Below are 71,634 nucleotides of genomic sequence, written 5' to 3'. Positions count from 1 at the left end.
GGCCCTGTGGACTGGGGGAGGGGATGGTGTCAAGCTTTCTATTTCCAGCATTCCCTCAGTTTGTGTTTTCTTTATTGTGTCTATTTCAGTTTTCAGGTCATGAACTGTTTCAATTGTTTTCTTTGTCTTTTGATTGTTTTGTCTTTAAGACATTTGTTGATTTCTTACATTTTTTTGGTTTGTTTTTTCTTCCATTTCTTTAAAGGATTTTTTCATTTCCTCTTTTAGGGTCTCTATCACCTTCATGAAGTTTTTAGGGTTATTCATCTGTTGGGATGTTCAAGTCTTGCTGTGTGGAGTCCCTAGACTCTGGGGGTGTCATACTGAAATTCCTGTTGTTGACTGTGTTCTTGTACTGTCATCTACCCTTCCCTTGTTACTAGCGGTTTCCAGTCAGCCAGGTCCCAGGGCCATGCCAGCCCCCAAATAACACACAGAGGCATTTTATTAGATATAAAACTGTTGGGCTGTTATTAGTGTTATTGATTGGCTAGCTCTGTCTTAAATATTAACCATTTCTAGCAATATAAGTATTTTCATATGGTCTTATCTTACAGGAGAGCCTGAAGTTCTGCTGTCCTGGTCCTACATATTGAATCTCTTCCTACCTCTCCCTGAAACCTCCTTGTCTCCTCGTCCTGCCTATCTTGCTTTCCCTATTGGCCAACAGGGCTTTATTAATTAACCAATAAGAGAAACATATTTACAGAATGACATCTCCCATCACATCACTTCTTCCAGTGGGTACCGGTGGCATCTCTCCCCCTCCTGGTAGGTACGTGACCAAGGTTCTCTTCTAGTGGGTGCAAGCAGGTCCAATACTCTGATGACTCTTCTTGTCCAGTGTGTGGAGGTGGGGCTATGAAACTTGCAGACTCCGGATAGCCTGAGCCACTGGGACAGGTTGCCCTGTGCACAGTCCCCAGTTCTCAGGAAGCTCTAAGCAGGCTACCAGAAGGTTGGTTCCTTCAGTGAGTGAAGGCAGGACCAGGATGCTGGTAGACTCTGGACAGGCCAGTCCACCTGGATGGACTCCCCTGTGCCTGTGTAGTCCCCAGGCCTCCTATCTCTATTATTCTTAGGTTCATTGTTTTCATGGTGTCCCAGGTTCCCTGCATGTTTTGTGTTAAGTATTTATTAGATTTACTTCTTCGAATCCCCCAAGACAGCGCCCCTTACCAGCAGGAAGTAGTTTGGAAAGAACGGCGCCCAAATTCCCAAATATTGTGTATAAATGTTTGTTTTTCATTTAATTGGACTTTGTTATATAAAATTAAATTAAAAATTATATATAAAAAAAAAATTAAAAAAAAGTATTTATTAGATTTAAATTTTTCTTTGATCAATGGATCTACTTCCTCCAAGTTATCTTCAATGCCTGAAATTTTCTGTTCAATCTCTTACATTCTGTTGTTTATGCTTATATTTGTGGTTCCTGACCATTTACCCAGATTTTCCATTTCCAGAATTCCTTCGGTTTGTGTTTTCTTTATTGCCTCTATTCCAGATTATTTCCTTCCTTTGTTTGATTGCTTTTTCTTGGCTTTCTTTAAGGGATTTGTCAATATCTTCTAATTTTTGTTTGTCTTTCCCTCTATTTCTTTAAGGGAATTTTTCATTTCTTCTTTAAGGGCCCCAATCTTCCTCATTTAGGCTGTTTTCTTCTGTTCGTCTGCGTTGTGATGTTCGTCTTCCTATTGTAATACCACTAGTTTGTAGTGGTGCAGTATTGCTCTTTATATTGTTGAGTGTGTTCTTACATTGTCTACGAATCTCTTCCTCTAATTGGTATAGGTGGAGCTTGTGCTTCAGAGGTCTCTCTTTCTCCAATTGGTCCTCCAATTGGGGACTATGACTTCATTGACCTCTCCTTCAGGCACAACCAGAGCAGAGCCTCCAATGAATGCTTCTCCCTGGTAGAAATGTGCCCAAGGCTCAGGTGCAGGTGGGACTCTGGTGGAAGCTCCTCCCATTGAGGGAGGACCATTGCTCTGGTGATTGCTCTGGTATGAGTGGGGGCTGAGGGTCCAGTGCGTGATGTAGCAGCAGGGGTATCTCCAACAGAGAAATGGCAGTGGATGCTGGCTGAGACACAGGTACTCTTTCCCAGAGGAACTTATTGTGATAGTTTCTGGAGGCTATTGCTGGAAACCACTGATGTTTTCTCACCCAGTGTTTATTCCTTCTTCCTGAGCCTGAGGTTCTGGTCTCCCTCTGTTGCTGCTTCTGGGCTGATGGTTCAGGCCTACCTCTTGTCATTAGGTTCTTATGCAATATAATTTGGAGAAATTTTGCTCTCTGGATATTGTAGAAACTTGAGTTGTTACCAGGATGTTGCCCATGTTTCCCCTCTGCTCCATAGTATGCATGCTCTCTATCAAAATAAGTTCAGATGAGATGCATAGAGTGTTCTATAGATGCTAGATAAGCTGTATTACAGTGTAATAAGGAAAAGTGAGACTAAGCAACCACTGCAAGAAATGGCATGCCTATTGAGAAAGCGTAGACATTAGAGGGGACCACAATGGAGGGCACATATTTGAGGAGTGAAAGTATAAAAACCAAGACAGACTGTTGTAATAACCTACATGTTGAGAAAGACCTCTTATTAATTACTGTTTAGTTGTTGTGATAAAGTACCATGACCAAAAGCAACTTAAGGGATATTTGATTTTGACTTACCATTTCATAGGGCAAGATATCAATAATAGTGCAGAATGTATGAATGTGGGAACTGAAAGCTGAGAGAGCACATCTCAACCAACAGCACACAGGAAACAGGACACATGATCTGCATATAGGAGAGGTTATAAACTCTCAAAGCCCATACCTAGTAACATACTTCCTCCAACAAGAATCCTGTGTGAAAAGTTCCATAATCTCCCAAACATCACTACCAACTGAAGAGCCTATGGAAGTGTTTCTCATTCCAACCACCACAATTTCATAGTATTTATTAAAGTTTCTGGAACACACATCTTTCCTGAGGGCTGTTTTGCTGTTCAGTCAATTGGCAGGCTCATTTACATACAGATGAACTCTTAAGGAAGGGGACAATAGTATGTCTTCCTTCTTCCATCCCACAAAGCTGCCTGCAAGTGGCTTGAGGGGCTCCAAAGGTACAAGATTCATTTGTTTGTATCTAGGGTGGACTCGGGCAAATGTAGCTATTGTTGTGTCACCCGTGCTCTGTTGTGGGAAATTTGTATCCTTTGTGAAGGTGCATAGCTAGACAGGAGGTATAGGTGGAACTTCTGGGCAGAGAGAGGAAGTAGGAAGACAAATCTCGGCATGTGAGAGAGATGTGAGGAGACACAGAGGAAGCAGGATGGGTAGTATATGACAAAACATAGATGAATAGAAATGGGCTAATTTAAGATAGAACAGCAGTTAAAAATAAGCCTAAGATAAAGTCAAGTTTTCTTAATTAGTAAGTCTCTGAGTCATTATTTGTGAGCTGGTGGCCCAAAGAAAAATCCTACTGCAATAAATTGCTACTAATGGTTTTATGGATTCTGCTTTCTCTTAAGTGAAAGTAATATCCATGTACTTATGTAAGAATTGACATTGTCATTCACCCTGCTTACCTAGGCATACAACACTAAAGCTTGAGACAGAAATAGATCACATAATGTGCAATGTCCTTCAAGGACCAGGGACAACTATAACAGATATCTCTTTAATGCTGTATAATTCAGCATTAAATTTGGTTGGATATAAGGCACTCTGGTAGTTTGAATGTATTGGCCCTCATAAGCTCATAGGTAATGGCATTATTAGGAGGTATGACCTTATTGAAGTAAGTGTGGCCAGCCTCAGGGGTGGGCTTTGCTCAAGCTTCACCCAGTGTGACACTCAGATCACTTCCTATCGTCTGCGGGATCAAAATGTAGCTCCTTCTCCACTCTCAGCTCCTTGTCTGCCTGAATGCCACCATGTCCTGGACTAAACCTTTGAAACTGTAAGCCAGCCAATTAAATGTTTTCTTTTATAAGAGTCTCCATGGTCATGGTGTGTTTTCACAGAAATAAAAACCCTAAGACAGAAGTTGGTGCCAGGGACTGGGGTATTGCTGTGATAGGCCTGACCATGCTTTTGTTTAAAGGCATATGGACCTTGGGACTATGGATTTAAAAAGCAATTGAATATTATGAGTACTGCTTAATGGGCAATACTAGTGGAAACAGGGAAGACATGGTACTGAGTGTGATTTGATGAATTGTGGGAGCCTGGCTCAAGAGGTTTCAGAAGGGAATATTAATATGTGGCCTAGAGATCATTCTTGTGATTTGGTGAAGAATATGGCTGCTTTTTGCCCCTGTCCAAAAGTCTGCCTGAGGCTAAAGTGAAAAGTGTTGGATTAATTCCATCATTAGAGGAAATCTTAAAACAGCCTAGTATAGACTCTGCCATGTGGTTATTAGTGTTAATTCTAATGAAGATTTATAATGAAAAGGAACAAGCTAAGCATGAAAAACTATTTGAGGAGCAAAAGAGCACCAGAAAGTGGAATGGAGCAAAACCTTATATTCAAGGTGATAAACAGATTAAGAAATGGAATAAAGCATGCTTTTAATCCCAGTACTTTGGAGGCAGAGACAGGCAGATTTCTGTGAGTTTGAGTCCAGCCTGTTCTACAGAGTTAGTTCCAGGTCAGCTAGGGCTGTTACACACAGAAACCCTGTCTCAAAAAACAAAATAAAAAAATGGAATAAAGGAAGTGGTGACCTCAAGGCAAGATTGAATCCACTTATATTTCCAACACAAGAAAAGGAAGTAAAGGAAAGTTTAGAGACAGGTATGGTGGTGCACACCTTTAATCCCAATACAGGGAAGGCAGAAGCAGGTGGATCTCTGAGTTTGAGGCCAGTTTTTCTACGAGCAAGTTCCAGAACAAGCTTTGGCAGTGAAGGTAACCACTGAAAATAGAAAGCTGGTAAAGATGTAGTTGAATGAAAGGCCATGGTCCAGCTCCAGGAAGCAGCAGAACTTGGCAGCTTCAACCACATAGTTCTAGCTTTATGGTCAAGGACAGAAGAAACAAGTTATAAAATACTCCTCTATGACTTAATGAAAGTCACTGGGGCCAGACATTATTCAGGGATGTCCCTGAATGGAGGCCATTGTGTGAAGCTGTGAAATCAAAGGCTGAATTGCCTTTTAGACCCCAAGATGTTAGAGATGCCAAGCAGTAGGGTACCTGCCAAAGAGAGCTACTAACAGTGAGTGGAACTAGCCCAGGAGGAAAAAAAGGATGCTGCTGTCAACAAAGCTGAAAGGAATTGGAGATCTGAAGAGCTTTTGACATGAAACATGGAGATACAGAGTTTGGAGTTTGCCCAGCTGGGATGGCAATGTATATCCTGTGGCATTATATGTTGGAAGTATGTGATCTGTTTTGTGGGGTATTTTTTTAATTTTTACTTTATAGTGGATTACAGAGGTTGCATATTGCATTATGATTTTATTACAAGCTTATGGGGGTCATGGAATGGAAGGTGGTAGTTTGAATGTAATAGAAACCCTAACAAAGACAGGTGTGCATCAAAAAGTACATGTGTTGAAAGCTTGGGCCCCAACTGCCAGCACTGCTAACAGGTGATTGGATCATGGGAGTATGAACCTCATTAAATAATTATTCCATTAACGAGTTTATACTCAATGAGGTATTAAGAGGAGCAGCTCAGTTGAAGTAAGTAGATCCCTGGGCCATGTCTTTGAATTTCAAAGGGATATTTTTTTGCTAGCCACATCTGTCTCCTATCTGCAAGAAAGTGAGCCAGTTTATTCCATCACATGTTTCCCTAGCATCATATTCTTCTATTGAACTACCAAGGACCAAGTGAAATAGAGTTCAGTGACCATAAATTAAAACCTCTAAAACTGTAAGCCAAATAAATCTGTTCTCTATTGTTTGTTTGAGTTATTCTGTCACACTGACAAAAAAATTTGACTAACACAATAAAAATAAAAATGTACAACTGATACTATGGGAACAATATCTTGTTACCCAGGTGTCTACTGTATTACATTCTAGTGATTCTGAAAGGAGGAAATTAATTATATTTTTATTTAAGACAACTCTCTTAGGATATAATTTAGTGGCAAATGCGCCAGAACAAATGTCAATGTTGCACATTATAAGCAAAGACTTTCTTCCTATATCCCCAAACTCAGAGTAAGAAAATTAATACTTGCCGTGGAAAGTATTACATAACATGATTCTGGAAGTATCTGTCATTGCAATGGCAATATTATCATAATCAAGTTGAGGTATTCTGATTTGACCACATGTATGAGAAGTGAGAGGAGAGGGCAATTTATTCCACCCCAAACAGCTAAGCTTTTGTTTGTTTGTTTTTGTTTATCTAAACAGGAGAAAGCATCACAAAGCAGGCAGAAGTAAAAGAGTTCAGGCAGATACAGAAGAAGTATCTGTTCCTCATGTTGCTACTAAATCTTCACTGGCTCCCCATCATGCTTCAAAGATGATCTGAAGTGTATTTGTAACCACCAGTTACCATTCACTTCAACCCATTGCAATCTAGTAGCTCAGGAATATTTGTACCATTTTTCCTTCAGAGAAGCCTAATGGTCATTTAGAATGCTCTAGAAATTATGCCCTGTGAGCCTGCAGCTTATTTCTGCTTTGCCCATGGATTAACCAGGATTTACATTTGTAAATGCTTGTAAAGTTTTAAATAACATTACTATTTTCAACACAAAATTATTAAATGTAAGTTGCAGTATACAGAATTACAAATTTAATTGGAATTTACATCATCTTCATTACATGTTTCCCTTATTGTCATGTCAGATAATGCGGCAAACTGACAGAAGCCTTACAGATGACAAAGTAGAAATTTCATGGTATAGTTCTTTACAGAAACAAAACAAAACAAAACTGCCAACCCCTCACCTAAAGGGCCACAGCCCTCATCATCATGCTTGCTTCTTTTGGCTGCACTTGTGTAGCTCTCGGTCAGGTTGCTCCCTTCTTATTACAGAGAATGTTGAAATACTATAAATGTTTAGAGGCAAAAGTTATTTATTAACATAAATTGTTTGTAAAACCAATTCAATGCTCCCTGTATACATACATGTATTCCCCAAGGTCTTAAAATGCCCGTCTATATTTCCAGTGACAATGAGAATGATCTAAGCATATTTAATGGTGAGTTTTAAATGCCAACATGTAAATCTTTTTGTGTTTCTTTTACAAAGCAAGTATCCTGTGGTTTATCACTAATAATTTCCTTGATATTTATGATTACAGAAGATTGTTATGGTGATGAAAATTTTTAGGAAATGTAGGCCTAAGATTTTATTTGTACAGATATTGGGTTCTTACTTCCTGACATTTCATTACATGAAAAACATTTTTCCCCTTCAAGTCAAGTATATTATCACTCTCTGCCCACATGCATTTTCTTGTAATAGCTTCCTTCATCATCCAGGGAGAGATCAGAGGACATCCCTCCATGGAAAGTAAGACATGGTACTGGTCAGGAGATAAACAGCTCTACTTCCCAGTAACACCATCAAGGCCACTCAGAGCTGGGCTGTTCATATCTGGGATGAGATGTTTCTTGAGAAATTTCTGTATCTCCTTCCCAAGAATGCTCCTGTGCAGCCGCATGGAGGAATAACATCTCCCCCCCCAGCTGATGCTTGGGATCACATAGGGGATTCTTGAGGCAGAGCACAATGGGGCATAGGGAGGCTCAATGAGGTGACCTGCCCCAGGGGTAAGACAGCAGAGTCCACCTCTTCTTTCCACTTTTTTTATCAGCTGTGCTGTGGCTTGATGAGCATGCACTTTGCTGTTGAGATTCTTATCATCTTCTCCCACCACGAAAAGGAAATGTCCTTGAGCTTTTTCAATGGGCAAACAATATTTGATATCCTTATCTGCAGTTTCCTCATAGGTGCGATAAAACTCTGCAAGCCCTAAGGCATTGGTGGTTACAAATTCTATATTGAATGGTATGGGCTGGTTGACCTGACCATGATATACATGTGGATCACTGGTAACAAAATTAGGCCCATTGATAAGTACAGTGGCTTTTATTTGTTTTAGGTTAATAGCCATGGAGGAGTCCAACCTCTGCTCCTTTGCATACAGAAACAACACCAACACCCTGGGCCCAAGACTTAAAAATGATATGTTATTTTTTTCATTAGGAAATCTGCAATTTCAAACAATCCAAGAACTTCAACAAGGAATAATAACAGGCAATTAAAAATAAATAAATAAATAAATGTCCCACCCAGATGCTTATATGACAAGTGGCTAGAGTTCTGCAATGCAATTTGTTTATTTAATTGAGTTTTATTATAAATATATTGGAATCTCCACTAAGCCTAGTTGTGAGTTTAAAATACTTTCAAGAATTATCACGCCAGGACTAGAAATATAGGTCTGTGGTGAGGTTTTTCCTTATCATGCAGAAGTCATCACAGGACAAACAAACAAGAATAACAAAACAATATAGCCAGGAAAACAAGCAAAGTCAATGTGTTATTGTAAATAGCATAAGGCAGGGAATAAGTAATGAGGAATGAGTTTCCTACAGAAACAGGTGAGAGCGAAGGAGTTAGGACAATGCATGGAACTTGAACAGAAAGCTTAGATCTCATAAGGAGATTTCAAAATAGAGTGTTTCAATACACATTTTATTGTCAGTCATCAACCACATCCAGCAAAGGAGTAATACCATTTCCTAAGACAACTACCCTACCTCCCAGATGAAAAGACAAGAGGTGAGGGCCACGGAAGACAGCTAGATTATTAGAGTATCACACAGTCTGTAATAGTGCATACAGATAGGTTAGCAGGATCAAAGAGTCTCAGAAGAAATGGGTTGTAAATTGAATTTTCACACTTAAAAAAAAATGGAGGCAATAAAGAATAATAGTGATTCATGTGTGATAGTTACACAGAAAAAACATTCATGCACAATTTTAAGGCTAATATGACCTTGATTTTGTGTGGCAAGGTGATGTATCCACTCTCAGGGGATGCATTTTGATGAGTCTGAGACTATATCTTTTGCTACATATCTATTTAGTGTCTCATGTAAGGCCGATATATTCTACTCATGGATTTTCTTCTCACTCAAAATAACACAGAATCAAGAGATCAAAGTCTGAGTTCTTGACAGTTCTTTCTATCTTAAGATGCTGACACATTGACTCAGTGTCTGAAACGCTGCACTGATGGTTAAGATCAGAGAACTGCTGATCAGGAACTCTACATTTCCCAGAGAAGTGGTTTGTAGTGGGCTAAATGTCAACATAAGGCTGTTTGTTTTTGCTTTGTTTTCTTCTCATGGTCTACAACTCTGGAGATAGATGATTCAGACTTTGGTTCTGGAAAACATGTTCACAAGTTGTTTGTTTATAGATGCAAATACATACAACTTCTGAGGCTGTGGAGATAGCTCAATCAGTTAAGTGTTTGCCATGCAAGTATGAGGACATAAGTTATTCTCCCAGAACCTATGTAAAATCATTAGGTCTGCTGGCTGGCTTGTAATCTCAGTTCTGTGGAGATGGACACAACAGGACACTAGGCTCACTGGCCAGATAGTTTATCCTGATAGGGAACCTCTGGGCCTCTAATGAAAGACCTTGTTTCAAAACCAAGGCTGCTGAAAAACAATACTCAAGGTTGACCTCTGTCCTCCACAAGCATGTGCACACTCATGTACACACATACACACACACACACACACACACACACACACACACAGAGGGTGAAAGGGGAGTCCTAGTTAGCAGTCACAAGTAGAACATCTAAACCAGAAAGAATAAAAGACAGCTGTTCTTTGTAGCACAAAAGACAGCCTTGGCAGATTCATACTTCAGTGTTAAGGCAAATAACATAGCATTGCAGTTAATGTAACACTGGAATAAAAGCAGACTAGTGAGCTTAAAATTACCTTAGGATGACTCAGGAGAAACTTTATACCTTCTTCAAAATACTCTAGATCTATTTTCTCCAGATGAGAGGGCAGGTCATCATAGCCCCAGTAAGCCAAAGCGAAGGCTGCAAAGCCATGACTGGCCAGAAGACTGGCCCGAATTCAATCAGTCCACCAGTGCTCCCAAACAAGTCAATGACCCCTGGGAAAGGCCCTTCTCCTGGAAAAATGCAACATAAAACCAGTCAAATATGAAAATGAGAGGGAAAGACAAGAATATGAAGCCAACAGGCAGAACTGAACCTTGGTATTAATGCTTAAATTCGCAAATAGAGCCTTCAAATGTTCAGCCTTGTGTCTAGGGTAGAAGTAAGCTTTCTCAATATACAGTGAATTAAAATTTATTATAAACTTCAGGGGCATTGACATATTTAATTCCGGAAGCTAGAAGAGAGTTCATTTCCATGGTCTTTGAGTAAAGAAAACCATTTTAAAAAATTTTTACCAGGGCTTCTTAACCAATAAAGACTACAAAAATGAGCTTTGGGAAATCTATGAAGGTCCTAAACTTAGCTACAAAATATGTTGTCTGTTTATATATGCTTTTCTTCAAGAAATGTTACAGGCTGATGAAGGCTATCTCCAAAAGCCACCTAGGAGAGGCAAAACCTCAAAGAAGGATCCTAATTAGAGAGATTTGTGTCCTCCAGGGTGAGCCCTAACAGGGTCTAGTTAGACAAATGTTCTCTCTTCATAAGTGAAGGACATAGCTCAAAGATGTCTTTTATGGTTACACTGGCTAAAATGTCTTTTAAGAGCTGCAAGCTCAGGAGCTTAGTCTCAGGAAACAAACAAACAAAGGTTAAACACCCTTCTCTGATACACTCTGCTAACCACTAACAGAGGAAACACTTGATAAAACCTCCCATCTCAGAAGATGGACATGAGGAACTCGCTCTTTTTATAATTTCTCTTCCTTGCAGTCTAGAGTACAGAGAAAGAAGAGGGATGTCAGAGCATCAGTCCACACTCACTTTGTGTAGACAGCATGTTTCTCCATAAACCAGAGTCCACCCACATTGGTTATCATAAACATCCCTATCCTGAAAGTTGATTTTAAGTAAGGAAGACTGGCAACGTCCATTTATTTAAACTCTGGCATCACATGAAAGGGGCACTGGTGAGTTTTTAAATGGCTGTGTTTCCTTTACTTTGAGAAATGAGATGACGCAGTATGTCTTGGTTTACAAACTACCATATAAGTACACTAGTAAAGCTGATGAGTGGGAAGGGAGGGAATAATGAAGGACCTGAGATCTTTTGACACCTATTTCAATGTCTTTGTGACCAAATGTATCTCATCCCTCCTTTGAGCTCCAGCAGATCATTTGATGCAAGAGACTCTACATACCCAACATCCCAGAAGATAGCAAATGACATGCCTGGTGCCAGCAAAGCAATCTGAGGCAGAGACCTGAACCAATATACACACTTTAAATAGAGGTGTGATACTTAAGAAACAAAACTAAGCACAATTCGATGGTTTATATTTTTATGGGTATAAAAGTATTTAGGCTATCTAAACAAGCTTGTTATAGCAAAACTGCAATACCATACTTAAACTGAATGTCAATATGTTATAGCTCCTGAAAACAGCTGTGTGAGTCTTCAGTCAGTCAGGCTCGAATGAACTATATTTAACATACATCCAACTCTTCAGAAACCTCCTAAAGCAGGAACTCTGCAATATGTAGCCTTACCCTTAGACAAGCTTCAGAACAGTGGAGATGAAACTTGAATTAGAGTGGAATATGACCTATTTTCTTGTTCTGAGCCAACATTAACTTGGATTTTCAGGCCCGATGGTGAGATCTATATAATACCCTCCTCCAAGCTAAATTTCTAGAGGCACAAGACATAACCAGAGTGATTCTACTCACCTGGAGGCAGAAAGAGGGCTCCCCGGAGGCGGCCTTCCCTTTACATGGATCCTTGTGACATCAGGTGCTACATACCATCTTTCCAACGTCAGGCTATCCATTGGTGGACTGATAACTATACCTTTTACTGGCAAGTGTGGCTTGAAAAGTTCTATGTGGACCTGGTAGGGTCTAGTCACATCTTTCTTTGCCAGTCGACTCAACAGCTTTTCGGGTTTCAAGGACCAGAAAAGACCCATGGGGTGGACACCCATATAGTCTCCCCAAGTGAGGAATCTTGCTCCAGATCCACCTCCCCCACTTCATTAGCCTTGTAGTAGGCCTTAGAACCAAACAAATTCCCTTTCTCATCTTTCAGTGATGCCTGAAGGCATACCAACTGAAAGGGTGTCAGGCCTGTGACTCGGATGTGCACAGGCTCATCAACAAGTGTACTGAGAGGAGTGGCTGTCAGCTTGGCCATTTTTGCAGTCAGAATCTTGAACAATTCTTCAGGAATATCTTCACCAAAACCTCAAAATAAAAGGAAACAGAAATGAAATACAGTGGCAATACAGTTAATGAATGATGGAAAGGACCAGGAGTCAGACCTCTTAAGATTTTAGGATGTATACAGTCCTAAAAGAAAATTAGTAGCACATTAGACCTTCAAAGACACAGAAGGCTTGCTGAAATGCTTTTTATATTGCCTTTAAATGTTAACACAAGAGCTACCACTCTTCCCAACAAGCAAAAGTATCATCAGATTTTGATCTACTTATCTGATTGTTGTGCTGTTTTCATTTGAACTCATTTTGCTGAGAATGCCACCCATCTAAATGAATCAAACTCCAGCCCATGACAAAATAGCTACTCTTAGGAGGCAAGAAAATTCCCTCCTACTCTGCTATTCAGTTATGATAAAACAGCAAAAAGGAATCCCACAGAGAGATGTGAAAAAATAAGAGAAAGGGGGGTATACTTTTGATGAGTGCTAAGGTGGAACGCTGAGAAACTCACTTCAGAGCTTGTCTCCACTCATCCATGTCTACAGATCATTACCAGAAGCTTGACAGTACATCAAAGATTGGCTGCAGGGACACATACTGAGATTAATCTGTGGGTGGTTTTCAAGCTTCATTTAAAATATGGCAGCTGTCTTTCAAAGGATGAAGGCAAAGGAGCAAAGAAAGCTTCCTGTGCTGTGGAAGCCAGGAGTATTACCACAGAGCCAAGCAAATTCCTTAGTGACCTTTCTTCCAGAACTCTGCATCAGAAAATCGCATTTTAAGAGGCTAGCAAATGGTTGCTAAAGCTAAAGATCCTCCCACAGAGTTCATGACTGTCAAGAATCCAGGCTCTTCTGATGAGAAAGGGTTTCACCCCATCAAACATTGATGAAGCCAGTGGTGCACTGAACTCAATAAGTCTGACTGGTCCAAGACCCAACTCACACTTGGCTCAGATCAGAGTGATTAGCCCCAAATCCCAATACAATACGGTCAAGCTCTTTTACTACATTTAGTGTGTGTGTGTGTGTGTGTGTGTGCATGCGTGCAAATGCACACGTGTATATATGAGAGAGAGAAAAAACACTGATGGGAGTTGACTCTCTTCTTCCACCATGTGGACCCCAGAGATGTAACTCAGCTTGTCAGGTTTGGGAGCAACTTATTTTATCCACAGACAATATAACTGATCCTCTTTCCCCCCCACCCCAGGTATTGTTTTCATACAATACATCCAGAATCCATTTTTTATTACTATACATAAAGATTATAAAGACTCATGGTAACAAGAGAAAAAAAAAGCACTATATAGAAAGAGAAATTAGTTCAGATGTTGGAATCATCAGACAGCAAATAGAAAGGAACCAACAGATATAAGAACAGCTCAAACTAAACTTTGAAAAGAAAAATCAAGATGAAAGATTAGAGCACTTGAGACATGGGAAAATATTTTAATATATATGGTTTAATATAGAGTATAAATTCTCTAATAATGGGACCTTGGAAAGACATGCTAGAGATAGGCACAGGAGTAATGCTTGCAAAAACTAGAGTTGAATTGTCCTCAAATCATTAAAAAGCACCATGCTACATTCACAAAAAATGTAATAAATACAGGGACAAAAACAGCAAAATCCCAGCTGTCATTATAGTCAAACCGATAACACACACACAGCAAGTGTTAGTATAGCGAGAGGAAAGCGGCAATGTTACAGAGGAAACGAACAAACAAAATAACAAACAGGAGACAATAAACCCTCAGTGCTCAAGAGGAAAGAGAAAAATAAATAAAAGCAAAGTGCCTGAAACTCCTTACCTAACAAATATACACATCAAAAAATGAAGGCAAAAGGAAGAGGAAAAAAAGAGGAAATACATCTACAGTTAATTATATTTCAAGAAATGCACTATGTAAGGGAAGTTATTCCAGGTAGACAACTTAATGCATCTGAGAAATGAAGAGCAAGAACACATTTATTATCTGGGTAAATATAAAAGCCCTTTTTATGTGAACTTAAATACAGTTAAAAGTCTATAGGCTGTTCAAAATAAAAGTAACTGTTTTATGAAGGCTATAAAAGAAATATGGCAAATAGGTGGAAATGTGATAAATGTGCTTCTTATATCACCATTTTTAAAGTAATACAGGGTTTCTACAGGTAGTTAGTGATAACTTACAGTAATAATGAAGAGCCCAATGGGATAGGAGACGATAGATATGCGAGCTGCCAGATGTTAGAATGATTTAAGGAACAAGTGACAGAAGAGGATGCAGTCAGTACTCACTCACTCACTCAGCGGTGGGACAGCAATGACCTGAAATGGAGATATGCTCAGGGTCAGGTCAACACACATGCACAGGACCTCCTGCTGACTCTCAGTCCCAGGCTCTGAAAACTACAGCCTACCCAGTCAGAGCTGGGAAACTTGTCTCCTCAACCAGGCATCTGTTGCCTGAATAGAGAGTGGTGCCTAAGAAGACCTTGGAACTTGGACTTTGGATAAACGCCTCATCTAAAGATACTAAAAATAAAAGAAGCAGGGCCTACTGTGGAAAAGCACCAACAAGCTTGAGTCTTTCCCCTGCAACTCTCCCCTGAAACTAGCTCCTGTGCGCCCAGCACTAGGGAGACTGAAGCAGGAGTGAAGCTAAAGCTAGCCTGGGCTGCATAGAGAGATCCTGTCTCAGAGCAAAACAACACCAAAAGGAAATTGTCTCTGTAGCACAATGAAAGTCTCAAAGGCAAGGGAGTAAAATCATCTGAGATTCACTCTTGCACATGTCCCAGAGCTGGAGACACCACTTCCAGAACATGTGATCCTCCAAGCGGTCTGCCTTTAGGAGCCTGTTGGGTTTCCTCCTATCACAGCTGAAAGGGCAAGATAGAAGCATCTGTAAGCTATAACCATTTCCTATTTGTCAGAGAAGGGATAAGCCCCCATTAGAATTCAAGTGAGGAGAGCAGAGACTTTTTGATAATGAGGTAACTATCAGTAGGACAAAGGGAGGCCAGTATGGGAATATATTTATACACTCTTGTGTAGCAGGCTTTCTCAGGCTGCCAGCCCCCAAATCACGATATAGAGACTTACTAGTTATGAATGCTGTACCTTCATTAGCTCTTGTAACTTATTTTAACCTGCTTCTCTTCATCTATGTTTTGCCTTGGGGCTCTTTACCTTTCTTTCATTCTGTATGTCCTACTTTCCCTGCTTCTTCCTTGTCTGGGTGTCGGGTGGCTGCCCAGCTGGATGGCCCCAGGAATCTATATCTTCCTCCCTAGATTTCTCCCTCCTACTTATTCTCTCTGTCTGCCAGTCCTGCCTATCCCTCTTCTGCCTAGCTTTTTATAACACATCATTACCAACATTTCTGCTTATATTTGTACTGTCTTCTGCAATCCTTTGGAAACAAAACCTGCCACAGCAGTAATAGGAGAATAAATGAGATGATAAATTAGACGATAAATCAGATGAATGGAAAACAGTGACCTAGTTAAGAAATTCTAACACAATTATATGTAAAATTGCTTTATGGGGCTGAAGAGATGAATCCATGGTCAGGAACACTCGCTGTTCTTCCAGGAATTCATTCCTGGCACTCTCATGGTGACTCATAACGCTCTGTAACTCCAGTTCCAGAGGCTCTGGTGCCTTTTCTGGGGTCCATAACACCAGGCACCAAGTGGGTACACAGACATATATGCAGGCAAACACCCATACACATAAAATAAAAACAAAGAGAGAAAAATAGGATGTTTGAAGGGAGGCATGATGGCTAATCTTGGTTGTCAACTTGACTACATCCAGGAATGGAGGGCATACCTGTGAAAGATTTTGTTTTTGGCTCAGTTTGAAGTGGGTAAATCCACTTTTAGTCTGGCCATTTGAGGTAGGAAGACACAGACTTTTGATTAGGATGTTGAGTTGAGAAGACACACACCTATAATTCAAATTTTGAGGTGGGAAGGCATCTTCAATCTGAGCCAGACCTTCTGCTGGAAGCCTATGTAAGACAATGAGGAAGGAAGCTTTTTCTTTTTGCCTGCTAGCCCTTACCTTGATAGAACACCCATTTCTTCACTGGCATTCGAGCCTACTTCTTCAGGATTTCAGCTTATATTGAAGATTAGCTGAGACATTCCAGCCTTGTGGACTAAGCGACTACAAGATTCTTGGACTTGCCATTCACATACATCCATCTTTGGATTAGCTGGACTGCAGTAAGTCACTCCAAAAAATTCCCTTTATTTATAAAGAGATATTCATTGCTGGGAACCTTTGTCATTTATTACAGAAATAGCAACTAATATTCTAGGTATCAACTCCAGAATATTTGTTACTATGAATTTAGCTGTGTAGAATACGTACTGGGTACTTTATATTCTCAAATAGGTAGGCCCCAGAGAAAGAATGCCTTCTCATGGGGAGTCAGCAGTAAGACATGCAGCCTCTGGATGTCACACTACATAACCTTAATTTTTCCCTTCAATCAGTTAGCAACAGGTGTTGCAAATCACATCCGCCCCGATGAGACTTAAGTTTGCCAGGCCAGGTTTCCAAGTCATGCCCAGGGGGAAGACTGAGGCACCTGCTTTTTTCAAGACCTTACCCACCTTCCTGGCTCTGGAGAGACATGCATGCCCTATTGTCAGAGAGCTGTTAAATGTGCCTGTGGGTATAAAAACTTGTGGATTAGGAGGAACTTGTAGACTTTTTAGAGGGATCACAGGATAAGTTTTAGAAGGAACTTTTGGAGGCTTTTTAGGGAGAACTTTTAGAAGGAGGAGCTTTTAGAGAATTCTTAGAACTCTAGGAGAACTTTTAAGGAGAACTTTTGAAAGAGAACTTTAAGACAGCTTTTAGAGAAAGAACTTTTAAGGAGAGATTTTAGAGAGAAATAAATCTTCAAGAGAGCTTGTGACAGAAAACTTTTGGGAAGAACATGAGAGGAATGTGTGTGTGAGCCAGTTTACTTCCCTCTCACTCTCAGACTCCTTTTAGAAAAGCCCTACCTACTGCTGTCTAGCCCCTAGCCTGGACCCTGAGCTGGAGAGCATTGAGGCTGGAACTTGAATGCTGTCGTTAATTCATTCTGTAAGTTCTGTCACTCTGTTACTCTAGAGAACCCTGACTAATACAGGAGGGAGTTTGCTTTGTGCCTTATCCAGGTTTCCTCCTGGATGTTTGATATAACAACACAACAGTAATTAATTTACTTTGAGGTGTTAAACGATATGCAATGAATGGTTGGCTAAGGGTGGTTCCTTTACATATGGTGGGGGGGGGGGAGATAGGTGTGAATAAATATGGATTATCAGCCTATAGAGAGAAGTGCTGAGGATAAAAAAAAAAAATCTCTAGTTGTCTCTTCACGGACTCTCAGAATTTACTTAAGATCATGTAGAAATGAAGAACGGAGTCAGGAATAGAATCCATTATCTCCAACTCTGTCAAACTGATTAATAAGAAATTTCCCAGTGAATTCCTGAAAGATTAGGAGCAGCCATGTTCCAAAATGTAAAATCCCTTCTCTGCATTAGCATGGTCCACTAGACTTCTCTTAGATTTCACTTGTCAGCCAGGGTGTCAAAACAGGAGAAACTGATTCACTGTTGCATAGTCATGAGGTTTCCACTTCAACTCTCTTCAGATTAATTCTAACATATTATCACCCTATCATCCTCACCTTAAAAGAAAATTTCTCCTTCCCTCCCTCCCTCCCTCCCTCCCTTTCACTGTGTCTCTCTCTTTCCGTTTTTTGAGACAGAGTTTCTCTGTATAGTCCTGGCTGTCCTGGAACTTGCTCTGTGGACTTCAATTCACAGAGATTAAATAAAACATAAATAGTACAGCTTAGTGTTCCAGACTTGAGAATTTTCTTTCCTGCCATATTCTAGAAAGCAGTGTTAAAAAGAGGGAGGATTACTCATGGAGATCTGGACAGCTTAAAGGGCAATGAAGTGACCCTTACAGTTCTTCATGTCCCTCAAAAACATCCAGTGATCACAGGTCCCTAATGACATCCTTTCTATGCAAAATCTGCTGGAAACAGCACTATGTTGCTAGCACCTCTGGGAACTTCAGCACTCTCCAAGATTACAGAAGGAGCAATGGGAGTATTTGACCTCGGAAACTACTTGATGCCAATTACTGCAGGAAAAAAAAAAAAACAAAAAAAATAAAAACAAAAATAAAAAAACAAAACTGACTTTTATTTTCAGTTTAGGAGTTGGGATTTATAACATATTTCAATCAACTCGAAGCTAACAGCTTTGATTACAAATCAATGTTTCTTTTCGCACTTGAAGCTGCTTTTCCAGCAGTAAAGGAAAAGGGCTTAATACTGGTTACCCAGAACCAAAACCTGTTGCTTTTGACAACACAGGTCATATTGGATCACAGAGCAAAGGGCATCAGCTTAACCTCTGCTCCGACCCTCTTCCCACTCTAGTTACCTATTAACATATATTGTAGGAAACCTAGCTGACTTTTCCTCCTCCCTTTCTGCTTTGTTTTAGGAGATATTTTAGTTTTTTAAATATGTATGTTTTATATAATATATATTATATATTTTGTGTATACATACATGGTGTGGGGGTGGGGGCGTCCATGCACACTTTCACATGCACCAGGGTCTGTAAAAGGTCAGAGGACAATGGCCTAGGGTGCTTGGGCTTGGTTACCTAATGAACAATCTCCCTGACCTCTTGTTTGTTTAAACCTCTACTGCCAGTATTAGCACATCTGACCACTACATTTAACAAAGAAGAAAAATGCCAATGCAGCTTTGCAGGACTCTGAACTCGCAAACATTTCTTTCCAGGCCTGAGTTCAATACTACAAAACTAAAATAATAAAAGCCAATAATGGGCTAGAGAGATGACTCCCTGGTTTGAGTGCCTGTTGTGCAATCAGGAAGACTGGAGTTTGGATTCCTATACATATGTGCAAATGTACCCACATACATGAACACATACACACAGAATAAACACAAAAATACAGAAAATATATTTTTTTTTTCTTTTGGTACTATATTAGACATTATCCGTATGCTGAGATGACGTTTTTTCTTCTCATTTTTGATGTATTTTCTATTTTCCTAAAGTATGGTTACTTCAGAAATGGTACAATTTTCACATCAAAACAAAACCCAGCAGGACAGGGAGTCTCATGTTACTTGAAACAGTTTATTTAACATCATTTATCTTGAATTGCTGACCATGTTATTAGGCTTTATGCAAACCACACTGAGCCCATAGGTTCATTCAACTAAGTAAAATTGGTTAGCTTATGCCCTTTACATATTACTTTTTTTTTTTTTTTTTTTTTTTTTTTTTTTTTTTTTTAAGATAGAAAGCTTTTGAGCGTGTTCAGCTACCTCTGTAAACAAACCAACCTGTCTCCTTCGGAACTGTAAGGTCACTATTCTGAAACAGTGTGTGTAATAAGCTGTGTGTAAACCGATGACACCCTCCAAAGCTACTGACAGTCACACAGCAGAACTGTTGTACAGAAGGCTACTTCTGCCATCTTAAATGTCATTTCATTTTCTAGGGACCATGATACTTCTGAGCACTGCAGAGATGAGGAAGCTTACAATCACTCCAGACATTTACATGATTCCCAAGTTACTCATTCACATAGAAATCTTGAACAGCACTGCTCTGGGGATCAGAGGATCAGCTTCTAGCTTACAATAACAGCCATTTGTCCTGTTGTAGCCAAGACTGTTTCCACATTGACTTCCCATCTTTTTACTTCCAGTATGCTATTATTGTACGGGAAACACGATAATCAAATATGTATATAAAACCCAATGTTTCCCTGCTGGATCTAGTTTTCACAAAACAGGAGCTGTTTTGTCTAAACTCCAAGGCTCCAAACACTGATACTTCAGAAGCTCATGATGGAATGTCATTGCTGTGTACCTAGTAATTATTAAAGGCTATGACTTTTTAAAGGCACCGTTCTGTCAGGATTGTGTGTGTATGCACATCTGTTTACACACACAGAGGCCAGAGCAGGACATATTTTTTCTCTATTGATCTCCACCTAATTGCCTTGCATTAGGTAATCTTGCTGAATGAGAAATTCACATTTTTGACTGGTTGGTCACCCAGCTTTAGGTATGCACTTGTCTTCACTCTCTAATCTGGAGGAACAGGAACATGTAGCCATGCTCAGCTTTTTACATGGTCACTGATTTTAATCTAGGTCCTCAAGATTATAGGTCTAGAGTTCTTACCAAGCCATTTCCTCCACCTCAACTATTTTTTCCAATGAATCTGTGAAAAATTATATATCTATTATCTTCAAAAAATTACTAATGAAAAAAAGATAAAATGCAATTTCCTGTGCTTCAAACCTTCCTATCACAAGTTTTCATATAATCGTGAATTTTGTCATTCATCTGGCAATTCACTTAAACAATCTCTACAAAGTACATAAAGTAGAAAGCTATGCCAACCTAGGAAGTAATCATATGAACCCTAAGGCTACTTTTAAAGTTATCGAAAAGATCGCTTAAAATATGCTTCATTTTGAGAATATGTAATTAAATGTAGAATCTGGCAATAACTCTTTAAAACTTAATAGTTGTGAGATATTCTATTTTTTTTGTTTTGATATTCTATTTTTTCAGTTCTACCACTTACTTTAAGAAAATAATAAAGTGATAAGTAAATCAAATTTCAAGAAACAAAGACATCACACTTTAACAAATCAGCTTTAATGCAAGAGATGAACCCAGAATACAGTGTACTTTCTTCCATGTTTACTCACGGACTAAGACAAAGTGAAATGCCCTATGTGTACCAGACATTCACAGTTCTTTTAAATAATGAATACATTTCCTAATTTGTTATGTATACATAATAATCCCATACTTATGAGCTTTAATAAAATTAGAACATTTTATCACAACTGCTACTTTATCCATATAAAGGGCAAAGAAAATATCTAAACTTGCAATGTCCTCCTACTTAAATCCAAGTTAACTAGTATCTTCATGTGATGGCTAATCTTGGCTGTTGACTGACCTAGAGTCAACTAAAAAACAAGCAGCTGGCCACTCCACTGTGGGATTCTCCTGAATAAATTATCAAGAGGGAAGTGTACCATAAATGTGGGCAGAACCCATGGGAAGAAGAAAGATTTGACTTTCTGCTTACTCCCCTTCCCTCTACTGACAAGTACACCTGTCCTGTTCCTGCCATTGCTGCATCTCTTCACTCATATGAGAACCTACTTCCAGGCTGCCAGCATGGTTTAGAGATCAGCAGTTCTCCAGAGAATACTCCAGGCCCTCAGCACCAGGCTGGCACTTGAGACATCAGTATCGTGAACTGAGTAACCCCAGGCTCTTGGCCTCTCTGGTGTGAATCAGCCATTCGTGGACTACCTAGACCCTAACACGAGCTAATCTGATAAATCCCTTTTAAATCTGTATTCATGCTCTCACTTTTGTTCATCTCATGAACTATACACAGCAGAATAAGAACACTTTCATAAATTATCAAAACTTGACTTTATTGGGGGGGAGATAGCTTTAACAGATATGAAAATGTTTTCTTTGTTGATACACCATGAAGGGGGGGGGATGTGTTCTTCTATAGGAGAGGAAAAAAGGGGAGGGAGGAAGTTTAGAGAAGAATTATGACAGGTAACATATCACAAAGTTTGTCAGCCACCTTAGTGAGGAGAGTAACAATGATCTCAAAGCATTCACCGTTGAACTGCTCAGTAACCCCAACTGATTTTCAAATTGGGAGGCAAATTACTAGCAGTGAGTTCATCAAATTTGGATCTATCTTGAACTGGAACACTATAGAAATCAAGAACGTCTCTGACCCTGCACATTTGATGAAGCCTGGAGTTAGGTACTGCATGGCCCAAGTCATTGGCTAAATGTGCCAAGAGTCTGAACTTCACATGACCATCATCCAGGGAGATATCCTGCCAATTACTAGGAGGAGATGAACCCAGAACTTCGTTAATACATGATTCCAAGCGGCTCTGGAGATCATCAGGTGGAGTATATGCTCGGCTTCGTAAGGGCGGGCACACCAAAACAGGTTCTCTTTTCACTTCTTCCACTGCCTCAGCCACCACAGGCTCTTTCTCTTTTCTGTAAGGACCAAAAGCAAACATGTGAACCTTTGGCTGGGTATCTTAATGAAGCTAATAAATATTTGACTGAAACTTGCCTTGCAATCAAAATCAAGTATTTTGTTTCTGAGCACAGTGGAGAGCAGAAAAAAGTAAGATTATCATCTACCCTTCAGGTGTGCATAGTTGAATCAATTGTTTGAAAAGCTTAGTATACATTTTGCATATAATTCTAAAAGTAAGTAAAGAACAAAGATAAGGTAAACTGTTCTGTCTTAGTTAGGTTTCTATTGCTATGACAAAACACCATGATGAAAAGCAACCTGGGGGAGGGAAGGGTTTATTTCATCTTAAAGTTCCATATCACACTCCATCATTGAGAAGTGTCAGGGCAGGAACTCATGGCAGGAACTGATGTAACACAGGTCATAGAGGACTGCTGCTTACCGCATTGCTCCCATGGCTCACCCAGTACCACCTGCCAAGGGGTGGCACCACCTACAAAAAGATGGACCCTCCCACAATTTTCAATCAAGAAAATGTACCACAGGCCAATCTGATAGGGATATTTTCTCAACGAGGTTCTCTTTTTCAAATGACTCTAACTTGTATCAATTTGACATAAAACTAGTCAGCATACCCTCCAAGATCTAACCCCAATGCACCTAGCTAAATTTACCTCCCACCAATTTCTTATATACATTATAGGACTAAACTATATTCTATTTTCCAAAAGAATTCCCACTTTCCTGACTCTTATTAGCTCAGGTTATATATCTTTACATGAAACAGTTTGATCTTTACTTATGGAAATTATACTGACCCTAAAGTCCTAAGACAAAATGCATGCCTCCTAAGAACTGTAACCTGACTTCTCTAATCAAATGTAAGTTCCTTTGATCTTCACAGCAGTCTACACTGCCCAGTGTATCCCATCCTATATATGTTTTGATTTTGAATATATTCTACCTCACTTTTTTGATTGGACAGTTCCTTGCTGTGTGTTAGGGTTCATTCTGTTCACTTAAGATAATTAGTAGCATCCTGGCATCACTTTATTTGATGACAGAAGTACTCCTGTCCTGAGTCACAACCATGGACACTGCCAACACTCTCTTGAGAACCACCACACCAGATTTTAAGATCTTTAATATAATGGCCTATTTTGTTAATTTGGGATTCTTTGAAAACAAACTTAACAACTGCTTTAAAAAGAATCTGGCTGGCATACCATTTAAATGTGTTGGTGTGTGAACTACCTAAGTAATCCTGTTTCTCATGGAACTGGCACATGACTGGAACTGACCAACCCTCGAGAAACAGAAGATCAGAAATGAAATGTCTGACCAAGAAATATACTTTATAATGCAATTTACAGCTTTGTTCTATCAACTAATCCTTTGTCCTTTATAAATTTTTTATTAACATCTCAATGTTACTACTTGTGATGGCTTGAATATATTACCCTAAAAAGTTCTTGTGTTGGATACTCGGTATTTCTAATTAGGCCTTTTTAGAGATAATTAGAGGGAATGAGACAAGGAAACTGGGAACTCCATAAAAGCATTAGTGGCTATGAAGAAGAGGAAGAAAAGAACCAAGCTAGCATGCTTGCTCTCTCTCACTATATACTACCCTCTACTATGTAATGAGGCAGCAAGAAGGCCTACAGATGGAGAGCAGATAATATTCACAAGCTACTTTTAAACATTTTACTATGTCAACGGAAAAGGGACTAATACTCCACTGAAGTATTCCTAGGGTAAACAATATACTGCAATAGTTTCCATTTTTGAAGAAAACTAATCACTATTTTTTAAAAAAAAGGTTCATTTATTTTCTACCCATTTATCTCCCATATTCCTCAAGTCCCTTCCACTGGATTTCATTGCTTTCAGAATAAAATGTAATTCAGGTAAAAGATTTAACACTCCAAAACATAGTGTGGCTAAACCGACAACAACAAAAAGAAAACAAATCAAAAAACCCTAAGGCCTGTAGAGATGGCTCACTTGTCAGAGGATAGGCTCACAACAAACAAACAAACAAACAAACAAACAAAGTCACTAGTAATACAAGAGAAAAAATAATAACAAATCTATGAAAATTAAACAATATATCATTGTGTCAAAGAGGAAATCAAAAAGGAACTTCCAGACTATTTTGAAATAAGGGACTAGAGAGATACCATACATTCAAGAAAGAACTAATATCAGCCCTTCTGAAACTCTCCCTAAAGTGGGAAGAAACACTTCCCAAGTTATTTTATGAAACCAGGATAGTAGAGATAGACAAATATACCTCCCACCAACCCCCCCAAAAAAACTACAAGCCAATATCTTTGATGAACACAGATGTAATAACCAATAAAATAGAAGCAAACCAAATGCAGTAACATCAAAAAGACAACTACACTATGATTAAGTAGAACACTGGCTTGGACTGAAAAGATTGTTCAATACACACAAACCAATAATGATATGCCACATTAACAGAATAAAAGTAAAAATCACATAATCACCTCAATAGAAGCAGAAAGTCTCCGATATAAAGCATAACTCATCCACAATCAAAGCTCTAAACAATATAGGTATAGAATTGGCTACACCCAGATAAATATAAATTAGGAAAGACCACAGCTAAAATCATAGTGAATGGGGAGAAAACTACTAACAAAACAGTTTTCTTTCCAAAATCAGGTACAAGCAAGGAAGCTCAATTTCTGAATATTTTTGGAGGGGGTAGGGCGATCCTTCCTATGTAAAATACACTGGCATTGAACTTATTCTCCTGTCACAACTTCTGCAAACCACTATAACATCTTATTAGAAGGCATACTCAAGAACTTTGAGAAAAGAAATAAAAGGCAACCAACTCAGAAAAAAGTAAATTTGTCTCTACAAATGACAAGAGTCTCTCAGTAGAAAACCTCAGATTGCACAATACACACAAGAAAATACTAACCCAGTAAAATTTCAGGATACAAATTAACATTTAAAAAAAGTTAATACTTTGGGGGCTGGAGAAATAGCTCAGCAGTTATGAGAACTTGCTGCTCTTCCAAAGTTCAGTTCCCAGTATCCATATCAGGTTGCTAGCTCATAACCACCTAGAATTCCAGCCCTAAGGGATCTGATGCCCTCTTCTGGCCTTAAAGGGTATCAGCACACACATATGTACACATATGTACATAAGTAAAATTAATCCTTTAAGTCAGTTGTTTCTTTAGAGAAATAATAAATTATTCCAAAAGAAAATCAAGAAATCAAGTCCGTTTACAATATGGGGGGGGGATATTTAGGAAAATCATCTATATACCAAAAACTGCACAATACTGATGAAAGAAACAGAAAACACACATAAATGAAAAGACATGCCATATCCAAGAATTGAAATCATTTTTTATATTATTTTACCAGTATTATTACTTGCCTGCTCTACTTAACATATTTAACCCAATACCTACCAAAAAAACAAATGGCATTTTTGCAAAAGACATATAGAGCGATCTTAAATCATGAATAGCTGCAGCAATCTTGAGCACAAGCAATGTAAAGGAAATCATACTTGACGATTTAAAATTCTATCCCAGAGCTATGGTGATCCACAATTTAAAGGGGGGGGGGGTGTAAAGAGATGGAATTAGCCTACGTTCATATTTTAGGTTGATCAGTCCTTATGGGTCGTTTGTTTGCAGACACCACACAGCGGGCCTTTGACTAAGGAAAGGCGAGGGAAAGGGCACCGTGTTGCCTGCCATTCGGAGAGGCCCTGCCAGGCGCGGAAACGCAGGCCCAAGCTTTTAGCTCGGATTCCTACTCCATGCTAACTCCCGCAGGCTAAGGATCAGGGTCCCATCTTTAGCCTGTGAACTCGCCCCCTCAGCTTCTGGTTACTTTCGTGGGACGTAGCCCATGGAGGGACCCTCAGCCTTACCTGGATCGAGACCAAAAGTCTCTACGTGTAGCCAAGGGAACGTTCCACAGCCAGCTCCTTCCAGCATACCGGCATACACAGAGCGCCGCCATCTTCGACAAGCGTCCCTGAACGCCCTGACCTGCCCAACCCAGCCAATCAGATGCGAGCTTACTGCAGCGGCCCCTTATTGTTGCCCATTCCTGTGCACACCGGGAAATGTAGTCCGGTTGCCGTTTGCGGAAGAAGGCGGTGGCGCGCTCCCGGGACATGTTGGGAGTTGTAGTTGGGAAGGTTCCGGGTAACGCCTTCTGGTCCGGGGGTGGTCGGTGTTAGCCCTGCTTGAGTGTGAGGTGGAGAAATTGGCAATCAGAAGACTACAGCGAGGCCTGAAAGACTGCGTAGCCAGGCAGAAGACGGGGCTTGAGGCTGGGGGACATCCAGGCATAATGTCTGATATGTCGCTGGCAACATGACCGCTCCGAGATCGAGGTAGGACCTCACTAGACCCATCGAGTGAGACTCATCTTGGCGGGGCCCTAATTTCCAGCAGTTGGCTAGGCCTCACCGGAGCCTCATTGCTGTTTGGCTGCTGTTCCTGAACGAGGAGATGGCGTCCCCGAGCCCACTGCTGGAGCCAAAGGTGAGTTGCCCCTTCGAGAGATCTCCGTTATTTCGCCACTCCTGAGACAGCCAGGCCGCGCCATCACCTCTTCCCCAATCCCCATCAGCTGGCCTCCAGCCCTAAGGGAGGACCCCAGCCAACCGCCGGTGTACCCCTTGCTCCGGGGTGCAGTTAGTTCACTTACAAACTGTCCACAGCGCGCCCTCCCTTTTTTCTCTCTTTTTTTACCCCCAAGAACAACTTGATAAATCGGCTGGAGGAGAAATAAGACTGTTCCAAGTTAGTTCTCAATTGTGAGTTCCCCAGGTGTGACGGTATTTTTGATCCCCTCTGTCTTCTGCAGCTGGCATGATGACTTAACGCAAGGTGGGTGCTTAGGGAACTAATGGAATGGAGTTGTATTGGGTCACAAGGTGGTGTGGGTAGCCCATTGGAAGGGGACAGCAAAGTGAAGAAAGCTTGGAGAGGTCTGGAGGCTGTTAACTAAAATTAAAATAGTAGTGGTGTTACTGTGTAATAACTAAACCAGAAAAGGGCCTTCAGTTTGGAAGGCATGGCTTCAGATCAGTTCCTTACCAGTCTGAGGTGTCTGGCTGTACCTGTCAGTTCCAACAGTTGGGCACCTTTTGATACTCTTACTTAACTTTGTTCCTACTAGTGAACGGAACCATGGTAAGTAGAATTGTGCTTGAGACAACAGGAACTGACTACAGAAATCATACTATTTCAGCAATTGCTGACATTTGAAGATATGGCTATGCTTTTTTTGTTTGTTTGTTTGGTTGGTTTTTTGTTTTTGTTTTTGTTTTTTTTAACCCAGGAGGAGTGGAATTATCTGGATCCGGCTTGCAGAAGCCTATATAAAGATGTCATGATGGACAGTTATGGAAGCATGGTCTCACTGGGTAAGACTGTACTGTTTCTCTAACTAACACATGTAACAAGTTGCTAACACTCACATCCAGAATACTTCAATCAGTATTAACTAATGCCAATACTGTTTTGTTCCAAAACTCTCATTCAGCTCTCAGCCATTAATTATTGCCATAGCTCTCTTATCCCTGGCTTCCTTGTAACCAAAATGAAAGGTTTTCTAGTTTCCTAATCTCATTCCTGTGTGGTCCATCTTCCCACTGCTTTCCTCCCACTCCTTTTCAGTGCCTTCTGGAGCCTGGGTTTCTTTACACAGTGTTCCGTACTCCTCCTGGTCCACACTGAAACCTGGCACTTTCCCAAGGACACCACTTCTCTGGCAAACCTTCAAGTGGGGGCTGCTCACTCTCTCCAGTCATCCTTCCTCTTGCTTTGTCTCAAGGCTGAGAGGCTAAAGTTAATTGTTCTTCCAGCTCTTCAGCACTGATCCCAAAGCATTTGTTTTCCACCTTCCAATAAAATGTCCTTGTGTGTCAGCAGCCTTACTCTGCTCCCCATTCTGTTCCTTTTTATCGCCATCTGTCAACTTTTTTTTCTTTTTTCTTTTCTTTCTTTCTTTTTTTTTTTTTTTTTTTTTTTGTCTTATAGTCTTCACTGCTTAACCCAGTCAGTAAGTGAGCCCCAGTGAATCTTTGTCATGCAGACTCCAGGAACCCTGCTTCCATGCTTATTAACTACTCACATCATTGATCATGGTCATAATTTTGTCATAACAAGTAAGTCTGGAAACACTACCCTATTCTCTGACAGTTGGTTGTTGACTATAACTAAACAAAGAGGTGAAACAGGCCTGCTTCTTGCCCTGGTGGAGGTTAACTGTAACTTGCTTTTCCATATGTACTTCGCCTTTCCACCTAAACCTATTCATTCTCGTTGTGTCCATGTCTTCCCAATGGTTTCAGTTTTTTCCTGACTTGTGAAGATCTCCTCTAACCATCAGCATGTTATCTGGCCACTTTGATATTACGCTATACTTGTTCTACAAATTTCAAATCATTTATTTATTATAAGATCTGTCCCTTTTGCCCCTTTCTTCCTAATACCCAAGCACCACAGGAATAATTCTCTAACTAAAGGATCAGTGTCTTATAAGTATCTAGTGAGGAGGAGATGTTTGTTGTTTTTAGAAAGGATCACTCTGTGTAGCCCTAGTTGACCTAGAAGTCACTTTGTAGACAAGGCTGGCCTGGAGGTCACAGAACTCCACCCACCTCTGCTTCCTCAGTGATTAGGAATTCCTAAGGGATTAAAGGCATGCACCACCAAACCTACCCTAGTGTGTGTTTGTGTCTCTAGTTTACATTGGGTTTAAATATCAGCAATTGTTTTTGTATGTGATATTCTTCTTTTCCTATTAATTTTTGTAACAATTTCAAAATTTAAAATGGTCTCATCACTTTGTGGGCTTCATCTTCTATTTCACAGACAAAATAAAGTTCATTAACCTGAATTTTTAACTCCTGTGCTCCTTATCCAAACACCCTAAAAACAGTTCTGTCTTTTCACAAGAAACTGAGCTATAGCCTCATTTCTTTGTCCCTTGCTCCTTAACGAAATTGGGAGGATGTTTCTGGGGATCAAGCGTAGGGCCTTGTTTATGCTAAGCAGCCTTTCTACCAGTGAGGTACATCTCCAGCTTCTTTCCCTTTGTAACCTCTGCTCTTATGATAGCTTTACACCATGGCCTTTCCCACTTGGTGGAAAAGAAACTTACCTGAACCAGTGTCTTCCTCTTGCTGTTCCTATGATTTACTTCTTCTCTTTTCCCACCAGGGATTTATAAGTTCATATATTTTTTTGTACAGTGTTACCTTCTGCTGTTTCTGTGAATTTTGTCTTGGCTCCTCAGTTTCCCTTAAATTGTTCCACAGGGATTTATTAACATCATTGTCAGATACAGTAGACTCCTTTGAACCCTATTCTACCCCTTTCTGAATGCTTATGACTTTTTTGTTGTTTTGTTTTGAGACAGATTTTTGCTTCAAAGCCTAGGCCGGCTTCAAATTCTTAATATTCCCACTTCAACCACCCAAATTGCTGGGATTTCAGGCATACCACACTACACATTGTTTGCTTAAAACCCTGTATTGCTTTTCTGTATTTGCTTGTGTTCCTTACTATCTGTACCCTTTGCTTGGAGGACCTTACCATAACTGCCAGCATGAGCTGGAAAGCCCCACCTAAGAAAGGTCATATGGGACCCACCTCACTACCTCCCCTCTGTAAATCCTAGCTCTGCCACTGCCAGTTTTGTGACTGTGGGGGAAATAATTTTTATTTTTCTTCAGAAAGTCTAAATAGTAATGACATACTTCTTACATTGTTGTTTCTATGCTATTACTGAGTTAATCTGTCCCTAAAGTACTTAAAATACTGCCTAGCGGGTAATAAAAATAATGCAAGTATTGATTGATGTTTCCTTTTCCCCCACTTCCTTTGATTGCTGTTTTCCTTGGCTTGTCTGTTGGGCTCCAGATTGACAGTTCTTTTCCTTTGGTAGGTTACGTCTGACAGGTATCACATAGTCCCTTGAGATCTTGGGGATCTTCTCTGCCCAGTTAATACCCCCACTCCACTCCCTTTGCTTCCATTTCTTTCCATCTGCAAATCGTTCTCTGTTAGTTCTCATTACACACTGCTCACTCAACACTGAGCTCAGCATCATCTTTCTCATTGAATGTTTCCAGCACTTTACATAAAGCCAGTCCTGTAGTATATACTTCTTGAATAACCATGTATCTGAGTAAATTACAAGTTAATTTAAAAACTGTTTCTCTTAGTTGGATTATTGTCTTGTGCTAAACTAGGTCCTGGCCATCATGGTGATTTTCTACTAGTCTTTGTTTAAAACTTCTGATGGTTCTATAACACTAAAACTTCACAAATTCAACCTCTAGATGACCTCTTCCCCTTATGCCATATGTCTGGCTCCCTGGCATCTTATTTACATGGGGGATGTCCAGAAGGATACCTGGTTGACAGAACCAGACTAGTGCCAGCGCTACCTGTACCTCATTTGTGGGAACACACACTGGCAAAGGGAGAACAGTGAGCCCTTTGGTGATCTTATGCTTTCAAGCTTTCGTCTTTATTTAATGTTAAATACACCTTTGCACTGTTTATTCTTTCTCCTTCCACAGTCTCTTCATGATCTTCAGCAGAGCACTCTTACGCCCTCTAATGAGTGTTCCCTTAACTAGAGACCACTGTTAATCTACTGGTCCAGTGTAGTGTGCTCCTCCATTTCATCTGACTATTTTTCAAAACACAGCTCTTTCTTTATTTCATACTTTTTTCACTTGGTTTTTCTTTAAAATCATAATAGCTACATTGATGATGCAGCTAATAGCTAATAGCTCAGTTCTTTGGCTTTTCTTTTATTGGATCTTGTCAGAACTGATAGTCATTGAGCCTACAAGACCTTGGACTCAATTTTATTTTTCCTTTTCACCATGTTCTCAGTTAAATTATTCACTCATTGAATAGTTATTAACACTATGCTAGGCCCAACAAATTCTATTCTTTCCCACTCTCCCATTTTTTTAAATCAAACCATTCTGTGATCTTTTAATTCTCAGTTAAATTATTCACTCATTGAACAGTTATTTAACTCTATGCTAGGCCCTATAAATTAAATTCTTCCCCACTCTCTCATTTTTTAAATCAAGCCATTCTCTAATCTTTTATATAATAATGTTATCATCTATGACCAACAGGTCAAATATGTCCCGCCACCTGTTATCGTAAATCAATTTCTAATGAGAGAGACAAACCCATTCCTTAGTGTAATTTCTGTAATTCTTTGAACTACAGTGGCAGGGATCATACAGCTATAAAGAAAATATTGTCTGGTCCTTTACTGGAAAAACTACAGTTCTAAAGTTGATTTACTTTCATGTTGCCATCAATAGATATCTTCTGTTGACAGGCTATCATATATTAGCCCTGTTTAGTTAAAGATATTATCCATGCTAGTGTAATCCAGTAAGGAGATTTTTTTTAATAGTGACATATATCTTATAGAATATATAAGCATGATTGTAGATGATCAGAATAGTCCTGAATAGAGACGTTGACTCAGTCTCAGAAAGTAAGGAACTTGTTCTTTTTAGTCAGATTAGACTACTATGACAAGAGACTCTAGCCTGGATGGGGTAAACACAGTTACTTATCTTTAATAGTTCTATAGACTGGGAAGTTCAAGCTCACGGTGCTGATAAACTGAGTTCTTGATGGGGATCCTCTTGACTGAAAATAGCTACCTTTTTTCTTTGCCCTCACATGACATGAGTGAAGGAGGTCAAGGAGGACCTTTGTTTTTGTTCTTATAAGGACCCTATATTCTCTCCTGCGGACCCCACTTCCTGATCTGATCTAAACCTGATTGCTTTTTGAAGAGAATCTCTTTACAAATCTTAACATATCAGAGCTTAGGACTGCAACACAGAGGGTGCCCCATTCAGTCCATGCAACTTTTTGCCATATCCTTTCCTTTGGCTATCTAGTCTTTATTCCTCTGTCCACATGTTTCTGTTCTTTTAACAACTGTGTTCAGTTGTTACAGTTCTAGTTACATTCATTTTAATAGAGACCCACTTTGAATCACTTTGCCTGCTGGAGATAGTTTAATTATGGGCACTGGATGGGAAGACATACAGGTATGACATATTAATTATGGTTTTAATCTTGTACCTTTTTTGTTATTTTTTTTCCTAAATTTTGTAAGTTTGTTTTGTTTTGTTTTTTTGATACTTCAAAGAGCGCATTTCACTTTTTATAGTATTTACTACCTGGTGTGTGTGTGTGTGTTAATAAGACAATGAACACACACCCAGAACATTTATCTTATTTCCTTGAATAAACAGAATAATAGTTTCTAATATTCATGGTTTGAGCCTAGCCTTTAATGGCTGATAATTTTTATGACTAGATACCTCAATTCTTTATTATAGGTGCTTATTTGATAAAATATGTATTATGAATTAGTTTTAAAACTGAAGTAGTGAAAGGAAATACACATTAGCTATAATAGATTGGTTTATCTTGATGACTTTATTTTTCTAATAATTTCTCTTTGCCATTGAAGAACTTGGCTGATTATATTTTTTTTTATTTACAAATATTTCAGATGTTCTAAACAGAAGTAAAGATGAAGAACCAACTGTGAAAGAAGAAATTGAGGAAGACATAGAACCACCGGGTGTAGTAGTAACAAGAATCAAGAGTGAAATTGACCAGGATCCTATAGGTACAGAAACCTTTGAACTTGTTGGTAGGTTAGATAAACAAAGAGGAATATTTTTATGGGAAATACCACGTGAATCTTTGACCCAGGAACAGAAAATGTTCAGAGGACAAGCTAATGTCTGTAAGAGACCAAACTCAGAAGAGAAGTGCCATAAGTGTGAAGAATGTGGAAAGGGTTTTGTCCGAAAGGCTCATTTCATTCAGCATCAAAGGGTCCATACTGGTGAGAAACCTTTTCAGTGCAGTGAGTGTGGGAAAAGCTTTAGTCGAAGTTCATTTGTTATTGAACATCAGAGAATTCACACTGGAGAACGGCCCTACGAGTGTAATTACTGTGGGAAAACCTTTAGTGTGAGCTCTACTCTTATTAGACATCAAAGAATCCACACTGGAGAAAGGCCTTACCAGTGTAATCAGTGTAAACAGAGCTTCAGCCAGAGAAGGAGCCTGGTTAAACATCAAAGGATTCACACGGGTGAGAAGCCCCATAAATGTAGTGACTGTGGAAAAGCCTTCAGCTGGAAATCACATCTTATCGAGCATCAGAGAACACACACTGGTGAGAAACCCTATCACTGTACCAAGTGCAAGAAAAGTTTTAGTCGAAACTCATTGCTTGTTGAACACCAGAGAATCCACACTGGAGAAAGACCTCATAAGTGTGGTGAGTGTGGGAAAGCTTTTAGATTAAGTACATATCTTATACAACACCAAAAGATCCACACTGGTGAGAAGCCTTTCCTCTGTATTGAATGTGGAAAAAGCTTCAGTCGGAGCTCGTTCCTTATTGAGCATCAGAGGATCCATACTGGCGAGCGTCCTTACCAGTGCAAAGAGTGCGGCAAGAGTTTCAGTCAGCTTTGCAACCTTACTCGTCATCAGAGAATTCACACAGGAGACAAACCCCACAAATGTGAGGAGTGTGGGAAAGCCTTCAGTAGAAGCTCAGGGCTTATTCAGCATCAGAGAATACACATCAGGGAAAAGACTTGTCCGTACAACAAAACTAAGGAAAGTTTTGATCCTAACTGCAGTCTTGTACAGCAGGAAGTCTACCCAAAGGAAAAATCTTACAGATGCGATGAATGTGGGAAAACATTTAGTGTGAGTGCTCATCTTGTACAGCATCAAAGGACCCACACTGGTGAAAAACCCTACCTGTGTACTGTCTGTGGGAAAAGCTTCAGTCGGAGCTCATTTCTTATTGAACATCAGAGGATCCACACCGGTGAAAGACCTTATTTGTGCAGACAGTGTGGCAAAAGTTTTAGTCAACTTTGTAATCTTATTCGACATCAGGGTGTTCACACTGGTAATAAACCCCATAAATGTGAGGAGTGTGGGAAAGCCTTTAGCAGGAACTCGGGTCTTATTCAACACCAGAGAATACATACAGGAGAGAAACCTTACAGGTGTGAAAAATGTGACAAAAGTTTTAGTCAACAACGCAGCCTTGTCAACCATCAGAAGATCCACACAGAGGTGAAAACCCAAGAAATTTATGAATGTGATGCTTGTGGTGAAGCCTTTAACTGTCAGATCTCTCTAATTCAGCATCAAAAATTGCATATTATATGGATGCAGTAAAAATAGAGACACTCGTATACCTGACTTTGAGACTAACTACCCAAGTGCAGTTTTAGTATGGCTCCAGTGTGGGTCAAATTTACTGATAAAGCAATTTCTCCTTGGCCTTGTGTAAGTAGTTCTAAAGATCTTATGAATAGTGTGGACAGTGACTGTGGGAACCTGACTTGTGATTACTCTGTTTTCATAGCCTCAGAGATTCATTTATCTAAGCCTCTAACCTTTCAGTGGAGTTGATTTGGCAAAGCATAAGAGAAATGTTATGAAGAACCAAGTAATATTAATGCAAGGGAACTAGGAGCAATTGATGGAGAGCTGGAAATAATTCGGAAAGTTTACGTTACCATCTCCTATAGTTGTCCTTCAGTTCCGTGATTTTTGACTATATAGGTCAAACCCCAGTAATTAAGCAGATGTAATTTGTGAAAGTCCAGATATGCTCAAAATCACTATACACTTTTATCACTGTCCAAAAGGTTGTGTGGAGAATTAGTTTGTGAAAGGTGAGAGCTCCCCTGCTTCCTAGGTTGATACAATGAGTGAATCAAGTTGTAAAGGTATTTATAGGTAATTAAAACCAATAAAGGTATTAAGAAGGAATCTTTGGGAGTTTCTCTCTAACCCCAAAATGGGACCCAAAAGATAGAAAATTACTGGTTTATTTTGTGCTGTCCCATCTGTGAAACCTGTCTGTAATACTATATCAATATAAGTTTATTCCTGCATTATCAGGAACAAGTGAAAGTATACATATTTTGATTACCCAGAATTGGAAAAAAAAAAAAAAAAAAAAAAAAAGACCTAAAGTATATACTAGAAAGCTGAGCTATTTTGGTATTTTTTTTTTTAGATTTTTATGATATATTTGCAAGCAAGTTTTGAGTACTTATTTCTTGATTTTAAGTCCTCTTTTAGTTAATACTTAATATAACTATTAATGTCTATATCTTAATCATTAATACTTATATACCTATTAACTTATATATCTTACCTATTAACTTATATATCTTAATCATTAAAACCTATTTGGGTTTTCACTTTGTGTTATTTGTTGCTTTAGAATAATATCAGTCCTAATAGACTACTGTGTTTTGAAAATCTGAATCAGGTTGAAAGGAAAATACTACTGTTCTCCCTGTGACTCATTTACATTTTTCTAGAGTACTGTAAGATAAAATTAAGTCTGGGTTCTTCAGTATCTGAGTATAGGGTTGTAGGTCATCAGAACCTTGACCCAAACCCTATTAAAAAATTTGAGCAAGTGGCCTTTACCTATATACCACTGTCTTAGTTAGGGTTACTGTTGCTGTGATGAAACACTATAACCAAAAAGCAAGTTGGACGGGGGGTTATTTGCTGTTCATCACTGAAAGCAGTCAGGAACACAAACAGAGGTCATGGAGGGGTCCTGCTTATTGGCTTTCTTCCCGTGGCTTGCTCAGCCTGCTTTCATATAGAACTCAGGACCATCAGCTCAGGGATGGCACCACCAACAGTGAGCTGGGCCCTTTCCCATTGATCACTAATTGAGAAAATGCTTTATAGCTTGATCTCATGGGCTACTTCCTCTCTGATGACTAGCTTTGTATGGACCTGACTCTGATAGCAACATAGGACCAAAAGACTGTAGCATAAGGCTCTTGTCAAGGCCCTTCCTGGAGGATCCAGTGTTGAGAATAGTTCCCAGTGCAGAGTATTAAAGGGCACTCTCAGGAAATCAGTGTCTACAGACATGTGTCCATTAACATGCCTCATGGCTTTACCTCTGCCTTATATGTAATCAAAACCGTGTATGCCACAAAAAAAAAAAAAAAAAAAAAAAAAAACAAAACAAAGATCCAGAGGCCTCAGTGTCAATGTAAGAGAGAAAGAGAAACCAGAGTTGGTGACACAGATTCCGTAGACTGCCAGAGTAAGCCACGCTCACTTCCTTGATCCCTGTCCTTTTTAATGGCAGGATAATAAAAAAAAAAAAAAGAAGGGAAGAAAACCCCCTGGGTAGTTTGCAAAGTGGCAATAATAATAACAACAACAATAATAATAATGAACATATTTTTGGTATGTGCCTCAAACACATTAATATCTTTATTGCCCCAATGATGACAGACAGACGGGTTCATTTTGCCACCAAATAATTTCCTGCTAGCTTTTGTTAAAACTCAAGGTTTTCAGAACCTTCTATATTTTAGAACTGTCAACTAAATGGATTGTGAACCTATTGTTGAAATGTACTGACATGTTTATTCTATCAACAACAACACACGCGCGTGCGCCCGCGCGCGCGATGAACAAGCCACAAAGTGTAATGTGTCCATGAACCAATTAGCTAGTGATAAAACAAGCTTTTGAATGTAGCTAGGGTATCTGTTGCTATGATGAAACAGCATGTCCATAAACAACATGGGGAGGAAAGGATTTCTTTCATCTTATACTCCATCATGACAGGAATTCAAAGCAAGAACTGAAACAGAGGCTGTGGAGGGATGCAACATATTGGCTTGCTCCCCACAGCTTGCTTAGCCTGCTTTTAGCATGTAACACTACCTGCCCAGGGGGTGGCACCAACCATAGTGAGTTAGGCCCTCTCACATCAATCACTAATTAAGAAAATGCCCCACAGACTTGCCCACAGGCCAATCATTTTCTCAGTTGAGATCTCTTCCTCTGAAATGACTCTAGCTCATGCTAAATTGACATAAAAATAACCTGCACACTAAATGTAAAATCTGTGCTCCCTTCAAAAAGGAGTTTTCAAAGTATATTAGCCCAAGTCTCACTAACTGGATTTGAGACCTTGAATGACTCATTAGGACACTGGAATTCAGTTTGCTCCTCTTGCTTGTGAGACATCTAAAGCTAAACCAGGTAAACCTGAAGTCCATTTTTGGCTTGGCTGAATGCCTTCCCCATGATGTCTGGAAGCTTTTGAAGGCTCGGGTTCTCGTTGCCATACACAGTATTATTATTAAATAATCTCAGCATCTCGTTTTTGAAAGGCATAATAAAACAGCTTTCTCTTATAAGAAGACAAGTATCTTCAGATTGTTAATGGTTCCCCTTTTCATTGAAGGTCTTTCAGTTACCTTCCCATAATTACAACTTCTATGCCTCATTTCAGATGCCACAGCCTCCTGTATTATACCAAGTACCTAGTTGGTATCTCCTTCCCATTTACTAACTCCTGGTCAGTGGCTTCTGACCTTTATTCACTGCTTAAGCTTGACATAAGAGTATCTTTTTTTCCTTAAACACAAATTCCTCTTAATTACTTTCTATGTTTGTAATCAGATTTTATTTTAGTATCTATTGATACATTTATTTGATGTTCAGGGAGACAGTAGGAACTGATATTTAAAGTCATGTTCTCTTCTTGTTACACAGAATTCAGGAAATTAACATATATAACATTTCAATGAGAAGTATGGCCCTTCAGTGCAAAAGAAGACAGTAGCTAGGGAAAGTACTGTGTAAAAATCCTCTCCCCCAGGGAAATGTAAATCAATCTTCTTGATCAGAGATAAAGGCCTAATTATAATAAGTCCATGCTTAACCATTAATGGCATCTGAAAGGTTTCTTTCCAACATTGATTCAGATCATTTTTAGGCAAGAAGAGATCTGTCATACAAGGTGCTATCTACAAGCTTTTAGGACAATGTGGCATGTAGAAGGAATTATGGTCATTCTTATTACATTAAAAGCTGTACTGTTGTAATGGTCCATGTTGCAGATTCTCATCTGTGAAAAGTACAGTAGAAAAATGAAAAAATTCTTGAAGACATCACCGGGTTCCTGGGATGTAAATCCAAATTCAAATGGTCTACCAATGTGACTTCCACCTTCTCCCCTACCATTTAATCCTTCTTCATACTTAGTCACAGATTTGATAACACCTCAGCTACTTGCTTGAATTTTCTTCTGTTTATTTATTGTCTGGATTTTTATCTGGATACCACCATCATGTCATTTTTTCAGTGTGCCTCCAGTGCACCCAGAACTTCACTAGTAACCTACTGTGTTTTCACAGATCAGAAAATGTCTAGAGTCTGAGGTCTGTACTCCTCACCTGCTCTACTGAGACAAACTGAAAGAGTAGTTTATTCAAGAAATTATAATCTTTGTCTCAAATCTTCATGATATAGAATATATGATTTTACTTATTGCCTAAAATGAATGCCATAAGAAAGTGGATCTCCACCAACAGAAGAGTTGTTGGACACTGGTAACTTTGCCATGGCCTTTCTCCCTGGCTCTGTATTCATCATAGAGTTGAAGCCTAACTTCTTAGCATTGAAGTACCTGTGTGACCCTTGGGAAGCAATATAAGTGTTCTATCTATAGAAGCCCTCTGCTCAATGACATGAATTTATAATTAAGGTAAGTTTTGACTTATTTAGATGAATATAGTTGCTTCTTGGCAAGTACATGGAAGCAAATATTCAAATATAGATAGCACATAGTTAAGTTCACTTTCCTATGCTTCATTCCCAGGTCTTCTTAGAAGTCCCCTTGGATGAATTCTCTTATTCCTCAAAATCATGTCGCTATGCCTCTTTTTTTAATTCACTTAATCTAGTACATTTGTATTTATATTATTCAAGAAATTTAGCTAGCTACCTCCTTTATTTAATTGTAGGTATGTATTTTTTAACTATGTCTAGCTTAAGACTGAAAGATAACAAAACTACTTTATGCTTTTGTCATATAAAGAAAGCTATCTTTAAAAAAAAAATACTTCTCAACACATCTGTTCTATTTAGTATTCCTAATTCCTTTCGTTTTTTTCCCTTGTCCTCTCATCACATATCCCAACTCCCATCAGGTAAATCATTCTTTCTGTGTTATCCAAAGTTTCAGGGTTTAAATTCCCTTGTGATTGTGATTTAAAAAAAAAAAAAAACAAAAAAAAAAAAAAAAAAAAAACACCTTTTTTCTTTTCTTTTTTTGTTTTGTTTTGGTTCTTTTGTTTGTTTTTTGAAAGTTAGGTCTGAACACTGACAGTCAAAAATTAAAATTATGTGACTATTTTTTATTGCACACCGAGGGACCAAACATGACTTTGAGAGGAAAATGTAGTTCTGTGTCACAAAACCTGGGTACTTGAAGAGGAATGCACCAAGCCAGAAGGGATATCAAGTCACAGGTTATGAGAAATGATTCTCTGTTACATCTTTCAAATATCCCGGAACTAGAAGTCTAGACTAGCTGTCCTCAAGTATGGTACACACTGGAATTGCCAAAAGAATTTTTATTTAATCTGATAGAGTTTCTAGTGTCATTCAGCAAACAGGGAAATCAGCCATTTGACTTCAGTGGATGTCCAAAGCTGAGGATCCTGTCTATTATTAATGGCAGTCATGTCTAGTATAGTCAAAGATGGCAAAATGCAGAGTCCATCAGCAAGAATAGGAAATTGAACAGTGCCAACTGCAGGTTTATACATGTTTTATTTCTTTTTCTGTGCATCCTTCATAACCAACCCTGGTAAGTATGCTTATTAAAATTCCTTTCTCCGCCCCCCAACTTCTGAGGTACTTTCCTCAGCAGTTGCTGTGTGTGTGGAGGACTGGCTTTCCTTTGAAGCCTTTCTTTCTTGGATGCATGTTTGGGAACATGGGGAACTGGAGGTATTCAGAGACTATTGTTTGACATGCTCATACTCCTGTTTCGTGAGCTCATTGAGCTTTTCTCTTGTGTTTATGATTCACATATATTGTATTTTAAGCAGTTCAATCAAAATTTATCTAATCCCCAGGGTTGACTGAATCCTTTCAGCTCTCCTTCCAAAATACCCAGGAGAACTGGATCCTGGCTAGGAGGGAAGGGTGACAGCATCTAATAGGTGTAGGAGGCTGTGAAGAGAGACTGAGTGGCAGCAGCACCTGAAGAACCTGTGTGGACATACTTTCCTTGGGCTGCCTGGCAGTTGGCCTAAAAACAAACATAAGAGAAGATATTGAATTAAGGAACCATAGTCCCTGCCTTGATGTTCTCTACTGCTCATTTGAAACCATCACACTTCTATTTGGTTATTTTAACTCTTTATAGTAATGCTGCTGAATATTGCTATTAGTACCACCCCTTCTGTGTTTTATTCCTTGTAATCTTTTGAGGTTCATGTCACTTATTTCCCATTGTTCCCCTCCTTCATGTCTTTCTAAGACCAATAACAGTCTCTTGCAATATGGTATCCTCTTGGTACTTCTACCTTCAATGACCCTTATTTCTAATCTCACCTTTCTCTTTGTTGGAACTTTTTTGTTGAGGGTCATTAGTATGCTCCTCAATGCTAATCTCAGGACTTTTGCTTTTAATTTCTCTGTAGTATGTTATGTTGACTCCTTGGAACTCTTCTACTGGTTCTTAGTTCCTAGAATCTTTGATTCATCTTACAATATAATCGGTGACTTTCACCATATCCTTTATAAATGAAAGGCATCTTCAATTCAGGCCTTGACCCTCTAATCTTCCTTCCTAAGTTCTTTGATTGAGAATTCCTTTCTATCTTCTATAATCAACAGTCTAACTAGGATAGAAAATTCAATACCCTTTCTAAGCCCAATCTTCCTACTTAGCTATAATATTACATTTTTAATGCTAAATAGACACTATCTGTAGGAGCATTCATGTCTTATAGGGAATAATGCTTCTCCAAGCAAGACACGACTGTCAGGCCCCAGGTATCAATGAAGTACATAAAAGCTAGCAGTTCTTACCAGGGCCCGCTTCATGAAAGCTTCCTGAGTTGCCTTCTTGTTTTCAGTTTTGCCACCCCAGGCAGCCAGGGCACTGGCCTGAAGGGCTCTTCCATATGAGAAACTTAGTTTCCAGGGCTTTGGCAGAGGGCAACGGTTGATAGCATTGAGGTTGAGTGTAGCATCCTCCTCACTCATGCCTCCAGACAAAAAGCAGATACCTGGAATGAGAGAAGTCATTCTACTGGATTAGTTTCAACTTGGGAAAAAAACAAGCAATAGCCTAAAAGAAATATAATGTCTTAATCTCCTCCTGGATTTTCATAGGACTGGGTCATAGAAGTCAGTTTGCCCTTGCTGGGGCTAGTTGGGCTAAGAAGAGAAGCGCTTTAATAAGGAGGGCAGTGAAACACACATATGTGAACCTTCAGATAGACTGAAGATACTTGGCATCACACAGTAAGAGATGATGTACTGGATGCCTGTGAGGTAGATGATATCTGATATCTTATTCCAAGGACCCAAACAGGCTCTACGCAAATACATGTTTGTGGCTCTCTTCCAAACGATAAGAGATGAGACCTTAAATCTGGGGAGAAAGAAGGCATTACCAGGAACAGCTGCAGGAACAGTGCGATGGAGAGCAGTGACGGTGGCCATGGCCACTTGCTCTGGTGTATACTTCTTGCTGCAGGCATGCCCAGCAGTTACCATATTTGGTTTTAGCAAGGTGCCTTCTAGGTAAACATGATGATCATTGAGGGCCTTGTAGACAGCAGCCAAGACCTGAAAAACAAGAGGACCAAAGACATGAAATTTGGAATAAGTTCTAGAATCACATGACCCTGGCACTTCTGCATTACAAGGATGCAAAGTAAAGTAATCTCCATGTGTCTTTTGGTCAAAGCTTCTGAGGCCTCTGCATCTCCTCTGGACCATGTATTTGCAAACTGTATCATTGAGCCTAACCACATTGGGCCATCTCTACCACTAGCTGTTCCTCTGCATAAACTATCATCATGACTGTTTTCTAGAGAATCCTCATTCTTCTCTTCCCATATCCTTGGTCAGTGTTATCATTGGAGACTACCTTGTTTCAGTAGTTTGGGACATCCTCCACTTTTCTATGGAATTTTAATGATAATAATAACATACATTTTAGAAACAGTTCTTTCACATGCTATTTCAGACTACATACTTCTTACAAGTGTAGAAATTCAGGTGACGCAAAATTATGATTTATGAAGAAAATCACCATCTTCCAGAACTACTATGACTACTTTAGAAAATCCCATCCGAACAATATGGTTCATAATTTACCATGTGAGGATTTTATTTTAAGATAGTGCACACATGGAATTGAGATTCAAAAGAGTCAATATGCCTTGCCCTGAGTCCTACAGTAGGCAAAAGGTCTGTAATTCCAAATCTTGTTACTACAAGATACCATATACTAAAGTGTGAAGGGTTGATAAACACCTCTTTACCTTTCCCATGCTATATAATTACACTAAACTACAGGTTATTTCTGAAATTCAACTATGTTTAAGTAAAAGCCTTTTCTCAAAATAAAAAGGTTTTAACTGGAATATAGAACTTTTTGTTTCAAACCTACCTTCTCAGAAACATACTGGCAGTACTCTAAGTCATGGTCTCCATCAGGCAGCACCTCTGGCTCAACAATCGGTACCAGCCCATTCTGAAGGAGAAAATGGAGATGATACAACAATCAAGTGATGCTCACTGTGGTCCTCTGTTAGGGAGCAGCCACCAGAGGTGGCTAATTGAAAAGGACAGCATTAGGGAGAAATGTTATGCAGTTTAGTTGAAAGTGATCAAAAGAAGCATGGAGTATCTACTGAGCACTTGTGGTTTAGACACATCCACACAGAAGTGAAGTTAAACACTTTTATGGACTTAAAAATGCAAATCTTTAATTTCTATATCTTATTAACTACAGACCATTCTAGCTATCTGAGAAACTAGTGGCAATCCTTTTTAAGACAGCCAAGTTTAATAGTAACAAATACCCTCTAGTATGAACTAAGGAATTCAAGAAGAGTTTGCAGTTCTCACTTGCAATTTCCAGGTACCCACAGCTCCAGTGGTCTTAACAAAATACCCACAGTTACAAACCAAATTTAACTCTAACCCAGATACTTCAGCACAAACTGTCTGGAAATGTTAGTATCCAGTCACCATTCTATAAGAAACAGGTTGAACTGAGGCTCTGTCCAAGTTCTGACCACCATCTAACTAGGCATTTAAGATGATCATCACTTTGGTGTGATGGAATATAAACAAGCACATTCCCTGTCTCTAGAGCAATGTTTCTCAACCTGTGGGTCATGACCCCTGTGGAGTTGCATATAGATATTTACAATCCATAACAGTAGCAAAATTATAGCTATGAATTAGCAATGAAATAATTTTATGGTTGGGAGGTCACCACAACATGAGGAACTGTATTAAACGGTTGCAGCATTAGAAAGTTGAGAACCATTGCTCTAGAGCCTGATTCTTTTTAAGATTTGGGTTATAGAACAATAGTAGAGGGAAGCCACTGATAGCATTGATCCTGAAGTCATAGTTTAATAGGTTCCACTCCTACTGGCTTGTGGAACCAGAGTTCTCTCTATATGTGGCTATGGTAAAAGTAACAAAATATGATACATATAAAACATAATAATATATGTTTATATCAATTAATAAGGGAAGAAGAGAGATTATAATGAAATTGAAATTGAAAAATGCTCTGCGAAAAGGTTTATTTTTCAGCTCAAGGTTAAAGGAAAGCACCTGCTGACAGATGCTGGCATAGCGAGCCAGAGCGTTGGCATTTTCTTGGATAGCAAGGCTGGAGGGACACTGGTCAGCAATCCTCAACACAGCACGCCACTTCCCAAAGTCAACACCATCTTTCTTGTACTGAGCACATCGTTCAGAGAGTCCATCAAGCCCTGCATGTCACAATACAAAAAAAAAAAAAAAAAAGACTTCTTTGTACCCTATACCTGGTCTGTGGGAACCCTCATTGAGTGAAGGAATTTTCCAGTGGTATACATTTGAGTACTGAGAATATCCAAATGAATTAACATTGATCACAGTAGGGAATCAGAAGGCCTAGATTTAATAATCTCAGTTTTGATATTCATATTTGATACACTCCAAGTAAAAGCTAGGGAACTCATAGTCAAAAATAATCCTCATAAATGTGGAAATTGTTGCCCCTGGTGTTTAAATGTCTTGACCATACTTTTTTTCCTATACAAAGAGCTTCCTTTATTGGTTATAGTAAATGAGTTGGTGGCTTCATTTCATGAACTCGGATTCTATTGAGGTCATGAGGGTAGGTGAAGAAACTGAAAGATAACCTTTTATATTAATTTTTAAAGATAATTTTATTGAGTTCACTGAAAGAAGGCTGTAGGATGGCCAGTAACCAGATTACTACCTGCCTTACGTAATTGATAAATGTCTCAAGTTTCAGTTTTAAAGTTTTATTAAAGGCATGCAAATGCCTTTACAGACTTATATTTCTAAGAAGGAAGAACAATGAGCTGTACGATTCAGACTGTAAATGACTAGCCGCCTGGGATGCTCAGGAAATGGCAGCAGAAATTTCATTAGGTGAAAAATAACTTCCTTAAGAAATTGGAGCCCCAGTTTGTACCTCACAAGAGAAAAAAACAATTTTTTAATTAACCACTTTAACTACCTGATACTGAGCAATAAATTGGCTTGAAACCTGGTTCAGTGAAAACTTTAGAATGTGTGACAGAAACAATTGCCTTCAGAAGCTATAGTGTGATGAAAGATAAAAAATAAACTCACTGAAGATAGGCTACCTATGAGTTATAAATAGCATAAGCAAATAACCCAACATGAAACCAACACTCATCATTTCAAGAGAAAAAAAAGATATGAAAACTTTGACAGAGAGATAAAAAAATATGGGATTAAAAAGAGAAGACCCAAATTTATGCTGGGTAGGCATTGAGTGGGAGGAAGGTATAAGGTAGGAGTATGTTAAAGGAACCAAAAATCAAAGAAAAGTACAAATTCTCAGAGCGTGAACCTGAAAACAAAACAAACAACAGATACAGCAGAGAAACAGCACCAAAATAAATCTCCAAGCTCTTGAAAGCAATTAAATTGTTTTTTAAAGTATAGCATTGGCCTAAAACATGATTATAATATCTTCAAATGCTCAGGTAAGATTAATGGCAGCCTAGAACTATATTTTCAATTAAAACATTTAAAATGAGAATAAATTAAATCTATATTCAAGAAAAAATGAAAAGAATTCTTTGCTAAGTTAATTACTAAAGGATCTTTGTCAAAAAAAAAAGAAAGGAAGAAAAAGGAAGAAAGAAAGTGGATTCAGTACAATGGCAAGCACAGACATTATGGGCAGTGGGCATTGGATTAACTTTTAGATTTTTGTAGACAATTTTTTTCAAAAATTAGGATAGGGTTGCCAACTTTGAATTTTTGTAAATCATACTTTAAGCACATAGATTCTGCCTTATATTGACCATAGTTTTTGAACAGTGGCAGCTGAGATTCAAATTCTACTGAGCTAACCTCGAGGTGGGGCTAACTTCTTAGACTGTGAATAGCTCTCAAAAAGATTTGTATCGCATGTTCCAGAATAAGGATCCAAACTGGCCCCCAATCGGGAGTCCTTTCCTCTCTACTGCTCCTGAAATGTTCTGTAAAAATAGTGGTTCCAGGTGCAGTGTGTCTGCTTCAGGCAACATACTGAGTAAGCACTATATGTACATTGTCTAAAACAGTCCCTATAACTACTCTGCAAAGTAGGTACTGTCACTCATTTAATTGTGACCCAGGTCATGTAGTTATTAAATGGAAGAAGTGGGGCTGATGTATTGAGGATACATCTCAGTGGTTGGGTGCTTGCCCTGCATGTGGAAAGCCTTGGATTCAATACCCAGTACCACACAAATCTGTGTATTCTGGCTTACTCCCATAATACAGTACTCTGTAGACTGAGACAGGGGGGTTGACCACATGGCTCTGTAAATAAAGATGCTTGCTGCTAGTGGTGACATCAGTTTGAGCCCTAGAACTTACATACTGGAAGGAAAGAACTGATTCTCTTAAGTTGCATTTTGACCTCAACACACACACAGCATGGTACAAGCACACGCACACATAGCATAAAAAAGAAAAAAAGTATTAGGGATATAGTTTAGTTGTGGAGTGGTTGCCTAGTATATTTAAGATCACAGGTTCGATCTATACTGTGTACAGGGGAGAAGGAAGAAAAGTAGGAAGGGAGGCAGGAAGGGAGGGATTAAAAAGGGAAGAAAGGAAAGAAGGCAGTCTGGGCTGGGGGTGTATCTCAGTGGCGGATGTTTGAAAACCCCTGGGTTCCACCTTCAGCACCAAGGAGTGTTGGGATAAGAGAAAAAAAACAAGAAAACAAACATGTGGGTACTGGTGTTAGAAATAGTCACATTGTTTCCTTTTCTTCACTTGCCTTCGATTCTAGCCTACATAGCGTTCTTTGTCTCATCAGTAGGCAAGGTTCTTACCTTGAATGGTGGTTTCCTTGTTTGTTCCTGCAAGGGGAGCACTTCCTTGGTCCAACTGCAGATAAAAGCAATGAACAGGTTGGCAAGTGTCAAACAGGAGTGAGACAGCAAAGCTCCTGGTGCTGTCCTCATTTTCACAAGCAAGCAAATTAGGAAGGCATATGAGTCACTAGGGGGCATAGTTCAGCTAGCTCTCTGTGGGAGGAAGCTAACTTACTGAGAAAACAGTCCTGACTTTTATTGAGCATCTGCACCTCCAGGTACTGCGTTCAGACAGGAAGTAAAAAGATTATGGATGCAACATTGCTCAGTGTAACAGAGAGGTAGGTAACCTGTGTGCAAGTTACAGCACCCCATGTCTAAAATAAGGACAGGAATTAAATCTACCTCAGAGTTTTGTGTGAAGGATTAAGTAGGCTTGCAGTTGTGTGCACTTAGTGAATGCTACTTTTCACTGGAGAACTGCATGCTCTCTTGAAGACTCAAGAAGACGACTCCAGCACTTTATTAAAAACAACTGCTATTGACTGAAAAGCTACAGGACAGGATTTCCTTTAAAAGATTGTTTTATCTTTATATTATGCAGGAAGTAGATACTAATAGTCTCAAGAAATGAGGAACTAGGGATGCAGAGACTAAATTCCTTGCAAAGCCCTGGTTGAAAAGAGAGCAGTGAAATAGAAGTCTGGGAGAGGATGTGGGTCTCCATTGAGAAAGGCGAGTGGGAAAGGGTGAGAAATGAAGGCACGCTATCATGTTCAGGCTTTGTACTGCCCAGGGTGCTGGAAGTGTGCACAGGAGAAGGCAGGGTGAAGTAGGAATGAGAGTATTCACCTTGATGCCCACCACTATTCCCTTCTCCTTGAGGATGTTTCTGAACAGCTTTCCCTGACTGTCCTTCTGGTAGAGGGTCTCATGGAAAAGGATCACTCCTCCGATGCTCTGGTTGACAGAATTGTCAACAGTAAAGAGGATTTCTCGGAACTGCCTGCGGTTCTCTTCCGTGTTTTCCACCTTTATCCTCTGTAGGCGGTTCCCCATGGTGCCTAGAGATGGGCCAAGGGCAGCATGAGGAGAAGCAAGCCAGTGCTATCCTGTTGTCTTCCCTACACTTGGTATACCTAATCAGGGTGAAAAGCAAAGGCCCCTTCGCCTTCCTGTTAACCCCAGATCTTTGAAGTTCCTGTCTTGGCTTTGGTCTTCAAAGGAGGAAACATTAGTTGTTCTAACACAATGACTGGAAAATGTACAGGCTGCCATGCAGGTCAGGTGGACATGGGAGGTCTTTGAGATATGGAAGGCCTTCTAGCCCTCTGCTTTCCAATCCTGAATCTCTTTAGATAGCCATGCTTGGAAGGAGGGAAGGGACAGACTCTTAACTTTAGCTCTTATTATTTTAGGGTAGATCATTCAAGACTGTGCCTCCCTGTGATTTCCTCAGTCACAAAGCCTGCCCTAGTCCAGATGTCTCCCTGAGGTAGGCTGGCCTAGTCTAAACTGACTTCTCATTAGCAGCAAGTCCAAGTTGGGATAAGGCAGATCTCATTACCTGGTTCTGTTTTGCATGCTAAATCTAGCTCATTTTCTGTTTATTTTCAGGGCAAGTTCTCAATACTCTGTCCATATCATGTTATAAAGTTATAAAGAATTGATGGCTACTGACTTCTCCTTGGTTATTGAATTTCTGATTTTCACAGGCTGGATTCCTATTATGCAGGGCTTGAGTTTCTTCCTTTGGTATTCTAGAATCTTCTTATTAAGACTCTAGAGCTCTAAAGCTCTATATTCACCAACTGCGAGTACATAAACCTTTACTTCCTCCGAGAGGAATGCTCACACACAATGCTGTTCTGTGGCATGACTTTCTTACACTTACCTACAGATTCATCTGCAGCCAGGATGCCCTTCCCATTGGCAACAATGCGCTGGGCAATCTCTGAGAGCTCCTTCTTCTGCTCTGCGGTGAGGGCTGGAAATCGGTAGGCCATGGTGATAGGTCTAGAAAAGAATACAGGACAACTGCTCACAGAATTGTGGGTGGTTCCAGTGAATTAGTGACCAGGATGGTTAAAATGTGTAGACAGGCTATATGGGCTCCATTGACACTTCTTGCCTATTTCCAATGAGGCCTGTTGGGTCCCCTTTGCTTGAGTAATCACAACGAATGAAGGTCAGATGACAGGTGTTCAGAATGAAGGTATGATGTCAAATATTTATGGTGGCCTTAAAAAGAAGCTTTCCCAGGTGGTCTTGGAGATCACTGACCCTAAGGCTGAACCAGATAATTGGTGATTCACTAAAATCTGGCAAATGGAAGGAACTTCAGTAACAGACTAGCTCTCTGCTCTGTGGATTCCTGGTGCTGCAGGGTATTCTAAGTTATGACTATGCCCAACTTTTCTCTGTTAGTCTCCAGATCCAAAAGATTATTCTCTAGGGATCAATGTATGCTTGTCCTTAATTTAGAACCTCCCTCTGACTTTGTGTTAGAGCAGCAGGTGAGGCACAAGGTTAACCATCTGTGAGACTAGCTGGGTTAACCACTGAGAAATGCTCCCAAGGCCCTCTGGACTGCAGGTTCTGGTCCTTGCTGAAGTAATATGGTGGTCCCTGCTGCAGTTATTTCTAGCTTCACTGCTAAGTACAGATACTGCCATACACCCAAGCAGCTTTCTCAGGAATAGCGCAAGCTCCAAGCTAAAAGAAGGCTAACTTGCCACCCAGCTTCATCTTTTAATCACTCTTCCCACATTCTGCCTCCCTCTGGATAAAGCTCTTGGAAATCTGTCACTTGATATAAGGAATCAATGCCTGCTGAACTCATTCATGAGAAGACATAACTGATAATCTCACTGTTGCTACTCTCAGCATCACTACAAACTCTTGCTCCAGCCCAATACGTCATTGGGCTCTAGGGCAAGCCAGTGGGCAGCATATTTAAAGAAAACTGTTTCTAAGACTCCTACTCCCAGCTAGAGGAAGATGACATTTCCCATTTTATATATTATATCTAGCATCAAGGATTTTTAGCTTCAGATCTAGCCTCCAGATATTCAGACTGGGAAAGAACAACCAGAGTGGTAACCTTCAAATCAAGGTACAAAATCTCCTTCTCAGTTTAGGTATTGGCACAAATAAATTGACAGTTACCAAAAAATGCCCGTAATAAAACAAAAGGAAAAAAAATGATCCAGTAATAACACATTATTTTCTACTGCCATACATGCTAATTGGTTGTCATTTACCATAAAGTTTATTCCTCACAGTAATCCTAGAGAGCAATTCAATTCTGTCCCCCTCCATAGTAGTTTAAATGAGAATGACCCCCCCCCCATAGGCTCATATGGTTGAATACTCAGACTCCAGTTGTTGGAACTATTTAGAAAAGATTAGAAAGTGTGGCCTTGTTAGAAGAGATGTGTCACTGGGAGCTGGATTTGGAAGCTTCAAAAGTCCTTATCATCCCCAGTTAGTTCTCTTTGCCTCACAGTTGTGGGTCAAGATGTAAGCTCTCAAGTACTGATCCAGGGCCATGTCTGCCTGCCTGCTGCCATGCTCCCTACTGTGATGGTCATGGACTCTAACCCTCTGGAACTGTGAGCCCCAAATTAAATGCTTTCTTTTACAAATTTCCTTAGACATGGTGTTTTGTCATAGCAATAGAAAAGTTACTAGAACACCCTCCTATCGTTAAATTAGGAAGGAATATATGACAGTCCAAATTATTTGTTGTAGAGCCAATACGTACAGATTTAAGGGAAAGGTTGGCACTCCGCTTTATTCCCCTTTTATTCAAAGGGAATACCAAGTTTGTTGGAAAGAATTTACCCGAAGCAATCCTAATGCATTAATAACAGTCCTAGTGTACCTCAAGCTAAGCATTATTAAACCAAGATAGCACCAATTCATTCACTAACATCTGACATTCACATGGAAATCTGCTGCCAGTTCGTCAGACAGAGCTTGGGCCAAGGGCCAGTTCTGCATCCCTGGTTATAAACCTGGGCAAGTCATGAAAGGTCTCTGAATTTTATTTTAATATTAATTAGTTAACACTAATATCTGCTATGGTTGTCTGACTACAAGAGGCTCATATGCAACCTCTGAGAACTGAGGTTGCTTAAAATGTAAGTCTGTTAAAACGTATGATAAGTATGAAGATATTTTATAAATATTTGGAAGAAAAGTAATCACCCTTGTTTCTGTTAGTAGCAAGTTGTTGTCTCTGTTCTAGGCATGCTCACTCAACAAGAATTACAGAGATGTCAAGTCCAACTCATCCTGTTTACAGAAAGTTAAACTTCTACAAAGGGACTAAAGGTCTGTACCACATCAGCACAAATTTTGCCCCTCAGTTAATCATAAAACAGTCACCGGTCAATGTTCACAATCGGAAGACAGAATGCTAGCCAGGTGTGGACAATGATAGATAATGAATTTTATACCCCTCAAACTTCTGATTTCTGAAATCCCACGTCATTTTTTTTTAAAAGTGTGATGGGAAATAATTTACCTTAATTATTAAGTGAAGAAATCCAAGAAACATATATAATACATACTATTGTCCTAATTTAAAAACAACAAAAGAAATTATAGCAATATATTATTTATTACTCTTTCTAAATAGAGCCACTCTATTGTTACTTCTGCAAAGCAGAATAGAGTAGGGTGACCTCACATTTTGTTGCATACATTCTTTGAAATTTTGGTTTTGTGTGTGTGTGTGTGTGTGTGTGTGTGTCTGTATATGTAATTCATGGGGGAAAGCTGTTTATATTAACATACATGAGGAGACAGTAAGTAGAATAAGGCAGAGCTCAATGGGTCTTGGCAATATTTATATCAAACATACCACCCTAAAGATGAGGAGCCTGAGGCCCAGAAAGCCTAAGTTATGTTCTGTGGCTGTGAGTCACATGGTAATGGCTTCTGACTTAGAACCCCATTTCTAGTCCTTCTGCAAAAGGGTCAAAGGACTCTTGCAGTGTGGTTCTTTCTGCCTTCCTTGAAGAGGTTCTGCAGTCTGTCATTTGCAAGGTGTGGATATTTAACTCCTGGAGAAATAAGATCAGAGTCCATCCACTTCTTTCAAGACAAACACAGGGTGAGGCTGTAATTCACTAAAAGTCCAATTTCCGGGCTGTGTCCACAGCACTTCTGTGCACAGAGCATGAAGATGTGCATAGCTTTGTTGCCCACCCTGCTGCTACAGAAGCACACATGGTACGATGACTTAGGGCTGCCTTGGGCAGCCTGATTCCTGGTGATCTTTCCCCCAAACTGTGCCCTAAACCAAAGGGACGGTTAGGTTTTCAGCAGCCACGCCCATTCCATGTCCTCTCCTCTCAAACTCTAGCCTGGACACGTGTGTTCCAAAGATACAACTTAACTAAAGTAGCTAATACCACAGCAGCAGAGTTCCAGCCCTGGCTGAGCCAAACTGACCTATACAGCCCTAGGTAATTGGCTGAAGAGGGGTTTATAAAAAGGACAACGTATTCTCACAGTGTGACTGTTTTTAAGATAGTAGAGAAAATATACCAAAATAAATCAGCAGGATTAATTCCTAGCATTTGAGGCTGCACGGCTCTCTGAGTATCTAGTTCAAGTAGAAAATGAGAGGGGAAAACATCGAGTGTGTTGGAAGGCTTGGGAATTCATAATTGAAGATGATCTCTCTGAAGTGTCTAACCCAGGAGAAGACAAAGGGTAGGGGTCCCAAGAGTTCATTTGTGTGATGAACTACCAGCACTAGTACTGGTAGGTGTGGGAAAAGAACACAGAGAATGACACAAGGCAGAAGACACCTAAACAAAATGTCACAATAAATAATTGTTAGGAAAAGAAATGGAGCCTGATTAGAATCCTGCAAATGAAAGTGTTTACAGTAGTTTTCCAAGACAAAAGACTTAGAGGTGTCTCACTTGGGCAAACAGTAACTGGCCATTCATCCAGGGCATTCTTGCCACCTTCAGGAAAGTTACAAATGAGTATTCACACTCAGAGAGAGAAATACAGTCACAGTCACTGTGGCAGATCCATCAAGGTTTTAGACACCATCAGGCACTTTCTCCTCTCCAGGCAGAGTGCTACCATTAACCCACCTTGCTGATCCAACCCAGGTATTGTAAGGAAGTCCTTTTACTTACACAGTAAAACAGAAGAGTCCTCTGATTGGGATATCAGAAGCTGTGTGAAGTGGCAGCTGCCAAATCGGATGGATCGGCTCAGAGAGCACCGTTTTTATAGTCGTCACATGAACGTCTGCTGGATTGTTTTTAACTTTTGCCCTCCCCCTCCTACCACAACTCAGTAGGGAGGTGTTTATTCAATAACTCTGATTGGCGCATGGACAGCCAATCTTTGTAATCAGGCTCACACACTCCTCAGGCTCATAGAGTGGCAGAGCTACAAGGGGATCTTTAGATTATGCAGTTCCCACTCCAGGCCTGACACTGTACAGGTGAGGAAATTGAAGCACTGTGGATTATGAAACATCCCCCACATCACATAATGAGGGATACACTGAGTGCTGAGGCAGTCGAGAGATTCTGGAAGCATGTTAGCTGAGCTCTGGCACTTTCCAAACATGTAACCTTCTCAAGGCCATTCACTTATTGGCTTATTTATTATTAGCTCTCAGGGCCTTAATTTCTTCCTCTGAACAGTGATATTCTACCTTCACAGGAGCATGGATTTAGAGAGTCTGCAGGCATCAGATACTGAAGAATTATGAATTCCAAATTAGCTCAGCAATGCTGTGTTGCCATTGCTCATCTTCATGCTTCTTCAGTAGCCAGGGGCAGCAGGTCTTCTAAAATTTGTAATTAACCAGAAATGATCTTCCAGTAAAAGCAAAACCATGAATCTTTCATTCCGAAATTTTGAGTTTCACTTTGATGGAGAATAATTATCCATCCATTTATTTGTTTTACGGGGACATGATGGTGTGAATGTGGATATCTGAAGACAATTTGCAGAGTAGGTTCTCGCCTTCCATAATATGGGATCAGGGAATTGAATTCAGGTTATCATACTTGGCAACAGGCATCTTTACCCATTGAGCCACCCTCCCACCTTCCCACGTTCTGTTTTAAAAGAAATTATTATTTTACTATACATGTCCCCATCTCCAAAAATGCAAGTGTGTGCCCTGGTGTATTTCATGCCAGACCCCATTTTCTTGTTTATCCTATCTCAATTTTTCTACCTTTAAAAACAAGGAGTTAAGACCAGGCTGGAGAAACCCACAGAAACTGCTGACCTGAACAAGGAGGAGCTCATGGAGTCCAGTCTGATAGGTGGGAAAACAGCATAGGACCAACCCAGATTCCATGAATGTGATGTTAGTTGGGAGGACTGGGCAGTCTATGGGGTCTCTGGTAGTGGATCAGCATTTATCCCTAGTATACAAATAGACTTTGGGAGCCCATTCCACATAAAGGGATACTCCCTCAGCCTAGACACATCAGAGAAGGCCTAGCCCTGTTCCAAATGATACGACAGACTTTGAAGACTCCCCATGGAAGGCCTCACCCTCCCTGGGGAGCAAAAAGGGGATGGGATGGGGATTGATGGTGGGAACAGGAGATGACAGTAGGGTGTGGGAACTGGGATTGAAATGTAAAACAAGCTTGTTTCAAATTTAAATAAAAAATTCTTTATAAATTCCATATATGAATATAATGTATGTTGATGAATTCAATCTACCACTCACTCCTCCATTTCTTCTAGTAATTATTTACTTATTGTTGCTATTAGTCCCCCCACACTCTCACAAGTCCAACCAGCACTGTTCATGTGCACATGGGTGAATAGCTGGGGCATGATCAACATACCAGGAGCATATCCCCAAAGAGAGGAACTCTCTCTCTCAGTACTCAAATGCCATTAACTCCTCTGGTATTAGGAGAGCCTCAGGGACCTCTTCCCCATCCATGCTGAGTCTTTGACTGGCACGATGTTGTACAGGTATTGTTCAGGTAAGTGACCACAGCTGCTCTGAGTTGATGAGTTCAATAGCCATGTCATGTCCAGAAGTAGGCACTTCATGGTTCTCCTCTAACCCACCAGTTCTTTCATTCCTTCTGACCCATCCTCTGTGAAGTTCTCTGAAATATGCTCAGGGATAAAGGTTTAAGTGAATAGACAGGAATTTGGGAGAGGAAAGGGGTTAGGCAAAATGAAGAACACATGAAGATATGAATTTCTAGTTCGTTTGCTAATTAAAAGTATGTAATACATTTTTAAAGAGGGAATTTGGACAGAAGTACCTGAATGGATAGAGAATGATGCTCCCAGAATATATGAGTTGTGAAATGTAAATCGCAATGCCAGGCATGGAGTATTTTCCTAAAAGTTGTTGGTCAAGAAGACTCCAGAGGCATCCAAAATGACACAGGCTACTGCAATTGCTTTTGCCCCATAACTGAACAAGACCATATTGTTGAAGATGCCACTCACTTTCAACATAGGACATAGTGACATAGACCTTGAACTGACTTGGAAACTCAATACATAGCGTCAATAGGTACTTTCCAGGATGCTGGGTAAAATGTCAGTGATCCTACTTAGCATTTCTCTGACCTGCAGGAAAGATGTGTTTATTGGTCCAAAGTGGTGCGAATGTTAAAAGGGTAGCCAACTACTTTCTGATTGGACTTGAATCCACAGGAGGTATTTCATGTTGGTACTGTAAATCCAGTTAAAAGCCCAAGACTGGAAGATCATAGAAGAAACCTACTATTATTTTGCTAAATGGTTTTGCTATCAAATTGCATTTGAAATATATTTTTACCCATAGATTTGTGCTTATATCAACTTTGGTCAGAGGACCTTCTTTTTTGCAGTGGGCAATAGTTAACGAAGAGACTCATAACTGGTTAAAGTGGGAAGCATAAACAGCCGTGGATAGGTCATCCATATCAAACCTTCAAGATTTGTCTTCAAGTCAGTAAAAATTGAATTGAACTTAATGTTGTTGACCTAATCCACCAGAACTTCCCAAATATGTCACAATATATGGGTACATTACATAGATTTTCCCACTGAGTACTAGATCTAAGTATAATGCTAAAGAAAATAAATAAAAAGATTAAGTACTTCCTGAGGCAAATAATGGAGTCAAATAAAAATAAATACACTTCCTGAGACAAATGATGGAGGAGGCTTAAATCTAAACATGGTAGAATTTTTATAACATAGGAAAATAAACATTCTTTGAAATATGTTGTTTTGTTATCTCATAAAATGGAAAGCCAAAGCAAAGTGCTTAATGTTGCAGAGTGAGACTCTAGAATTCCTTGGCAAAAATGAGAAACAGTGTGCTAAGGAGATGGCACAGTGGGCACAGTGCTTTCTGACTTCAGAGTTCCAGCACTTATGTAAAAAGCAAGGTTCAGAATGTGCCTGCAATCCCAGTGCAGGGAGCAGAGCCTGGGGCTTTCCACAGATTTCAGGTTCAGGGAGAAAAACATCTGGGGTTGGAGAGATACTCAGAGGTTAAGAGCACTGGCTGCTCTTCCAGAGATCCTGAGTTCAATTTCCAGAAACCACATGGTAGCTCATAACCATCGATGATGAGAGATGGTATTCTCTTCTGTCTTGTAGGCATACATGCCAGCAGAACATGGTATGCATAGTAAATACATATGTCTTTTAAAAAAGAAAACATCCAACATTGGCCACAGGTCTCTGCACCCATGCTCTGGTGCCTGTACACACATAAATGCACAAACTACACATGTGTATCTGGAGGGCAGAAGAGAAGGTGCAATGAAATGAGAAACTCCATTGTGGTCACCCAGTAGCACATGCTCTGCTTCCCACATCTCCACCAGGTTCTTAATTCATTAGACCTGTGAGCTTTCATCATACATGATTGGTGTAAAAATAGAATGGAGGGGACTGGAGGAGTAGCTCATGTAAAACACATGCACAAACATCCAGAAAGAGAAACTCGTGGAAGAATTGAGTGGTGACAAAAGAATTATGAGTGTTATTATAAATATGATAACAGTAATAACACCGGTCATTTCTTCAAGGCTTGCTAATACACCATGCTTTTTTCATATGTGATCTTTAATTGCTGCACCTTCTGGAGAAAGATTTATTATCCCTACTTTATGCACAAAGAAACTGTGGTTCAGAGAGCAAGGAATTTGTCCAGACTCACAAGGCAGGCACAAGGAGAATCAATTGCTCCAAGCCACAGTCTGTGGCAGAAAACCCAACCACATTTTGGTGGCCAGAGAGAGCATGAATTACTAGCTCATTCTCTGTTCCCTTCTAAGCGCTTATGACCTTGGACATTAACCTTCCATTAATCAGAGAGGAATGACTTTTGTCGGCAGACCTAGGTAGGCATTCCTGCTTAGGCTGGACATTGTTTCACGTGAACAGCTGCATGGCCAGGCATGTCAGAGGAGTAGGAGTCCCCTGGGCCCTGAGTAGTACCACTGGATGCTGCTTCTGTGGCATCAGCATGCCCACTTCTGGGGCTTGTGGTGCGAGTGAAACTCAGAGTTCAAGAGAGCAGAGCTAACACTTGCTGAACCTTAGGAAAAATCCAGCTGCTGACTCAAGTAGATTCTCTGCAGGATTATTTTATTGCTGCTTGGTTATTTGGTGTTTGTTAATGTTTTGTATTGTTACTGAAGTTTTTTGTTGTTGTTCTTATTTGATTCTATTTTTTTTCTGGTAGAACTGCTACCCCAGTTCTCCAAATTATAAACTGCTCAAAGTTAAGCTATGATCTGTAGGAAGACTAAGTGAACTTGGAGGCTGTGGAACACTGTGGAATGTCCCAATCTTACGAATGCACATTTTCACCATATGTGTAATGAGATAGCAATGCCTCCAGCATAAATTAATTATGAGGGTTGAAGGTGCTATTTGGTGGAAAAGTATTTTCCTGGCATGTGTAAGGCCAGTGATTCAATCTCCACTGCCACAAAAAAAGAAAAAAAAAAAAAAAAAAGAAAGAAAGAAAGAAAGAAAGAAAGAAAACGAAAACCAACCAACTGGACAACAAAACACAAGGAACTGATTATCAAGCATGAATTCAATTATAGTAGTAGAAGTCTAGCAGAGAACAGGATTTTCACCGAAGTTCTAATGTATATGCCGAACTCTGAGATGTGTCCAAATTGCAAATTATTCCAAAAGGCGATATAATGTCATTTATTCTCCCTACCATCAGCACCTTCAACAATTCTCCCTTTATTATCTACTTGCTGTCTCACTTTAAATACTTTCAATTTGAATATGATAACTAAGACAACTATATCCACATACAGCATGAGGTGTGAGTCACAAAGAAACTAGCAGCTGTAAGCATGGACCACTGAGGTGCTAGTGATATTGACAGGAAATTACTATAAAAAAGAGGCGCATCCATACGGGGTGACTGGAATAATCAGGACTGGACTTTTAAAAAATGTCATTTTAAAGATGTGATAGAGATATTTTTTTTGCCTGCTTTTGAGGATAGGATAGTTTAAGAGACTCATTATCTTAGCCAAGGAGTTGTGGGCTAGGATTACCAGCACGGTTTACATCATCTTTACTGAGTTTCTGTATTGGGCTTTTTGTTATCTGTGTGGACAGTTTGTAGAAAGTATACTGTATTCTGAGAGTACAGGAAGAACAACATTGATCTAATCCTGAGCTCATAACATGAGTAAAAACATGTACTAATAAATTGTGGTGGTGGTGATGTGGTGGGTGTGGTAGTGGTGATGGTGGTGACAGTAATGATGATGGTTGTGATGATCATGGTGGGGTGGAGTTGCCATGCCAGTGCCCAAGAATGACTCCATGAAGTAATATGATAAAAGAGATCTGAAAAAGGTATGAACATTGTAGTTTTGTATATGGTCAATTAATGCTTCATGCTAATAGTTTCAGCCTGCCTATTAAAACTGTAAGTGTTGGCATAGTGATGTTTTACTACTACCCCCAGCATCTAGTGATGTGTCTGGAATACATGAGGTACCTAATGCATAATTGTTGAATAAAAATGTCAATATGAGCATGAACCATTCATAAAACTATCAAAATGTCTAGAGTAACCAGCTTAACATTTTAATCCTTGTGATCTTTGAAATAACTAGAATATGGCCCTCACTACCCTTGGTTTTGAAAGCTCTTGTATTATTCATTTGCCGTTTCACAAGACCCTGAGCTGCAACTCTCCTATCATGTCACACAAGAACCATAGCCCCCTACTTCTAAAACAATATGCTAATAAACTATACATGCTGTAATGGTTGCCATCTTAATCATTTTGTGTCCAGTTCAGTATTATTAAGAATATATACATTGCTGCTGTGAACATAGTTAAGCAAATGTCTTTGTGATATGAGTGTGCATCCTTTCAGTATATGCTCAAGAATGGTATTGCTGGGTCTTGAGGTAGAATGATTTTCTGAAGAACCACCATACTGATTTCAAAGTGGCTGTACAAGTTTGCACTCCCATCAGCTGTAGTGAGATATTTACTTTGTCTCCTTCTATGGCACTGATCACGCCCATTGGGGGGTGGAGCCATGGGCGGAAGTGACCTGTGGAAGGAGGTCTGAGGAAGAGCCGGGAACGCTCTCTTGCTGGCGGGACTTGGACAGGAGAGCATCCGGTGGAACTTTCTTGTATTCATCTGTGTAGGTTGTAAGTTATTTCTCCCTGAATAAACATCTATTTGGCCTATTTGTTTATCCTGATCCTTATTTAACTGCAATAATCAGCAATGGAGGATTGTTCCCCTTACTCCACATCCTCCCCAGCATAAGCTATCATCAGTGTTTTTGATCTTAGCCATTCTGACAGGTATAAGATGGTATCTCAGAGTCATTTTGATTTGCATTTTACTGATGGCTGAGAATGTTGAGCAATTCTTTAAGTGTCTTTTGGCCATTTGAGAATTCTTTGTTTAGATCAGTTCCCCCTTTTTTATTGAATTATTTGGTGTTTTGATGTTTAGTTTCTTGAGTTCTTTATATATTTTGGAGATCATCCTTCAATTAGATATAGGGTTGATGAAGATCTTTTTCCATTCTGTAGGCTGCTGTTTTGACTTGTTGACTGTGTCCTTTGCCTTCCAGAAGCTTCTCAGTTCCAGGAGGTCCCATTTATTGATTGTTGCTCTCAGCATCTGTGCTACTGATGTTATATTTAGGAAGTGTTCTCCTGTGCCCATGAGTTCAAAGCTACTTCCCACTTTCTGTTCTATGAGGTTTAATGTGGCTGGATTTATAGTGAGGTCTTTGTTCCATTTGGACTTGAGTTTTTGCATGGAGATAGATATGGACTTATTTGCATTCTTCTATAGGTTGATATCCAGTTTTGCCAGCATCATTTGTTGAAGTTTTTTCTATTGTATAATTTTAGCTTATTTGTCAAAAATCAAGTGTGTGGATTAGTATCAGAGTCTTCAATTTTATTCCATTAATCCACCTGTGCTTTTATGCCAATACCAAGCTGTTCTCATTACTATAGCTCTATAGTAGAGCTTGAAGTCAGGGATGGTAATGCCTCCAGAAATTCCTTTCTTGTTCAGGATTGTTTTGACTATTCCTGAGTTTGTTTTTCCATATGAACTTGAGTTTTGTTCTTTGATGGCTGTGAAGAATTGTGTTGGATAGTAAAAATGGCAATCTTACCAAAAAAAAACCAAAAAATTAAATCAAACCCCCCATAAAATCCCCCCACAATTCTTCACCGACCTTGAAAGGATAATAATTAACTTTATATGGAAAAACAAAAGACCCAGGATAGCCAAAACAACCCTATACAATAAAAGAACATCAGGAGGCATCACCATTCCTGACTTTAAGCTCTACTACAGAGCTATAGTTCTGAAAACAGCCTGGTATTGGCATAAAAATAGACAGGTAGACCAATGGAATCGAATTGAAAATCCTGATATTAATCCATGCACCTATGAACACCTGATTTTCGACAAAACAGCTAAAATGATACAATGGGGCAAAGACAGCATCTTCAACAAATGGTGCTGGCACAATTGGATGAGGGTGTGTAGAAGACTGCAGATAGACCCATGTCTGTCGCCATGCACAAAACTCAAGTCCAAATGGATCAAAGACCTCAACATCAATCCAGCCACATTGAACCTCTTAGAAGAGAAAGTAGGAGGTACCCTTGAACAAATTGGTATAGGAGACCGCTTCTTGAACATAACTCCAGGGGCACAGACACTGAAAGAAACAATTAATAAATGGGACCTCTTCAAACTTAGAAGCTTCTGTAAGGCAAAGGACACAGTTGACAAGACCAAACGGCAGCCCACTGACTGGGAAAAGATTTTCACTAATCCTATATCCGACAAAGGGCTGATCTCCAAAATATACAAAGAACTCAAGAAACTAGTCAACAAAACACCAAATAACCCTATTAAAAAATGGGGTACAGAACTGAAGAAAGAATTCTCAATGGAGGAAATCAAAAAGGCTGAAAGACACTTAAGAAAATGCTCCACATCCTTAGCTATCAGGGAAATGCAAATCAAAACAACTTTGAGATACCATCTTACCCCTGCCAGAATGGCTAAAATTAGAAACACCAGTGATGACTTATGTTGGAGAGGATGTGGAGAAAGTGGAACACTCCTCCACTGCTGGTGGGAGTGCAAACTCATACAGCCATTTTGGAGATCAGTATGGCGGTTCCTCAGGAAAATGGGAATTAGTTTACCACAGGACCCGGCAATCCCCCTCTTAGGCATATACCCAAAGGATTCACATCAATGCAACAAAGACATCTGTTCAACTATGTTCATAGCAGCACTATTTGTAATAGCAAGAACCTGGAAGCAACCTAGATGCCCTTCAATTGAAGAATGGTTAATGAAGATGTGGCACATCTACACAATGGAATACTACTCTGCAGAAAAAAAATAATGGTATCTTGAAATTCGCAGGCAAGTGGATGGCACTTGAAGAAACCATCCTGAATGAGGTAACCCAGTCACAAAAAGAGGAACACAGTATGTACTCACTCATATATGGATTTTAGACCTAGATCAAATGATCACCAGCCTATAATTCACATCACCAGAGGAACTAGGATACAAGTTGTATTCTAAGAGATTCATATAAAGTCCCTCACAGAACTGGGAAGGGACAAGTCCACCAGACCTCAGGTATAGTGGGGGAGGACAGCTAATGGAGAGAGAAGTAGGAGAAAATGAGAGGGAGGAGAGGAAGGCATGTGCGACTAGGGAGGATTGAGCCTGGTTAGGAATGGAAAATAGGAAAGAGAGAGAGAGACAGAGACAGAGAGAGAGAACATAAAAGAGGGAGCCAATATTGGTTTGAAGATAAAGTTGAACACAAAGAAAGGTCAAAGGAACTACAAGACTGCTCCCAACTAACAATCTCAGCTTCCGTGGAAAGGCTATCATAAATGCCCTTCCCGGAGAGTGAGATCAACAACTAACTTCTCCATGGAGTCCTCAACTAATGCCTGTTGAAAACAGGAGCAAACACCCATACATAAACACTGAGTCAAACTAGAACCCAGAAGCAGATGGAGAGGACAAGACCATGCGGTAGAAGTACATAGAGACAGCTTACCTGAACAAGGAGGAGCTAAGGGCCACTAGACTGATAGCTGGGAAGCCAACAGGGGTCTGACTCGGACTCCCCTGAATATGGGTCTCAGCCAGAAGGTCTGAGCAGTCTAAGAGACCTCAGACAGTGGAGCCAGGATGTATCCCTGGTGCACAAAAGGACTTTGCAAACATATCCCCCATGGAGGGATAACTGCCTTATTCTAGAGATAGGAGAGAAGCCCTAGTCCCTACTTCACAGGACCTGTCAGATCTACATGACCCCAACTGGATGGCATTCCCCTACATATTGTATTGTGGTGGGGGGTTGGGAGGGGGAGGGTGTTTAGGAGTGCATGGGAGAGGGTAGAGAGGGTAAAAGGGAGGGAAGGAGGGAGGGAGGGCTTGGGGGGAGGGAGGGAGGGAGAGGGAACTGGGATCGACATGTAAAATAATAATAATAAAAAAAAAAAAAAAAAAAACGCTTTGACTCCAAAATTTAAGTTGGAGAACAAGTTACTGGGGAAAAGTATTTCTATTTTTGTTTCCACAGAAAATGAAAAGATGTGGATTCCTTCCAGACTAATGTGGTTTGATCACACCAGACCGCCTGAAACAGAGTACAAGCTGATCCTACATTCCAAACAGCTGGACAAAACAGCCCTACAGACTACAGCTAGGATATCTGAATCTTCTTCGAATCCCCCAAGACAGCGCCCCTTACCAGCAGGAAGTAGTTTGGAAAGAACGACGCCCAAATTCCCAAATATTGTGTATAAATGTTTGTTTTCATTTAATTGGACTTTGTTATATAAAATTAAATAAAAAATACTCTATAAAAAAAAAAAAAAAAAAAAAAAAAAAAAAAAAAAAAAAAATTGTGTTGGGATTTTGATGAGGATTGCATTGAATCTATAGATGGCTTTTGGTAAGATTGCCATTTTTATTATGTTGACCCTACCTGTCCAAGAACATGGGAGAAATTTCATTTTCTGGTGTCTTCTTCAATTTCTTTCTTCAAAACATTAAAGTCTTTGTCATATAGGTCGTTTACTTCTTTGGTTAGTGTTACCCCAAGATATTTTTTTAAATTTTTTTCTTATTTTACATATCAATCTCAGTTCCTTCTCCCTCCTTCCTTCCTTCTTCCCTCCCTCCCTCTCTCCCTCCCTTCCATGTTCCCCTGACCACCCTCCCATCTCATCCCCCCCACTCCACAGAGAGAGTGGTGTCTTCCAGGAGGGGTCAACAAAATCTATCAAGTCATTTGGAGTAGGGACTAGCCCCCCTCCCTCCTGCTTCTAAGTTAAGGGAGTATCCCTCTGTGGGGAATGTGCTCCCAAAGTCCTTTTGTGCACCAGGGATATATCCTGGTATGTCACTGTCATAGGTCCCTTAGACTGCACAGGCCTTCTAACTGAGACCCATGTTCAGAGGATCTGAGTCGGTCCAATGCTGGTTTCCCCAGCTATCAGTCTGAGGGCCCATTGGCTCCTACTTGTTCAGGTCAGCTGTCTCTGTGGATTTCTGTAACCTGGTCTTGTCCTCTCTCTCTGCATCTAGATTCCAGTTCAGCTCAGAGTTTAATTGTGGGTGTCAGCTTCTGTTTCCATCAGCTACTAGATGAGGGCTCTATGATGGTGGATTAGTTAGTCATCAATCTCATTATCAGGGAAGGGCATTTATGGTAGCCTTTCCACTGTTGCTCAAATTGTTAGTTGGGGTCAGTCTTACTTATAGGTCTCTGGACATTTCTCTAGAGCCAGTTTTCTCTTCAAACCTATAATGGCTCCCTCTTTCATGGTATCTCTCTTTCTCTCTCTCTCTCTTTTTATTTTCTCTTATCTAATTCATCCATGACCAAATATACCCCAAGATATTTTATGTTGTTTGTGGCTATTATAAAGGGTAATGTTTCTCTGATTTCTTTCTCAGTCTTTGTATCGTTTGTATATAGGAGGGCTACTGATATTTTTGAGTTGATCTTGTATCCTTCCACGTTACTGAAGGTGTTTATCAGATGTAGGTGTTTTCTGGAAGAACTTTTGGGGTCACTTATGTATACTATCATATAGTCTGTAAATAGTGAAAGTGTGATTTCTTTCTTTCAAATTTGTATTCCCTTGATCTCCTTTTGTTGTCTTTATTGCTCTAGTTAGAATTTTAAATACTATATTAAATAGATATGGAGAGTGGATAGACTTGTCTCAACAAATTTTCACAACTTACACAAAACTGAAACTCTACCCATTAAACAACTCTCCATTTCATCCTCACCCTAGAACCTGGCAACCACTATTCTGTTTTCTACTTTACAAGCTGGAATACTCTAGCTATTTCATATAATGGGATCCAACAGTTGTTTCATAGCTGGTATGTTTCAGTTAGCACAATATCCTTAAGTTTCATTTATATTGTAGCCCCTGGACTTCATCCTGCTTCATCTAGGTACTTTGCTTCTGGCATATAATGCCTTTCCATTCAAAGCAGTGTAATATTTTGTTGCATTATTATGCCACATTTTGTTCATCCATTTACTATTAAATGAACCCCTGGGTTGTTTTGACATTGATTATTGTGAATAATTTTGCCATCAACCCACATGTATAGAGTGTGTGTAGAGAAATGACTCCATGGGACTGGAGGTTACAGTTTATTTTTTTACTTTGTGTGTATGTGTATTGCCTGCATCATGTATGTGCACCACACGTTCAGTGCCCATGGAGACCAGAAGGTGTCAGATCCCCTGGAATTGGAGTTACAGAAAATTATGGGCCACCAAATGGATGCTGGGAATAAAATCTGGGTTCTCTACAAGAGTAGCTGATGTTCTTAATCACTGTGCCATCTCTCCATCCACTCAGAACTGGAAGGTATGAGAGCCCTACAGCACCAGAAGAAGGCTCAGGCACAAGAATAAGAATGGAAGGGGTTTACTTTCCATTTCTTCATGGCAATGTTTTGAAACTCTCCATTGCTAAGCAATCAGAACTGTTTGTTCTGAGAAGAGCAGAGGGCTTGTGTGGGCTGAACCATCTGGGGCCAGTGAATTGAGGAGTATCTATCTAGTCTAGGGATCAGAAATCCCATTTCCCTAGACACCGAAGACTAAAACCAAACCCTGAAATGGACAAACAAATGTCACTAAAGGGAGCCACATCTGCATGGTTCAGCTGGAAGAATCTTGACTAGAATTGGAATATATTTTCTCCAGCCTTCATTAGAGGGATTTCCTTATTGAAACCTGTGCTGGTGAATTTTTAAGACTCTGAAATAAGCAGGACTTGTTCGTTGAGAATTTGAAGTTTTTCTTTTTGGAGGAAATGTGTCCCATCAGTTAAGATGTAACAGAGATAGACAAAGTAGGGAAGAACTTCAAAGTTACTAAGGAACCACATCTATCTACCAGGAAGAGCTAGAGACAGGCCCTCCGTGCCCATCAAGTTCTGTGTTCCCATGCCCCCCACACACACTGTGCTATTTACCACCTTGTCTGTGTTTTCTCTTTGCCTTTTGCTCAATCATCTCAAAGTCCAACCTGTCCCTCACTATCTAATCTGGCAGTTGGTTACTTATGTCATTTATGAATTCCAACCGAGTATTTCTTTCGCTGACTTTATCTCTTAATGAAACTTTTGGCCTTATGATGGAAGGGCATGGTGTGCCAGGAACAAGGCACCCAGATGAGGAAGCATGAAGCCTGGGTACAGGGGCCAGCTCTGCTGCTGATGAACCACAAGACTGAGGACTGAGGAGAGCCACTGTCTCCCAGCTGCCATCTTCCTGATGTGTGAAATGGGCCTAGAAATGATACCCTGTCCACTTTACTGGGCTGCTGTCTTGCTCGAGTGATACCAGCTAAATATGAACTCTGAAAATAGTGAAGTCCTTAATAACTGCAAAGTGCCATTAATGCTACCTCACCAGAGCAGGCACTGAGGTGCTGCTATGGTACACACACAAACATACATACTTAAGAATCAGAAAACATCCCTCTTTAACTCTCTGTTCCTAATAGCTAGGTGACGTTACTCATGGGAGAGTACGACCATTTGTTGTGCACACACTCGTTATAAGGGTTTCTCTAAACACAACACAGAATGTAGCATTCAATTCCACCCATTAGTGGGGTAGGTATCTTATCCAATAGTAAGCAGAGCCTGGAATGCAAGTTCAAGATGCTAAAGCTCCTATCTACAGGAATAAAAAGTCCCCTTGTTCTATGGTATTCTGTAGTATGGGTCTCCAAAGTGCATGTTTTTGAAATACACACAGTTGTCCTAGAATATAGGAAATGGTTTAAGATAATAACACGGTGGTTCTCAACCTTCCTGATGCTGTGACCCTGTAAAACAGTTCCTCGTGTTGTGGTGATCCCCCCCCCCCACACACACACAACCATAAATTATTTTCATTGCTACTTCATAACTCTAATTTTACTACTGTTATGAATCATAATGTAGATGTCCGATATGCAGGATATCTGATATGGGACCCCCAAAGGGGTTGTGAGCCACAGCTTGAGAACCACTACATAACATAAGCCACTTAAGCCATCTTAGACTTTAATATAGCTTCTAAAGATACTGCTGACATGGAGTCTGCACTGACTCTTGCCTAGGAATCTTCCAAGTACTAGCATGGGTGGTAGAAGCAGAATAGTTCAAACCCCCTCCCACCCCTTCCCACTTCCTGATGACTTCACCCTGTCTTAGTGCTCATAATAATGAAGAATGTCTGTCAGATTTGACCCAGGATGCACTTCCCTGAAGGTCAAAGCCCCAGACTGGCAAGGGGCAGGCACCCCCAGTCATTTGCTCACCACAGGGCCACCTTCACACTAACAGAATGAAGAACAGAACCAACCATCTCTCTGAGATGTATGTATGTATGTATGTATGTATGTATGTATGTATGTATGTATATGAATGAGCAATACTAAATGGATTCACAGGTGGCATTAATATATTGATTTATATCTGTAGAACAATAATAAAGAAAAAGAGGGTATCAATTTGGAAAGTGTCAAGAGGAACGGGGGAGGAGAGGTGACCATGAATTAAGGCCACTCATGTGTGCTTCTGAGATGACTGCCACCATGCCGCGATGCCACCCTGCCAGGCTGGCAGACGGGCTGACTTCCGCAGCAGCACCAGGAGAGTGCAGCCAGACTGCATGGACACAGCCTGGGTGGCTCAGATAATCACAGGCTTGCTCAGTGCCCCTGCTGCCCTGCCTGATTGGGGTGTAACATGAAGCTGGAACAAGTTGTCTCCTTGGCAGGGAGCCAGGGAGCTTTTGCTTCCCACACTGCACCCAGCTCGAGGAGCACGTGGAATGACCATGACCTGGAGGCCACGATTTGCTCCAGGAGCACCTGGTGTGGGAGAGAGGGGAGAGGTCAGCCTCTTTGAATCACCTCCAGTCCTGGGGATGAGCCAGTCTGTCCCTTTTGTTACTCCTCTAGAAGGCTCTTGGATTCCAGGGAGGAATGTGAAACTGTCACTTTAGAAAGTGTGAAGACTAAAAATCTCAGCCACTTATTACAAGATCTTCATACTCCGAGTATCCCAGTCAGAGGAAACAGATGGCTGTCTCAGAGCTCAGGCTAATCCGGTGGTTAAGGTAAAATGTCAGTCATTTTCCCATTGCCCTCAGCCTCTTTTCCAAACACCAGGAAGTCCCACTCTCTGAGATGCACTAGCCCCCAGGGAAGCTAGGACAGCTGACTGCCTGCAGGTGCCTCAGGAATCCAAAGTCCCTCTTTCACAGCTGTGATAGGGAGGGAAGGCCAGGTCATAGATGCAGATGGAGCTCAGAGCTCAGAGCTCAGCACCGCACTCCTTGCCAGTTTAGATCCAGAGAAAACTGATTGAGACGTCTGTTCCTGAACCTCTGGGAAATGCAGTTGAAGAAGTTGCCAGTGTGCATACACGTGAGTGTCTCTGTGTGTGTATGTACACACGCACACACACTTTGCACCTTCAAGCAAACTTTGCACCTTCAAACAAGTCAATATGAGCTGCAGGTCAGGGTTATGTGCTCTGCTAGCAACATAGCAATAAGCCACTCTCAGAAGCCTTAGGTTCCTGTGACCAGAAGGGTGGCCTCCATCACGGGCACTGGTGTATTACAAAGAAATACTAGTCTGTCTCTTCAGTACACAGTACAGAGAGTCCTCAAAGAGACAAGGGAGAGCTTTGCCAGTGAATTCAATGAAAGGTGATCCACTTCTGAGACAGTGGGGAAGAATCCCAATGTGGGAGCTGTGAGCAGATTTGGGTGTGTGTGTGTGTGTGTGTGTGTGTGTGTGTGTGATGGAAGGAGGAGGGTGGTGTGTATTGAGATGTGATGAAGAACATTCTTTCTCTGGCTCTGTTCCCTGCTTTTTCCCCTGTGACTATGGGAATGGAACAGGCTTAGAAAAGGAGAGCTCAACAAGGGACTAGCACCTTTACTCTTCGATGGTATGGTGTCATTCTCTTGAGCTGGAGAATGACCAAAAGGCATAGAGTAATGCTAATTGAAAATGAGAAGCTACATATTTGGGAGGAGGAAGAGAGGGAGGGAAGAAGAAAGAGAGAGAAGGAAGAAAGATAGAGAAAGAAAAGTGGGGCTCTTGTTCAAACAGAAGGGCAAGTGCCACCAGGGACAGTAAAATAATGCTGGGGAGATGACTCAGTTGTAAAGTGCCTATCACCCAATCATGAGGACCTGAGCTCAGTCCCCAGGACTCATCTAAGAAACTGGACATATTATTGTTTTTTAGATGACTGTCTGTTTTCTAATTATAGAAAGAAAGGGTGTGGATTCAGGGGGGAAGGGGGAGGAAAAGGATTCAGGAGGAGTTGAAGAAAATAAAACTGTAATAAGAATATATTAAATGAAGAAATCCATTTTCCATTAAAAATGGAAAAAGACAAATCTGCATAGAAAACAAAGACACTACAAGAAGCTGGGTGTGGTGACATGCTCATAATGAATTCCAACTCTGGGAAGACAGAGACATAGATCCTTGAGGCTGGCTGGCCAGCTACTTGATGAGAATTCTGGGTCAGTGTGTGACCCTGTCACAAATAGTGTCTGAATAATGACACCTACAGTTGACCTTTGGCCTTCATGTGAATTCTTACCTATGGGAATATTCACCCATGCATACACCATGTAGTAAAATATAAAGTTCATTCTTTCTGTAAAATACCTTTGATTTCTCATAGTGTTTTAAATTGATATATACTGTTATTCTAAGTAGAGCAAGCTTAAAATTTAAATCATTAGCATTCTGACATTATACTATGAATGTAAGAACATTTAACTTCTGTATAGAGTCATAAAAATTACACAATTATTTCATAGTTCACAAATATGCTTTTCATTCTTATAAGAAGAGTAGAAACACTGTAGGAAATGAACTTGGCATTGTCATTTCACTTGTTTTTATTTTTTAAAAAATATTTTTCATTTAAATACCAACCCCAGTTCCCCCTCCTTCCTCTTCTCTCTCTCCACCATCCCACTTCATACCCCCATCCACTCCTCAGAGGGGGTAAGACCTTCCTTGAAAAGTCAACAAAGTCTGGCATACCAAGTTGAAGCAGGACCAGGCCCCTTCCCCCTGTGTCATGGCTAAGCAAGGTATATCCACCATAGGGAATGGGCTCCAAAAGCCAGTTCATCCACCTGGGATAGTTTCTGGTGCCACTGCCAGCCAGCCCCAACAGATCAAGCCACGAAACTGTTACCCACGTTTAGAGGGCCTAGTTTGGTCCCATGCAGGTTCCCCAGCTGTCAGTCCAGAGTCAGTGAGCTTCCACCAACCCAGGTCAGCTGTCTCTGTGGTTTTCCCCATCATGATCTTAACCCCCCTTGTTCATATGATCCCTCCTTCTTCTCTTCAACCAAATTCCAAGAGCTCAATCCAATGCTTCCATCAGTTACTGGATGTAGGTTCTATGATGACAATTAGGGTAGTCACTAATCTGCTTAAAAAGGAAGGCTCTTTCAGACACTCTGTCTACTAGAAGAGGCTAGGAGTCTTGGCTGGGGTCATCTCTGTGGATTCTTGAGAATTTCTCTAACACCAGGTTTCTCCTTAACAGCATAATGGCTCCCTCTATTAACATATCTCTTTCACTGCTCTTCTTCTCCACCTCTCCCCCAACTCACTTTTCTTGATCCCTCATGTTCCCATCCCCATCCCCTCCCTTCTACCCACCTTCCCAGTTTACCCAGGAAATCTTAACTATTTTCCCTTCCTAGGGCCTTCCATATGTGTTCCTCTTAGGGCCCCCCTTTTTAGCTAGCTTTTCTGGGGTTGTGGCTTGTAGCCTGGTTATCCTTTGCTTTACATCTAATATCCACTTATAAGTGAGTACATACCACGTTCATCTTTCTGGGTTAGCTCACTCAGGATGATTTTGTCTAGTTCCATCCATTTGCCTACAAATTTCAAGATGCTGTTAATTTTTTACTGCTGAGTAGTACTCCATTGTGTAATTTCCCACATTTTCTTTATCCATTCTTCAGTTGAGGGGAATCTAGGTTGTTTCCAGGTTCTGGCTATTACAAATAACGCAGCTATGAACATAGCTGAGCAAATGTCCTTGTGGTAAGATTATGCATCCTTTGGGTATATGCCCAAGAGTGGTATTTCTGGGTCTTAAGGGAGAATTTTCTTGAGGAACCGCCATACTGATTTCCAAAGTGACTGTACAAGCTTGTACTCCCACCAGCAGCTGAGGAGTGTTCCCTTACTCATTTCACTTCTTGATAGCATACAGTCTATTACCACTCTCTGGTTTATTTCAGGGTAAGGAAGAACTGAGAGGAAAATGAATTGAGGGTCACTTTAGTCTTCTTCCTCTTTCTTTTTCATAGTTTTCAAGTTGAGTGTCATGTAAGTGACACAAAAAGGGAAAGGATGCGGTAGGGCTCCTTGGTGATCATTTTTCTTGATGCTATTTCTTTCCTTCTGGGAAAAAGAAGTAAGTTCTAAAGTGGAATGTGATGATTGAATGAGAAAGTTCCTTGTAGGCTCATGCATT

At 40.1% G+C, this 71,634-nt stretch overlaps 3 protein-coding genes and 1 pseudogene across 6 annotated transcripts; 1 reads left to right on the top strand and 3 right to left on the bottom strand.

Annotated features, from left to right (window-relative positions):
- Positions 1–7,522: 7,522 nt before the first annotated feature.
- On the bottom strand, positions 7,523–14,186 carry LOC127225742 (bile acid-CoA:amino acid N-acyltransferase-like; annotated as a pseudogene).
- Positions 14,187–21,825: 7,639 nt separating this feature from the next.
- On the bottom strand, positions 21,826–26,492 carry LOC127225734 (39S ribosomal protein L50, mitochondrial). The gene is made up of 2 exons (XM_051189300.1): positions 26,401–26,492; positions 21,826–22,483 (listed from the first exon to the last, which is right to left on the bottom strand). The coding sequence occupies exons 1-2, from the start codon at positions 26,490–26,492 to the stop codon at positions 22,096–22,098; spliced, it is 480 nt and encodes a 159-aa protein (XP_051045257.1). The 3' UTR covers positions 21,826–22,095.
- Positions 26,493–26,701: 209 nt separating this feature from the next.
- Positions 26,702–35,499, top strand: LOC127225722 (zinc finger protein 189-like). 4 transcript variants are annotated; one of them, XM_051189289.1, is made up of 4 exons: positions 26,702–27,022; positions 27,240–27,370; positions 27,828–27,909; positions 33,066–35,499. In XM_051189289.1, the coding sequence occupies exons 3-4, from the start codon at positions 27,876–27,878 to the stop codon at positions 34,769–34,771; spliced, it is 1,740 nt and encodes a 579-aa protein (XP_051045246.1). In that variant the 5' UTR covers positions 26,702–27,022; positions 27,240–27,370; positions 27,828–27,875; the 3' UTR covers positions 34,772–35,499. The 4 variants fall into 4 exon arrangements, with proteins under 4 accessions (XP_051045246.1, XP_051045236.1, XP_051045225.1 ...); XM_051189279.1 differs by having other exon boundaries at positions 27,825–27,909; XM_051189268.1 differs by lacking the exon at positions 27,240–27,370.
- Positions 35,500–39,997: 4,498 nt separating this feature from the next.
- On the bottom strand, positions 39,998–49,050 carry LOC127225714 (fructose-bisphosphate aldolase B). Its single transcript, XM_051189245.1, has 8 exons — positions 48,902–49,050; positions 47,860–48,071; positions 47,026–47,080; positions 44,264–44,424; positions 43,080–43,163; positions 42,076–42,250; positions 41,486–41,685; positions 39,998–40,700 (listed from the first exon to the last, which is right to left on the bottom strand). Exons 1-8 carry the CDS (start codon positions 49,011–49,013, stop codon positions 40,605–40,607), a joined length of 1,095 nt encoding a protein of 364 aa, XP_051045202.1. The 5' UTR covers positions 49,014–49,050; the 3' UTR covers positions 39,998–40,604.
- Between the last annotated feature and the right edge of the window lie 22,584 nt (positions 49,051–71,634).

This window comes from Phodopus roborovskii, unplaced genomic scaffold (assembly GCF_943737965.1).
Source record: "Phodopus roborovskii unplaced genomic scaffold, PHOROB, whole genome shotgun sequence".
Classification (NCBI taxonomy): domain Eukaryota; kingdom Metazoa; phylum Chordata; class Mammalia; order Rodentia; family Cricetidae; genus Phodopus; species Phodopus roborovskii.
This window is presented reverse-complemented; position numbering and strand designations above follow the sequence as displayed.

What these genes read in the sequence shown, in the direction of transcription:
- LOC127225722 (XM_051189258.1), top strand. Translation starts at nt 26,990, where the DNA reads ATGGCGTCCCCGAGCCCACTGCTGGAGCCAAAG. An exon ending in GCCCACTGCTGGAGCCAAAG is followed by an intron (nt 27,023 to 27,824) that starts GTGAGTTGCCCC and finishes TTTTTAACCCAG; the next exon opens with GAGGAGTGGAATTATCTGGA. An exon ending in TGGAAGCATGGTCTCACTGG is followed by an intron (nt 27,910 to 33,065) that starts GTAAGACTGTAC and finishes CAAATATTTCAG; the next exon opens with ATGTTCTAAACAGAAGTAAA.
- LOC127225714 (XM_051189245.1), bottom strand. Translation starts at nt 49,013, where the DNA reads ATGGCCTACCGATTTCCAGCCCTCACCGCAGAGCAGAAGAAGGAGCTC. An exon ending in ATGCCAGCATCTGTCAGCAG is followed by an intron (nt 43,164 to 44,263) that starts GTGCTTTCCTTT and finishes TTTCTCCTTCAG; the next exon opens with AATGGGCTGGTACCGATTGT. An exon ending in GCCAGTATGTTTCTGAGAAG is followed by an intron (nt 42,251 to 43,079) that starts GTAGGTTTGAAA and finishes CTTGTTTTTCAG; the next exon opens with GTCTTGGCTGCTGTCTACAA.
- LOC127225734 (XM_051189300.1), bottom strand. Translation starts at nt 26,492, where the DNA reads ATGGCGGCGCTCTGTGTATGCCGGTATGCTGGAAGGAGCTGGCTGTGG. An exon ending in GACTTTTGGTCTCGATCCAG is followed by an intron (nt 22,484 to 26,400) that starts GTAAGGCTGAGG and finishes TGGTCCTTACAG; the next exon opens with AAAAGAGAAAGAGCCTGTGG.